We start from the raw sequence: 67894 nt of genomic DNA, 5'->3' as shown, positions 1-67894 counted from the left end.
GAGGCCGTGTTCACGGCCCTCAGAGCACCTCCTCCGCCCTCTGCTGCCTGGAGACCTGCCCAGGGACCGAGGCCCGAGAGTCCAGCTCTCACCTGAGTCCTCGGAGGAAGAAGAGGAGCCTGGGACCTGTAAACCCGGCCGCGCTTCCTGCCCGGTGCTTCGCTGACCTGAGCAGCCAGTGCAGGTGGACCCCCGAGCCTCCTGCCTCCTCGGCTCCTACTGCTGCTCCACTGCCTCCCGCGGCACCTGTCACTGTGGACCACCACCTGGTACCCTGCAGGTTGATTGAAATCGTCAGCAGAGCTGTTTGCAGATACATGGATGGATGATGGATGGATGATGGATGGATGATGGATGGATGATGGATGGATGATGGATGGATGATGGATGGATGGATGGATGGATAGATGGATGGATAGATGGATGGATAGATAATGGATGATAGATAAATAATGGATGATGATGGATGAATGGATGGATGGATGGAAGGAAGGATGGATAATGAATGATGGATGGATGGACAGATGATGGGTGGATGGATGATGGATAGTTAAAGGGAATGGATGATGGCTGGCTAGCTGGATGGATGGATGGATAAATGAATGGTTAAATGTGATTGATGATGAATCAATGGATGGATGAATTATTAAAAGGGATGGATGAAGGATGATGAATGATGAATGATGGATGGATGGATGGATGCATGGATGAATGATGGATAGATGGATAATAGATGGATGGATGGTTAAACGGGATAAATGATGGATGAATGGGTAAATGGTTAAATGGGACAGATGATGAATATATAGATGGATGAATTGTTAAATGGGATGGATGATGGATGATAGATGGATGGTTAAATGGGATAGATAATGGATGATGGATGGATAATGAGTGGATGATAGGATGATTAAATGGGATGGATGATGGATGGATGGATCAATGGATGGATCGATGGATGGTTAAATGGAATGGAGGCTGGCTGGCTAGATGGATGGATGGATGAGTGTTTAAATGAAATGGATGATGGATGATGGGTGATGGATGGATGGATGATGGATGGATGGATGGATGGTTAAATGGAATAGATGATGGATGATGGATGGATGGATTGATAATGGATAAATGGGTGGATGGATGGATGGATGGATGAGTAGAGTTCCCAGTCTCCTGCTTTACGTCTGCTCTGATGTATCCTTACCACCAGACTTTCAAATGTTGCCCCAACAAACATCCAGAGGCCTTGGGGCCGCCTGTCTGCCACTTGACGTGGTCTGTCCCGTGGGACCAATGCCAGCCCAGTGAGAAGATCAAGGGAAGGTTTAGTGGGAGTGCGTTTCCACAGAACCTTCCAGTTCTCGTCCTTGGCTGCTCTCTGGTGGGGCTCCACTTTGAGGACGCTGGTGACCTTTCCTGAGAAATGCGAGGGAGGGAACCACAGCGGCGTGGAGACACGGAACGGCCAAGGATGGAGGCGGGACGAGGCTGCAGAGCGCCAGCAGGTGATGCTTTTATTATGAAACCGGCGGTCCTCAGAGTATCCCATTCAAACATTTACTGAATCCCCCCACGAGCTGAGTAGCGTGACTGCACCCCGTCTGGAGACTGGCGTGACGAAGGCACGGGGGACCGTGGGCTCTTGGAGTTTCTCCAGCCCAAATGGTGAACCGACCCGCCCGCGGCAGGAGGAGGAAGAGGTGCTGATGAGGGTGTTCCAGGGCCACGGATGGAGCAGAGGCTGTCTTCGAACGCACCGAGAGTCGTGAATTGGAGGAACCTGGTGCTCTCGGTGACTTCACGGTTCCCGTGGCGAACGGCATTTGTGGGCCAGGCTGCCGAGGCGACCGCAGGAGAGAACGCTTTTCCTTGTGACTGAGGCCGGAGGGCTTCCCGCGGCCGCAGCAACGGGTGCTTCCCACGCTGGGGTGGGAGGGAGGGGTGGCCGAGTGTGCAGCCATGCCCCCGGAGATCTTGGGGGCTGTCCTGTCCATCCTGTGTGCGCGGCTCCGGAACAGAAACGCAGCTGACACTCAGAGCCACCGTGATGGAGGGGTGCTCCTTCTGGCCGTGTGAGCCTGGCTCTGTGAATGCTCCTCAGAGGCTTCCCTATGGCAGGAAGTGAGAGCCGAGGGGGAGCAGGAGGGCGCCCTTCAGAAGGGCTCGGCCTTGGCGCAGGGCGAGGCCACTGAGAGCGTGGGCGCAGGGCCCGGGGCGGGAGCGGGGAGGGGGCCGTGCCCTTGGAATCGGCTCAGTAAGTGGGGCCTCCCCCCTCCCCCACTGAGTCCTGGCTCCTTCTGGGCCTTCTCTCCCCTGGCACCTGCATTCCACAGCGACTGTGGTCCTGGCCGGGCACGGAGAGCAGTGGCTGGAACACCTTGAGCTCCCCTGGTGCCAAGGGGGATGGCGGGGGATGCCCGGATGTTGGCGGGAAGCATGGCCGTAACCAGGTGTCTGGGAGCGTCGGGAAGACCGAGGGCTGATGGAGAAGAGGCGAGGCTGGCGTGTGTGGGGAGGCTGGGCCTGGGAATCAGGTCAGCTCCGACTGGAGGCCGCACCGAGGCAGCAGGCGAGATGAATGGCCGGCCAGGCACCGCCATGCAGGAACGGCCGGGCAGACAAAGGTGGTGTCATCTCGTCACCGTGTCCTGGCTGTGCCTACCGCCTCGCGCACGGCCGCCCCGGGAGACACACCCCTTGTGGCTGTCGCCGGCGGCGCCCGTCCACGGCGGTGCTGTCTTATCGATCGCCCGCTCGCTCGGTGTTGTATCTGGAAAGAGGAACACGAGCGAAGCACAGCCAGCGCTCAGCGTGTCTGGGACCGCGAGGGGGCTCTCAGATGTCGTAGATCTTACTTGTCACAGGGGTCTGTGAGGATCGCTTTCCTACCCGCAAGCCACAGACACAAAATCAGAACTCCATGCACATGAGGGATTTATCCTTCCACCAGAGGCCCGGGGCTGTGTGTCCCTCAGCCCCGCCTGTACCCACTCCAATCTGGGACCCCTGGAGGAATGTCCGACGAGGACTGGACCTAAATGGGCAGTTGGACATCCCTCTCACAATCCAGGACTGCTGTCTCCCAACTGCTCACCTGCCTGCCTTCCTGAGTGCCCCTAACCGCTTCTGTCTGCCAGCCTGACCACCCCTAACCACTCCCCTACCAGCCTGATTGATGCCTAACTGCTCCCCTGCCAGCCTGTTTTCACCCAACTGCCCTCCCCTACCAGCCTGGCTGCCCCTAACTGCCCTTCCCTGCAGGCCTGGTCCCTCCCAACTGAACTCCCCTGCTGGCCATCTTGTGGCAGCCATCTTTGACCACATGGGGCAGCCATCTTGAATGTTGGAGTGATGGTCAATTTGCATATTACTCTTTTATTAGATAGGATGGACCAAGGGCTCAAAGCTTAGCTTGGGCCCAGCTCCCTGCAGCACCCAGGCAGCCTCTGTCTCCGTGCTCACAGGGCAGCTGCTGTGCGTTAGGGCATTGTGTCCGCATCCCAGGAGGGAGACAGGGACAAGGAAGAGGCTCTCCTCGCCATTCTGCCCCCGGCCCAGGCCAAGGCGCCCTCCCCATGACTCACCTGAAACTTCCCCTTACCTCACAGAGGCCAGGACTGTGTCGCCCGGCCACCCCTAGCTGCAAGGGAGGCGAGAAATGCCGTGTTTCAGATGGGCCCAGAGACACTCCGCAGAACGGGCCCCTCCGCAGAGCGAGAGAGCATGGGTTCAGGCCGGCAGCTGGCAGGAGGGCCTGCCACCCGCTGTGACTCTAAAATGATAATTGCTGCTTTCAAAACATGTGCGGGTGAAGCACCACTGATTGCTTCACAGGGTAATTGTGAGAAATGGTATCATCTTAATGTTTCGGTTGAATGAGCCGAGACAGACAGAGGTGAGGGCGTTCTCGGGGTTGCCGGGAGGAAGCCTGGGGGGGGGGGGGCAGGTGTGTGGTTCGAGCCGCTGCTCTGAGTGTCCCGTTTGTCGCCACGAGGGGCGGGGACACAAGGAAGGCAGGACTCGGGGCCTTTTCCCAGAGCTTCCTCCCAGGGCTGCGACCGCGGCCGGCCAGGACCGGCTGCTGTGTCCTGTGTCCGCGGTCCTCACAAGTGCTAGATGGCTCTTTTAAATAATACCCACCTCTCCCTACCTTTTCTTTTTCTTTTTCTTTTTCTTTCTTTTTTTTTGCCAGAACTCCTTTCAGTTAAGTGGAGGCTGCTTGGGATAATTAAACCCTCCATCTCCAGCCGCCCACTCCAATCGCCCAGGCGAATCAATTAGCCAGAGACCCTGTCTCCCTGCCCGCTGGGCGTCTGGCCCCGCGGGTGCCCCAGGACAAGTGCGGAGAGCAGAGCCGGGTCCCACGGGCGGCTCCTTCCCGGGGCCTGGCTCTCAGCGGGTGCCAAGTCAGAGCAGCCTCATCGCATCCGGGTTTGACATTTATTTACCCGCCCGACAGACAGATGCGGGGTGCCTACTGCGACTCAGGCCCCTGGCGGGGGCGCCGAGCGGGGATGGACGTGGGCGGGTGGCCGAGCCCTCTGAGCCCGTCTCCCCTCTAAGGGGGAAGCACCTCGAAGGGTGGTTGTGTCAACGGAGATGACCCTCAGGGTGTCTGCCTACAGCCACCCGCACCGCGTCCTGGCAGCTCTGGAGGATGCTCTCCCGCAAAGCGGGGAGAGGACAGGAAGGAGGCGGCCACGGAGCCAGGAAGCCAGGCCTCTGGTGGGGTGAGGGGCGGGGGCCGAGGCCTGAGCTGCCTGCCTCCCACACGCTGCCTGTGACGGCTGCTCCCTCAGGCCCCGTGACCTGGAGTCAGGAGGGCGGGGCTTTCTCCCTGACCCTCCCTCCTCGCCATGATGTGGGCGCCTGAACCCCACCCCGCCACGCTCCTGCGAAGGGGGTGAGGGGCGTCTGTGAAGTGCCCTGCACACCCTCCTGCCTCCTGAGGGACGACTGTGCGACAGGCATCGCAAAGGGCGGGCGTGGGGAGTGTGCAGGGAAGGGAGGGGGCTGTGTGGCCCGCCAGCCCATCATGCAGGGTCCGTATTGCCAACCATCGCTGTATGTCATGTTTCATTAGTATTTTTGCCACGGTCATGCAGGCCCTGCAGCGTTTACAAGTGAAGCAGGCTCGGTGGTTAGGGCGCCGGCCTGCACACTGAGGGGTCGCCGGTTCGATTCCGGGTCAGAGGCATGTACTTGGGTTGTAGGTGCCATCCCCAGCCATGGTCCTGGTGGATGTGGGAGGCGACCAATCGCTGTGTCTCTCTCACACCAATGTTTCTCTCTCTCTCCCTCCCTTCCACTCTCTCCAAAGATTGATGTGCATGTCGGGGGAGAGGGGTAAAAGGTTAAGTAGCTTGTCCTGTAAACCATCATTTCCCAGCCTGGCCAGCAGCAGCCCCAGTCCCGGCCCCCAAAGGCACCACGTCTGACTCTCCTCCATCATCATCGTCCTCCGCACCCACCTCCGTGTTCTGCGCAGCACGTGTGCCTTCCGCGTGTCGCCGGGTCTGCTCTGCATTCCTGTCGGGGTGCGCGCGGTGGATGCGGACTCTGCTCTCCTCGGGAGCCCGCTGCATGCCCCGCTCCGCCCTCTCCCCGGGCATGTGGTCACGGTGCTGTGTGCCACATTTGGTGACGAGGTAAACACTGTTCACGTTGAGGCCTGTGATTGTGTTTCCTTTCTTACCTTTTTATTTTCTCCTGGAGTTCTTCTTTTTTTTTTTTTTTTAATATATTTTATTGATTTTTTACAGAGAGAAAGAGAGAGAGATAGAGAGCTACAAACGTCCATGAGAGAGAAACATCGACCAGCTGCCTCTTGCACACCCCCCACCTGGAATGTGCCCGCAACCAAGGTACATGCCCTTGACCGGAATCGAACCCGGGACCTTTCAGTACGCAGACCGACGCTCTACCACTGAGCCAAACCGGTCTCGGCTATTTTCTCCTGGAGTTCTATTGCCTCTCTTTTTCTCTTTAGTTGCTGAGATTTGAGGTTTTAATGTACCTGCCCTTAATTTTTTTCCATATGACTGTCAGACCAGTCCTACATTATCAAATACTAGAGGCCCGGTGCACGAAATTCGTGCACTGGGGGCGGGGCTGGGGGGGAGGTCCCTCGGCCCAGCCTGCGCCCTCTTGCAGTCCGGGAGCCCTCAGGGGAAGTCCGACTGATGACCTAGGCCCACTCCCCATGGGGACTGGGCCCAAGCCGGCAGTCGGACATCCTTAGTGCTCCACGGAGGCGGGAGAGGCTCCCACCACGGCCACTGCACTCACTAGCTGTGAGCCCGGCTTCCAGCGTCTGCCCTCTGATGGACAGTGCACGTCATCGCAGCCGGTCGGTCCACCTTAGGTCGATTTGCATATTAGCCTTTTATTATGCAGGCTATGAGATGACCATTCAGCACGTTCTCATCGGCCCCCGATGGCCCAGCCGCAATCCTGGCCACTCCTTTTTATGGCATCCCGCTCCTCCCCGCACTTTCCTCCACGCTTCAGCCCGTCACACTCTCTGTTTCCTGGGCTCCGTGCCTTCCTCTGTTTGTTCGACCCCTCGTTCTGCTGAAGCAAGTCCTCAAGCAGCTTCCCGGGAAAGGGGCCCGGGAAATAAATGTCCAGGCGCTGCCTTTCCGAAGTACTCTTCTGTTTCATCCATCAATGTGTGGGCGGGCTTACAAGTCAGATTTGACGGTGTTTTCCATCGGGAATGTGAAGGTGTTGCCTTGCTGTCGCCCAGCTTCCTTCCCGAGCTGCTATTGGAAGCTGGAGGCCCCCCTCAGTGCCAGACCCTCCGGCGCCCGCTTGTCCTCTGGACCGTTCGCAGCCCCGTGCTCGCTGGGCCTGCCCTCCGAGGGTCTGCGAGGCTCCTCCCTTTGGAAGACTCGGAGTCTGGCACGTGGAGGGTCCTGAGATATTCTTTCTTGATCGTGTCATCCCTCCGTTTACAGGACGTCCTCCCCAAAAGACGCACAGGAAGGAAATACCACCTCTGTCGGCTCTTCCCAGGATTTCTGCTCATTGGGTATCAGCCCTTCCAAGTGGGCCTCGGCCTCCTTCTCCTCTTCCTTCTCTTAATTTTTTATTAACTTTTTAGGGAGATTGCTTCAACTTTATCTTCCAAATCTCCTGTTAATTACAACCGTCCGCCACCTGGTTTGAATTGCCAAGAACCCGTTCTTTGTTCCTTTTCGTGGCGTTGTTTTATGGTTGCGATGTCTTCTCTCATCTCTCGGGGATTCTCACGGTCAGGTCGTGTTTTCTGAAGCATCGCCTTGTTCCGCGCTCTCTCTCTGCTCCCCGCTCCCTCCTCCTGGAGCCTCTCGCCCTCCCCCCCGGGGAAGGGGGCATCCTCCAGGGGCGGCCAGGCCCGTGGACAGCGCTGCTTGTCAGCTAGCGGGCGCCGTGGGGATGGACGAGCCCCCCAGCGGCCGGACTCCCACGCCAGTAACTCCCGCGCCATCGATTCCTCTGCAAGAAGCAGTAGCTCTTCCTCACCCCGGCCGGCATCTGCCGTCTGCAAACGTGGATTTCTTCTGCTTCAGGCCCGTGTGCTGGAGCCACAGCTCAGGGCGCTGCGGGACGGACACGGTTAGGGACGTGTAAAAGGCGGCTTTAAAGAAAGGCAGTCCGGGACCTGGGAGCGGTGACCAGGAGGCAGGAGCGTGGCCGGAGCTCCTCCTGCGGATCAGACACCTGGGCTCCTCCTCACCGGCCTCCCTCGCGGGGGCCCTCGCTGTCCCCAGGGCGCCCCTCTCGGAGCCGTGCGCTGACCGGCTCGCTCAGCCGAGGGCCTGGAGCGCGGTCCGTGCCTGTCAGCGTCCGGGTGACGTGTCAGCTGCGACGGTTAAACACTGCGGGTCCGGCTCTCGGGAGGCGCAGCCTGTCCGTCTCCCGACCTGGGGCTCCTCGGGGTGGGCCAGCTCTGAGGGCGGAGGGCGGGGCAGCCTCGGTCCTGCTGCCGGTGCCTCGGTTTCCCAGCCTGTGCTGACAGGCCCGGGGTGGTACCAGCTTAGCCGCCCTGCGCTCCATCCCACATCCCTCCTGCTTCCCTTTGCCTGTGGGCGGCCTCGCACCTTGGCGGGCACTCGGCCCAGAGCCCCAGTGCCCCCCGCCCTCCCCGCGGCGCCCCCCGCCCTCCTGTGGTGCCACAGTGCGCGGCTGCTCCTGTCCCGGCCGCCGAACAGGGAGGCCTCGGGGATGCCAAGGAGACCCGTCCTCCCGAAAAGCGTGTCCCAGTGACACGGAGGGGGCGAGGCCAGTGAGGGCTCCTGCGATCCAGCTGACCCCCAGCGAGTCAGCTGTCAGCTCCGGGAGGGCTGGCGTCCCCTCAGTTAGTCCTTCCGCCCAAGTCCGCGGTTCCTGACGAGACGGGTGCCCCGGCCTCTCCCTCCCAGCGAGCACCAGCCCAGGGCGCGGCCTGTCCAGGCTGAGCCCCTCCCCAGCCCCTCCATTCCCTTCCCGAGGAGACTGGTCCTTCCCGTCAGCCCCGAGCAGCAGCCTGTCTGGGGAAGTGCCTGTCCACAGGCCACGGCGAATGGCCCCGGCTCTCTGCCTCCAGCCCGCCCAGCCCGCTTCTCCCTTTCCAGGGCCCGGCCGCCGCCCCCCGCCCCGGAGGAGCCCGGCTCCGGCAGGGACCAGCCCGGGCCGCGCAGAGTGACGCCCAGGCCTCGTCCCGGGAGGGAGCGGCCGTCCCAGCACCTGCCACATGCCAGGTACGTCCCCCGCCTCTCCTCACCGGGCACGGACAGCGACATGGAGGCGGCCGGGAGTGAGGGCCGGGGCGGTCCCGCAGAGGGCGGGGGCGGCTCTGAAGCCAGCAGCTCCCCCAGACGCTCGGAGAGGCGGGCGGGGACACGGCCAGGCGGAGGCCGGGGGACAGGCAGCCACACGGAGCCTCGGGGTCAAGGGGGAGACTTTGACCTTCACGGAGACAGCAGCAGGGAGCCCCGTGGCCGGCGTGTCAGGGAGTGAGGGCAGAGGTGGGACCGGGAAGAGGTGAGCACAGGGCCCTTCCCAGGGGCCTGCCCGGGAGGGAGCCTGGAACTTCTCTTCCCGCCTGTCGACACCAAGACCAGCGTGGCCAGGGTCGGACCCAAGACCACGCCAGGCCCCGGTCAGACGGCAGGCGTCGGGTTGGAGTTGCCACCAGCCCTGGTTAAGAGTCAGGGGAGGGCCCGGCCGGAGTGGCTGGGTGGCTGAGCGTCGACCTGCGAACCAGGAGGTCAGGGTTCCATTCCGGTCGGGACACAGGCCCGGGTTGCGGGCTCCATCCCCAATGGGGGGCAGCACGTGGAGGCGGCACGTTTATGCGTCGGGAGCCACACCCTCCCAGCAGCCCCGGGGCCCGGGCGGGACGCAGGGCGGCCTTGGTGGAGGCGGCCTGCCGTCGGCGCAGACCCTGCGGGCCGTTCCTAACGGGCTGCGTCCTCGCTTTAATCGCTCTGTCCGTCCGTCCGCCGCTGCTCACAACAGCCAGCAGCCAAGGCCAGGCCCACGGCTCCGTTAACCGGAGGTCACGGGCGTCGACAGCAGGGACCGGACACGGCGTGGGGGGAGCAGAGCCAAGCGTGGCCGGGCTCCGGGCCGGGCGCTGGATCAGAGACCCAGAGACCCAGAGAGACAGCCCCGCCGCGTCTCACGGACGCTCGGGCGTCACCGGGTCGCCTCCCGGCGCCCTCCCCGCTACGCCCGCTGGGGCGGCCCAGCTCTGACCTCCCGGCGTCCAGGGGCCGGCCTCCGGCTCGGCCCCGCCCGCTCCCCGCTGGAAGCCCAGGTGGAGGTGCAGCCGGCGCGTGGGTGGGTCCTCCTCAGACAGCCCGGCCGGCGGGGCCGGGGCCGGGGGTCCATTTGACACAGACGAGACCGCAGGGTGGTGGCCGCTGAGAAGGTGTGAGGAGGCGGCAGCACTGGTATCGGGGTGCCCACCGCCCTAGACTCGGCTTCCCCTCCGTCTCCACCATCTGCCCCCCTTCAGATGCCCAGGCCCAGGGCCCGGGAGCTGAGGTGCCCCTCCCAGCCTGGGCACATGGGCACAAATGGGAAGCCCTGGGAACCCCAGTGTTGAGGGGTTTTGGGGGTGTCATTCCACGGGCATGGCTGATTAAGTCATTCTCCGTGGAGGACTCTTCTCCCTCTTTTTTTTTTTTTTTTTAATATATTTTATTGATTTTCTAGAGAGAGGAAGAGAGGGATAGAGAGTTAGAAACATCAATGAGAGAGAATCATCGATCAGCTGCCTCTTGCACACCCCCTACTGGGGATATGCCCGCAACCAATGTACATGCCCTTGACCGGAATCGAACCCTGGAACTTTCAGTCCGCAGCCCGACGCTCTATCCAGAGCCAAACTGGTTTTGGCATCCTCTCTCTCTTTTAAAAATATGCTTTCTCTTTCTTTTTCATCCATTCATTCATTCATTCGTTTGTTTGTTTTAAAAAATCACTTACTGATTTGAGAGCGAGAGGAAGGGAAAGGAGAGAAACATCAACATGAGTGTAACATCCATCAGCTGCCTCCCACACGCCCCCCTGGAGATGGAGCCTGAAACCAGGCCTGTGCCCGGACCGGGAATCGAACCAGCAACCCTTCGGTGCCGGGTGACGCCCACCCGGCCCTGATGACCTTTACTGGCCCAGCACCATGCGGAGGTCGCCCGGAGGCCTGGCCGCGGTCCGAGCCCCGGGTGACCGCCGCCTGTGCGCCAGGGGCCGGCGCCGACATGGACGACTACATGGAGACGCTGAAGGACGAGGAGGACGCACTGTGGGAGAACGTGGAGTGCAACCGGCACATGCTGAGCCGCTACATCAACCCGGCCAAGCTCACGCCCTACCTGCGCCAGTGCAAGGTCATCGACGAGCAGGACGAGGACGAGGTGCTCAACGCGCCCATGCTGCCCTCCAAGATCAACCGCGCCGGTGAGCGCCGCTCCGGGCGCCGGGCGGGCGGGCGGGCGGCCCGGGAAACCCCTCCAGTGAGTGTGCCAGCCGGAGCTTCTCCGGGCCGGGCATTATCCAGCTGGGCCCGCGGCCCTCTGCCCAGCCAGGCCCCTCCTCCCCCAAAGCGGTACAGCCGAGAGGGTCCCAGGCTCAGAGAGTGGGAAATGGTGTTATTTTCCTACGCCGGCCTGAGGGGAGCACCCCTCCGATGGCAGGTACGGGCAGGCGACACATCGAGTGATTAGCCACCCTGTGACGGGCACCCTCACCATCACCGACGTCTCCGAACCGCATTGCTGCGGTCACAGGTCTGCCACACACCGTTTACACTCACCGCCCCCTCGAGATCCGAGAGGCTGCCAGGTCTGCCGAGAGGCTGTGTGATTTCACGCGGAGAGAAGCACATTCCTGACTGACTCATAACTGGCTGTTGAAGGACTGTGTCCCTTTATAACTGACACGCTTTGGAACCCAGTATATTTTTATATTTTTTTTAATTATATATTTTATTGATTTTTTAAAGAGAGGAAGAGAGAGAGAGAATTAGAAACATCAATGACAGAGAAACATCAATCAGCTGCCTCCTGCACACCCTCTACTGGGGATGTGCCAGCAACCAAGGTACATGCCCTTGACCGGAATCCAACCTGGGACCTTTCAGTCCGCAGGCCGATGCTCTATCCACTGAGCCACACCGGTTTCAGCTGGAACCCAGTGCATTTTATCTGTTTAAAAATACAGGGTGGCCCCAAAACGGTGTGCACACTGTCACAGCCGACAGCTCCGTTTTGAACAGGAAGTGTACTTCAGTAAACGCTGCTTATGTTATTGTTCAAAGGGTGTGCGCACGTTTTGGGGGATGCCCCAGGTTCTTCTGAGAAGGGTCTGTCGGACTGCCTTAGGGTGCCCGGCACCTTATCACCTTCATGCAAGGTGGTACGTACGGTGGGTGAAACTAGTTTTGGTTCTACATATGTGCCTGTGTGTATACACACATGTGTATCTGTCTGTGCGAGCACACGGGGTCCCAGGATACATGTCTCTCTGTGGCTCGCTCACACCTTAAAGGTGTGGAAGCCCCTTTCCCACAGCGTGACGGCTGGTGAGTGGCTTGTGCGCAGTGACTGTCCTTGGTGCACACGACACTCATCTCCATCATGGCACGCTCTCCTGACGGACATCCCCATCACAGAGTTCAGGCCACGGCATGTAAACAGGAAGGGGAGCCCGTGGGCAGAGACCCGCTGCACGGCCCACGTGGGCTGGAGAAGCTTCCAGCGCCATGGCCACCCCAGGGAGCGCGGCCTGCTCCCGGGACGCCCAGCTCCCGCACAGATGCTGTCTTTCTGCTCCGAAGCCCAGAACACATCTGCTCTTAGCGGCCATGGCACTTCCACCTGCCTCCGCCTTCTCCACCTCAGTGTGGCTCATCGGAGCCGGTCGCCCGGGAGCTCTGTGACGCCGTGGGCTTCCTGGGGCCGTGGTCCCCCGGGTCCCTGAGGAAGGAGCCGGCCGCCAGCGCCTCCCACTGCGGCCTGGCGTGTGACCCAGCCCCGGGCGGCGCACTGCCTTCTCCGGGTTCATGGAAGGAGGGGGTCCAGGGGAGGGGAGACGCGGGGACCCGGGTCCGGCCGCCGTGCCTCACGCCGCCCGTGGCTGTGCCCCAGGCCGGCTGCTGGACATCCTGCACACCAAGGGCCAGCGGGGCTACGTGGTCTTCCTGGAGAGCCTGGAGTTCTACTACCCCGAGCTGTACAAGCTGGTGACCGGCAAGGAGCCCACACGCCGCTTCTCCACCATCGTGGGTGAGCCGCCCGGGAGCCGGGAGCCGGGAGCCGGGGTGCGGCGGGAGGGCGTGTCCACGGGGGGCAGTCCCAGAGCGGTGACCATGCGGGCTGGCGGCCACTGGCTTCTGCCTGACGGTGAGAGCGGCCAAGGGGAGCCGGAGCCGAGAGAGGGGTGGTCCTGGCACATCCCCCTGAATGGAAGGCGGGAAGATGCTCGCCCTCTCTGGGCCCGGTTCTCGCCTCCTCTCTCCCAGAGTCCCAGAGCCAGACCCCCAACCGTCCTGTCTTATGTCCCTTCCCACACATCCCCTCGCTGCCTCCTCCCTGCCCGCATCCCATCAGCTCTCCATCCGCCCTGCCTGCCTCTACCTCCTCCACCTCAGACCTCCCTGCTGCTCCATCCGAAGACCCATCCTCCCTGTGGTCCCCGGAACACCATGGCCCAGCCCCTGCTGGACACCCAGCCTCCCTGGCTCGGCCTCTCCCTGGGCTTCAGGCTCCTGGTCTTCCTACGCCATGTCCCACCTCCTGGAGCATCTTCCTTCCACACTCAACCTTCAGCTCTGCTTCAGGAGCGGGGGAGCCCTGCCCCCCAGGCTGCCCTGCCCCCCAGGCTGCCCTGCCCCCAGGCTGCCCTGCCCCCAGGCTGCCCTGCCCCCAGGCTACCCTGCCCCTCAGGCTGCCCTGCCCCCAGGCTGCCCTGCCCCTCAGGCTGCCCTGCCCCCAGGCTGCCCTGCCCCCAGGCTGCCCTGCCCCTCAGGCTGCCCTGCCCCCAGGCTGCCCTGCCCCCAGGCTGCCCTGCCCCAGCTGGACCAGCCCCTCTCGCCCTCAGGCCTGGCCTCCCTCCCTGACACTGTCTGCAGTGACCTGTCCGGTCTCTCGCTTTCCTGATCTGTCTCCCGGGCAGGCCGCGCTCAGCCAGGATGGCCGCTCTGCTCCCTGAGCCGCGCGGGGGGAGCGCGGAGGGCGGGGGTGGGAGCCGGACCCTGACCCCCGCCCCCCCGCAGTGGAGGAGGGCCACGAGGGCCTCACGCACTTCCTCATGAACGAGGTCATCAAGCTGCAGCAGCAGATGAAGGCCAAGGACCTGCAGCGCTGTGAGCTGCTGGCCAAGGCGCGGCAGCTGGAGGACGAGAAGAAGCAGCTGACGCTGACGCGCGTGGAGCTGCTCACCTTCCAGGAGCGCTACTACAAGATGAAGGAGGAGCGCGACGGCTACAACGACGAGCTGGTCAAGGTCAAGGACGACAACTACAACCTGGCCATGCGCTACGCGCAGCTCAGCGAGGAGAAGAACATGGCGGTGATGCGCAGCCGCGACCTGCAGCTCGAGGTGAGGGCGGCGGGCCCTGCGCGGGCGCCGGAGCCTCGCTCGGCCCGGGGCGGGGCCGAGGCCTGGTCCAGCAGGCGCATGCGCACGGCCCTCCGCAGCCTGGCGCCTAGGGCCCTAGCCCACCGTGCGCATGCGCACATCGAACCAGGGTGGGCTCTCCCGCCCCTCTCCCCCGCCGTGCGCATGCGCACATCGAACCAGGGGCTTTTCCCCCCACCGTGCGCATGCGCACATCGAACCAGGGTGGGCTCTCCCCCCCCTCCCCCGCCGTGCGCATGTGCATCGGGCGCAGACCAGCCCACCGCCGCTCGGGTCCCAGGTCCGTCGGTCCCAGGTCCGTGGCAGCACGTGCAGTCACACGGCCCTAGCGGGGCTCCCCCCTGCTCGGGCCAGGTGCTCTAGGCGCATGTGCGGACGGCGCCCCAGCACGTAACTGAGGTCGTTAAAGGCTTTAGCGCCGAAGTGGAGGCCGGGAAGGGCACCTGCTTCGCTCACTGGTTCCTTTCCGGTACTGAGCGCGCCCGGCCCGGCTCTGGCCCCGGGACAGGCCCACTGGCCCGGCGCCACCCTCTCACCGGAGGGCAAACACATGAACACCCGGGCGTGCCCAGGTTTAGAAGAGGAAGGCAGAGAGCGCGAGGCGGGCGGGCCGGTGCTGCTTTGTGTAGGACTAGAGGCCCGGTGCACAAACTTCATGCACTGGGGCGGGGGGGGGGGGGGGGGGGGGATGGGGGTCCCTCAGCCCAGCCTGCCGCCTCTCAGGCTGGGACCCCTCAGGGGATGTCCTGCTGATGGCTGCTCCCTCAGGGAGCGGACCTAAGCCACAGTCCGACCTCCCTCTGTGGGAGGCGACCCGGTGATCAGGGGAGGGTGCTGCCCCCATCACCCCGCTGCTGCTGCTGCTGCCACTGCAGGCTGCCACGGCTGCCCGCCCTCCTCCGCCCTCGCAGCCGCTGCAGCTCAGACTGGAAGACGTCCCACCTATCCGGCCTAATTAGCGTATTATTCCTCTTATTGGTATAGAAGGTCAGGAAGGCCGGTGAGAAGGGGCCGCGGGGCAGAGCCGCGGGGACAGGGAGGGCCAGCCACGCGGGTCTGGGGTGGAGCTCGGAGCAATCAGGCCCCAAGCAGGGGGCGTGCTTGGTGATTCCTGGAGCCAAAGGAGCAAGTGCAGGAGAGGAGGGGTGGGGGAGGGGACCGGCGTCCGAGAGACCTTGGCCGTCATGCCCGTGGTGATGCGACGCCGCTGAAGGATTGAGAGCCGGGGAGTGACGGCTGATTTATTTCTAGATGGATCACTCTGGCTGCGGGTGGAAATAGACTCGGCATATTTATTAGGCACCTGCCACGTGTGAGGCAGTGTGCTGAGCACCGTGGGGGACAGGGGATAAACAACCTGATTTCTGGTCAGGTCACATACAATTTACCCGAAGCCGACAGATCAGTAAACAACCCACTGGAATCCGGGCGGCTGGAGGCAGAGGCCTCACGGCTGGAGGGGGCGTGTGTTAAGAGCAGGAGCCGTTAAATATTACAGATGGGGATTCACATCCGGCTTCTGCTCTCCCAGCGACCTGACCCTGGGTCTGTTTCCTCATTTGGGGGTGGCAGTCACGGCAGTCATGCCCACGCCCTCAGGGGTCTGGGGGCTGCACCACGGGCCCCCGGGGAAGTGGCTGGTCCAGGTGCTATGCCCACTCAGGTGCGCCCCTCCGTGCGGGCACGCCAGGCCCACTCAGGTGCGACGGGGGATCGGCCCAGCACAGGGCACTGGGGCGACCTCCCAGGACGCTGCCGAGGACTCCGCCCACGGTCTCTGAGGAGGGGTGACGCCTGAGCCGCGTTGCCCCGTAGGGGGGCTGTTAACCTCGGTGGGGCTCCCACAGTTCTATTCTGGAATGTTCCCTCGTGGGGTCCTCCCCAAAGATGTATCCAGTGAGACAGCAGGTCTAGAACCGAAAGGCCCACCTGGCCCGCGGAGTCCCTCGCATGTCCCAGCCCCCAGCCGCTCCCCTGCGGCCTCTCTCCTTCTCCCGGGCCCACCTTTCCTCGCTAAAGCTGCGGCCCTCCACCTGCCAGAACTGGCGAAGGACAGACACACACACACACACACACACACACACACCCGGCCGCCCTCCTTGCAGCCTGAACACAAGCCCCTGTGCTGGGTGTTGGAGGCCAGGGTCCGGGGCAGCAGACTCGCTGAGGCACCAGCTGTGAGTGTCTTCTGGCCCCGACCCTGACACTCACCCTGAGGGTGGCCCTGGCACGTCCCCAGCCTCCCGGCTCCAGGTGTTGGCACTGCCCCTGGCAGGCCCGGCAGGCCTGGCAGGCCGTGGCCTGGGCCTTTCTGCAAACGGAGCCTGCTGTGAGCCCCGAGGACAGAGCCTCAGGGAGCAGGGCCGCGCGGGGTGGAGTCGGGGCTGGCCCAGAGCCTGAGTCCCCGGCATGTGGTCCCTCCCGTCCGGAGCACTGGGCTCCTGGGGCGCTCGGAGGACCGTGTAAGGGCATCCACATGGCTCGCCTCGGGGACACCGGAGGGGCATCCTTTATCCCAGAGGTCGGCAAACTCATCAGTCAGCAGAGCCAAATACCAACAGTAAAACAATTGACATTTCTTTGGAGAGCCACGTTTTTAAAACTTAAACTTCTTCTAACGCCACGTCTTCGAAATAGACCCACCCAGACCAGGGTGCTTTGTGGAAGAGCCACACTCAAGGGGCCAAAGAGCCGCGTGTGGCTCGAGAACCGCAGTTTGCCGACCGCAGTTTTATCCTCATCTGTCACCCGTGTCACCCCATGGTTCCCTGGGAAATTCTAAGGGACACAGAGAGCCTCTGTTTGTGCTAAACGCGAACGGGAGCTCCTCGGCCGGGAGGGGCGGCTGGTTTGCTGGGAAAGGCTCTGTGGGCCTTCGCCACGGGAAGGGGGGAGGGGCAGGGCCAGTGGGGCTGCACTCGGGCGGCCTGGGGAGCGACGCCTCCTCGGGCCCTGCCAACACCGCCCCTCGGCACCCGGCTGCAGATTGACCAGCTGAAGCACCGGCTGAACAAGATGGAGGAGGAGTGCAAGCTGGAGCGGAACCAGTCCCTGAAGCTGAAGAATGACATCGAGAGCCGGCCCAAGAGGGAACAGGTGCTGGAGCTGGAGCGCGAGAACGAGATGCTGAAGACCAAGATCCAGGAGCTGCAGTCCATCATCCAGGTGGGGAGGGGAGAGAGGAGGAAAGGGAGGGAAGGGAGGGAAGGGCAGGGAGGGGGCAGCCGGTCAGGCAGGGCAGGGCAGGGTGCTGCACCAGCACGGCCAAGGGTGAGCCTGAGGAGGGGCGGTGAAGGACTGAACAAAAGACAGACAGAGAATACGGCTGGGGCCTGGTGGGTCTCCCGTGCCTCCTCCTGCCTCCCTGCCTCCCCCAGACTCCTGCCTCCCCTGCTGGCTGCCTGGTGCCTGTGCTCTGGTGATGAGCTGGTGTCACGGGAGCGGATTGGCGCCTATTTGGCAGGTGGGCAGGCGGCGTCCACCAGCAGGCCCACCTGTCTTTGTTGTCACCTGTGACGTGTTCGGGAGCAGCTCCCGGGCTCCAATAAGAGCTGGGGCCCCAGAGCTGGCTCGGGGTGTTGGCAGCAGCAGGGGCTTGTGCTTCCTGCCCGGTGACAACATTCTCACCTAACAGCCGCCAGGCACCCCCGGAGGCAGCGGTTCACGTCTCTGCTCTGGCTCTGCCCAGCTCAGTGTGGCTCAGCGTGGCCTGCGGGAGTCTGTGGGAGTCTGGGGTGTCATCTGCCGGTGTCTGTGGGTGTCTTTGCCCGCTCTGTGGCCCTGACCCGCCTCTCTCCCGCCCAGGCCGGCCAGCGCAGCCTGCCCGACTCAGACAAGGCCATCCTGGACATCCTGGAGCATGACCGCAAGGAAGCGCTGGAGGACCGGCAGGAGCTGGTCAACAAGATCTACAACCTGCAGGAGGAGACGCGCCAGGCCGAGGGGCTGCGGGACAAGGTGGGCGGGCGCCGCGGCCCCCTGCTGCCCGGCCCCACTCTCCCCTGCCCGGGTGCACGCCCCGCCCAGCACCGGCACCCCTGCAGCCGTCAGTCACTGTCCGGGGGGTCCCGTCTCCCTCCCCGACGGCAGGCCTCGGGGGCACACACCCGGTCTGCACGTCCCCACTCCATCCCCTGGCACACAGTAGGTCTGAGCCAATCCCCGCTCATTGACTGACCCACTGCCACAGCCCTGCTGTCAGATGGCTGCCCTGGGGGCGGCGGCCTGGCCTTCGGGTGACGTGGCGGCCCGCTGACCGCCCCCCAGCTGCCCCCCGCCTGCCTGCCTCCCACCTGCCTGCCCCCCGCTGACCGCCCCCCGCCTGCCTGCCCCCGCAGTACCTGGAGGAGAAGGAGGACCTGGAGCTGAAGTGCTCGACGCTGGGCAAGGACTGCGAGATGTACAAGCACCGCATGAGCACCGTGATGCTGCAGCTGGAGGAGGTGGAGCACGAGCGGGACCAGGTGCCACACCGCCCGGGGGACAGGGCGACAGGGCGGGGGACGGGGCGGGGGACAGGGCGACAGGGCGGGGGACGGGGCGGGGGACGGGGCGACAGGGCGGGGGACGGGGCGGGGGACGGGGCGGGGGACAGGGCGACAGGGCGGGGGACGGGGCGGGGGACGGGGCGGGGGACAGGGCGACAGGGCGGGGGACGGGGCGGGGGACGGGGCGGGGACGGGGCGGGGGACGGGGCGGGGGACGGGGCGGGGGACAGGGCGACAGGGCGGGGGACGGGGCGGGGGACGGGGCGGGGGACGGGGCGGGGGACGGGGCGGGGGACGGGGCGGGGGACGGGGCGGGGGACGGGGCGGGGGACGGGGCGGGGGACGGGGCGGGGGACGGGGCGACAGGGCGGGGGACGGGGCGGGGGACGGGGCGGGGGACGGGGCGGGGGACGGGGCGACAGGGCGGGGGACGGGGCGGGGGACGGGGCGGGGGACGGGGCGGGGGACGGGGCGACAGGGCGGGGGACGGGGCGGGGGACGGGGCGGGGGGACAGGGCGACAGGGCGGGGGACGGGGCGGGGGGCGGGGCGGGGGACAGGGCGACAGGGCGGGGGACGGGGCGGGGGACGGGGCGGGGGACGGGGCGGGGGGACAGGGCGACAGGGCGGGGGACAGGGCAGGGGACAGGGCCGGGGGACAGAGGGCCCGGGGACAGGGCCAGAGGACAGGGCGGGGGACGGGGCGGGGGACGGGGCGGGGGACGGGGGGGGGACGGGGCGGGGGACGGGGCGGGGGACGGGGCGGGGGACGGGGCGGGGGACGGGGCGGGGGACGGGGCGGGGGACAGGGCGGGGGGACAGGGCGGGGGACAGGGCGGGGGGACAGGGCGGGGGACAGGGCGACAGGGCGGGGGACGGGGCGGGGGACGGGGCGGGGGACAGGGCGGGGGACAGGGCAACAGGGCGGGGGACGGACGGGGGACAGGGCGGGGGACGGGGCGGGGGACAGGGCGGGGGACGGGGCGGGGGACGGGGCGACAGGGCGGGGGACGGGGCGGGGGACGGGGCGGGGGACGGGGCGACAGGGCGGGGGACGGGGCGGGGGGACGGGGCGGGGGACGGGGCGGGGGACGGGGCGACGGGGCGGGGGACGGGGCGGGGGACAGGGCCGGGGGACGGGGCGGGGGACGGGGCGGGGGACGGGGCGGGGGACGGGGCGGGGGACGGGGCGGGGGACAGGGCCGGGGGACAGAGGGCGGGGGACAGGGCGGGGGACAGAGGGCGGGGGACAGAGGGCCCGGGGGCAGGGCCAGAGGACAGGGCGGGGGACAGGGCGACAGGGCGGGGGACAGGGCGGGGGACGGGGCGGGGGACAGAGGGCAGGGGACAGGGCCAGAAGACAGGGCGGGGGACAGAGGGCGGGGGACAGGGCGACAGGGCGGGGGACGGGGCGGGGGACGGGGCGGGGGACGGGGCGGGGGACGGGGCGGGGGACAGGGCCTGAGGACAGGGCCGGGGGACAGAGGGCCAGGGGACAGGGCCTGAGGACAGGGCCGGGGGACAGAGGGCCAGGGGACAGGGCCGGAAGACAGGGCGGGAGACAGGGCCAGAGGACAGGCCCGGGGGACAGGGCGACAGGGCGGGGGACGGGGCGGGGGACGGGGCGGGGGACGGGGCGGGGGACGGGGCGGGGGACAGGGCGGGGGACAGGGCCTGAGGACAGGGCCAGGGGACAGAGGGCGGGGGACAGGGCCGGAAGACAGGGCGGGGGACAGGGCAGGGGACAGGGCGGGGGACAGGGCGGGGGACAGGGCCTGAGGACAGGGCCGGGGGACAGGGCGGGGGACAGGGCGGGGGACAGGGCCTGAGGACAGGGCCGGGGGACAGAGGGCCGGGGGACAGGGCGGGGGACAGGGCCGGGGGACAGAGGGCCGGGGGACAGAGGGCCAGGGGACAGGGCCGGAAGACAGGGCGGGGGACAGGGCCGGGGGACAGAGGGCCGGGGGACAGGGCCGGAGGACAGGGCCTGAGGACAGGGCCGGGGGACAGAGGGCCGGGGGACAGAGGGCGGGGGACAGAGGGCCCGGGGACAGAGGGCGGGGGACAGGGCCGGGGGACAGAGGGCTGGGGGACAGAGGGCGGGGGACAGAGGGCCCGGGGACAGAGGGCGGGGGACAGGGCCGGGGGACAGAGGGCCGGGGGACAGGGCCGGGGGACAGAGGGCGGGGGACAGAGGGCCCGGGGACAGGGCCGGGGGACAGAGGGCGGGGGACAGAGGGCCCGGGGACAGGGCCAGAGGACAGGGCGGGGGACAGGGCCGGGGGACAGAGGGCCGGGGGACAGAAGGCGGGGGACAGAGGGCCCGGGGACAGGGCCAGAGGACAGGGCAGGGGACAGGGCCGGGGGACAGGGCGGGGGTACTGAGAGTCAGGGGGACACCGAGGGTCAGGGGGGCACTGAGGGCCAGGGCACCCCGGTGGCAGCTGAGAAGGGCCCACAGAGCCGTTTCCAGTAAAACCAGCTGCCCCTCCAGCTGAGGGAGCTCCCGATTGGAGTTTAGAACAATTCAGCGGCTCTGTGTCCCTTAGAAAATCCCGGGAACGTGGGTGACGCGGGGGAGAGATGAGGACAAGGGACAGCCATCCGGTGCCCCCAGGCGTCAGCCGGGTCAGTGCCCTTTCACAGCGGTCCTCAGAGCTCCCGGAGCCCAGTGCTCTGGCCGGGAGAGGAGGCTGGGCTGAGGACTCGGGTTCTGGGCCCAGGCCCCCCCCATCCCCCTGCCAGGCGCACCGCCGGCCCGGCTCTCCCACCTCCGTTCCAAAGGCGGATGCCCACCGGAGCTTTCGGAGGCTCCGGCTGTTGACCATGCGGCCCGGCCGGCCTCACGTGGCCCTCAGTGCTGGGCTCCGGCGCAGGCGTGTGAGGGCAGCAGGCGGCGCCCTGGCAGGCCCGGCCTCCCTGTGAAGGGGAATGACGAGAGCCTGGGCCAGGAGCGGGGTCCCGGGAGGCGCCCGAGCCCAGCGCCACGTGCAGGGCCGGAGGGCGGGGGCCGCGGAGGGCGGGGGCCGCGGAGAGCGGAGCGCCGGCCGCTGCCCGGGGCGGGGCGGCCTGCGTGCCAGGGAGACGGGGGAGAACCAGCCGTCCCTCCCACAGGCCTTCCACTCGCGGGACGAGGCGCAGACGCAGTACTCGCAGTGCCTGATCGAGAAGGACAAGTACCGGAAGCAGATCCGCGAGCTGGAGGAGAAGAACGACGAGATGCGCATCGAGATGGTGCGGCGGGAGGCCTGCATCGTCAACCTGGAGAGCAAGCTGCGGCGCCTGTCCCGGGACAGCGGCAGCCTGGACCAGGTGGGCACGGCCGCCCGCCCCCGCCGGCCTCCCCCGGCCGCCCCCCGGCCGCCCCCAGCAGCCCCCGCCCGGCCTCCCCCCGGCCGCCCCCTCCCCCCCCCGCCCCCGCCGCCCCCGCCGGCCTCCCCCGGCCGCCCCCTCCCCCCCCCCGCACCCGCCCGCCCCCGCCGGCCTCCCCCTGGCCGCCCCCCACCCCCCCGCCCTGCCACCCCGAGCAGCCTGCGCCGGCGAACTCCCGTGTGCTGTGCGGGGAGGAGCGGACTCTGCCGGCACTGAGGTGGACGGGGCAGGTGGACCCCGGCTTGGCGCGGCCGGCTGGGCACCCAGACGAGCCCCTCACCCCGTGGCTGCAGCAGCTCCCCTCGGTGCCGCACCGAGTTCCCCCCGCCATCGGGACGGTCACCGGGGTTCAGCCCCTGCCCCCCTAAAGCCCCAGAGGGCAGGGCGAGGTGGGGAGGGATCATGCCGCCTGAGTGGGGGATGTCATTAAAGCAGCCTGGGTCTCAGGCCTGTGGGTGGGTCTCAGGCCTGTGGGTGGGTCTCGGGGGCCGTGGGTGGGTCTCAGGGCCTGTGGGTGGGTCTTGGGCCTGTGGGTGGTCTGGGGCCTGTGGGTGGGTCTCGGGCCTGTGGGTGGGTCTGGGGGCCTGTGGGTAGGTTTCGGGCCTGTGGGTGGGTCTCAGGCCTATGAGTGGGTCTGGGGGCCTGTGGGTGGGTCTCGGGCCTGTGGGTGGGTCTCAGGCCTGTGGGTGGTCTGGGGGCCTGTGGGTGGGTCTCGGGCCTGTGGGTGGGTCTCAGGCCTGTGGGTGGTCTGGGGGCCTGTGGGTGGGTCTCGGGGCCTATGAGTGGGTCTGGGGGCCTGTGGGTGGTCTGGGGGCCGTGGGTGGGTCTGGGGGCCTGTGGGTGGGTCTGGGGGCCTGTGGGTGGGTCTCAGGCCTGTGGGTGGGTCTCAGGCCTGTGGGTGGTCTGGGGGCCTGTGGGTGGGTCTGGGGGCCTATGAGTGGGTCTGGGGGCCTGTGGGTGGGTCTCAGGGGCCGTGGGTGGGTCTGGGGCCTGTGGGTGGCCCTCGGGCCTGTGGGTACAGAGGACAGGATCTGGCAGTTTCTGTCCTTAACCCATCATTCAGCAATGGCTTTTGTTCTTTTTCTGTGTGTTTTTCCCCCAAATATACTCATAGATTTCATGGAGGAAGGGGGAGAGAGGGAGAGAGGGAAACATCAATGGTGAGAGAGTCGTGGATCTGCTGCCTCCTGCACCCCCACTGGGGATCGAGCCCGCAGCCCCAGCCTGTGCCCTGACCCCCTGGTTCATGGGCCAGCGCTTCACCAGGAGCCTCCTGGCCGGGCCCGGCCACTTTCCTGTGTCCGTAGCTCAGGCCGGGCTGGAAACGGGAGAGGATGGTGCACCTCGGACCCAAGGGGCCTGGACCAGCGTGGGGGTCCGGTCCCTGCTCCAGGCCCTGCTGGCGGGAGGCGGGACGGAGCCCGGCGGGGAGAGGGCGCGGGCCCGGACGAGGGCCTGGCCTCCAGGTGGACGGGGTCGGGCAGGGGAGAAGGCAGGCATCCTGAGCCGGGCCCGGGGTGTGGCGGCCGCCGGCAGGGCGGCTCCGTGGCCGTGGCCGTGGCCGGCCGCTGCGCTCACGCCCGCCCAGCCCGCCCCTCTGCCCACAGAGTCTGCCCCGGAACCTGCCGGTGACCATCATCTCCCAGAGCTTCGGGGACGCCGGGCCCCGGGCCAATGGCCAGGAGGCCGACGACTCCTCCACCTCCGAGGACTCGCCCGAGGACAGCCGATACTTCCTGCCCTGCCACCCGCCCAAGCGCAGGATGAACCTCAAGGGCATCCAGGTGGGCGCACGCGGGCGGCGGGCAGTTGGCGGTGGGTAGCAGAGGGGCGGGCGGCGGGCGGCGGGCAGTGGGCGGTGGGTAGCAGAGGGGCGGGTGGCGGGCGGCGGGCAGTGGGCGGTGGGTAGCAGAGGGGCGGGCGGCGGGCAGTGGGCGGTGGGTAGCAGAGGGGCGGGTGGCGGGCGGCGGGCAGTTGGCGGTGGGTAGCAGAGGGGCGGGCGGCGGGCGGCGGGCAGTGGGCGGTGGGTAGCAGAGGGGCGGGCGGCGGGCGGCGGGCAGTGGGCGGTGGGTAGCAGAGGGGCGGGTGGCGGGCGGCGGGCAGTGGGCGGTGGGTAGCAGGGCGGCGGGCGGCGGGCAGTGGGCGGTGGGTAGCAGAGGGGCGGGTGGCAGGCGGCGGGCAGTGGGCGGTGGGTAGCAGGGCGGCGGGCGGCGGGCAGTGGGCGGTGGGTAGCAGAGGGGCGGGTGGCGGGCGGCGGGCAGTGGGCGGTGGGTAGCAGGGCGGCGGGCGGCGGGCAGTGGGCGGTGGGTAGCAGGGCAGCGGGCGGCGGGCAGCGGGCGGCGGGCAGCGGGCGGCGGGCAGTGGGCGGTGGGTAGTAGGGCGGCGGGCAGCGGGCGGTGGGTAGCAGGGCAGCGGGCGGCGGGCAGTGGGCGGTGGGTAGCAGGGCAGCGGCAGTGGGCGGTGGGTAGCAGGGCGGCGGGCGGCGGGCAGTGGGCGGTGGGTAGCAGAGGGGCGCCGTGTGCTGCCGTGGTCGCAGCCCGTGGAGGGGCCGCGGCTCCCCGGTTCTCGCTCCGTCACAGGAGGTCTGGGCCCGTGTGACCGTGTCCTCCCCCCCAGCTGCCGAGAGCCAAGTCCCCCATCAGCCTGAAGCGTGTGGCCGACTTCCAAGGTGAGTGGGCGCGGCCTGCGGTCTGCCCACCCGCCCCCCCCCCCCCCCGCTCTGGGCCCCGCCGCTCCCCTGTGCGCGCACACACACACACACACACACACACACACACACACACGCTCTGGGCCCCGCCGCTCCCCCTGTGCGCTCACTCCCGCGGGGACACCTGGGCCCGGCCGGGGCGGGGGTCCACGTGGTAACTCACGGTCACTGTCCCAGGAGGGCCGGAGCAGCCTCATCGCGTCCACCACTCGTCCCCGTGGGTCCTCAGAGCCCAGGGCACCCATCTCCCCCCCCCCCAGGCCAGGGCTCCAGCCCCTGAGGGAGGGACTTCCTGCCAGGGGCAGGTCCTACCGGGGACCCTGGCGGCTGGGACCCTGACTGACCCGCCGGGCCTGGCCGGGCCAGGGCTGCTGGAGAACGAGCCCAGCCCTCCCCCGGGACCTGCAGGGGGACGGGGTCAGGAGAGGAGAGAGAAGCCTGAGGGAGAGAGGAGCCGAGCCCCGAGACAGGGCCCCCCCCCGCCTCCCCCCGCCTCCCCCCGTCTCCCCTGCTGAAGGGGCCCTCAACTCCGTCCTCCTCTCCCTTTGGCCTCGCCTGCCTGCGGCGAGGACAGGGAGGACACAGGAAGAAGAAGGCATGGACGTCAGCCCCAGCTCCTCCCGGTCCCTGCCCATCGCCAGCTCCTTCCCCAAGATGGTGAGTGTGGCCCCCCCGCCCCCCCAGGGCCCCGCTTCCCTCTGCAGGCCCGGCGCCACTCCCCTCGGGGGACAGACCGGGGGCTGCACCCAGCCTGTGTGCGCTGTGTGTGAGGGGGTTCTATGTTCTCTGTGTGTGAGGGGGTTCTATGTTCTCTGTGTGTGTGAGGGTGTTCTCTGTGTGTGTGAGGGGGTTCTCTGTGTGTGTGAGGGGGTTCTATGTTCTCTGTGTGTGAGGGGGTTCTGTGTTCTCTGTGTGTGAGGGGGTTCTATGTTCTCTGTGTGTGTGAGGGTGTTCTCTGTGTGTGTGAGGGTGTTCTCTGTGTGTGTGAGGGGGTTCTATGTTCTCTGTGTGTGAGGGGGTTCTATGTTCTCTGTGTGTGTGAGGGGGTTCTATGTTCTCTGTGTGTGAGGGGGTTCTATGTTCTCTGTGTGTGTGAGGGTTTTCTATGTTCTCTGTGTATGAGGGAGTTCTATGTTCTCTGTGTGTGTGTGAGGGGGTTCTATGTTCTCTGTGTGTGAGGGGGTTCTATGTTCTCTGTGTGTGAGGGGGTTCTATGTTTTCTGTGTGTGTGAGGGGGTTCTATGTTCTCTGTGTGTGAGGGGGTTCTATGTTCTCTGTGTGTGTGAGGGGGTTCTATGTTCTCTGTGGGTGAGGGTGCTCTGTGTGTGTGAGGGTGCTCTGTGTGTGTGAGGGTGCTCTGTGTGTGAGGGTGTTCTATGTTCTCTGTGTGTGAGGGGGTTCTATGTTCTCTGTGTGTGTGAGGGGTTCTATGTTCTCTGTGTGTGAGGGGGTTCTATGTTCTCTCTGTGTGTGAGGGGGTTCTATGTTCTCTGTGTGTGAGGGGGTTCTATGTTCTCTGTGTGTGTGAGGGGGTTCTATGTTCTCTGTGTGTGTGAGGGGGTTCTATGTTCTCTGTGTGTGAGGGGGTTCTATGTTCTCTGTGTGTGTGAGGGTTTTCTATGTTCTCTGTGTGTGAGGGGGTTCTATGTTCTCTGTGTGTGTGTGAGGGGGTTCTATGTTCTCTCTGTGTGTGTGAGGGGGTTCTATGTTCTCTGTGTGTGAGGGGGTTCTATGTTCTCTGTGTGTGAGGGGGTTCTATGTTCTCTGTGTGTGTGAGGGGGTTCTATGTTCTCTGTGTGTGAGGGTGCTCTGTGTGGGTGAGGGTGCTCTGTGTGTGTGAGGGTGCTCTGTGTGGGTGAGGGTGCTCTGTGTGTGAGGGTGTTCTATGTTCTCTGTGTGTGAGGGGGTTCTATGTTCTCGTGTGTGTGAGGGGTTCTATGTTCTCTGTGTGTGAGGGGGTTCTATGTTCTCTCTGTGTGTGAGGGGGTTCTATGTTCTCTGTGTGTGAGGGGGTTCTATGTTCTCTGTGTGTGTGAGGGGGTTCTATGTTCTCTGTGTGTGTGAGGGGGTTCTATGTTCTCTGTGTGTGAGGGGGTTCTATGTTCTCTGTGTGTGAGGGTGCTCTGTGTTCTCTGTGTGTGTGAGGGGGTTCTATGTTCTCTGTGTGTGAGGGGGTTCTATGTTCTCTGTGTGTGTGAGGGGGTTCTATGTTCTCTGTGTGTGTGTGAAGGGGTTCTATGTTCTCTGTGTGTGTGAGGGGGTTCTGTGTTCTCTGTGTGTGTGAGGGGGTTCTATGTTCTCTGTGTGTGTGAGGAGGTTCTATGTTCTCTGTGTGTGTGAGGGGGTTCTACAATATGTTCTCTGTGTGTGAGGGTGTTCTGTGTGGGTGAGGGTGCTCTGTGTGTGAGGGTGCTCTGTGTGGGTGAGGGTGCTCTGTGTGGGTGAGGGTGCTCTGTGTGGGTGAGGGTGCTCTGTGTGTGAGGGTGCTCTGTGTGTGAGGGTGCTCTGTGTGTGAGGGTGCTCTGTGTGTGAGGGTGCTCTGTGTGAGGGTGCTCTGTGTGTGAGGGTGCTCTGTGTGTGAGGGTGCTCTAGGCCTCAGATGTGTCCACCTCCGGCCGCCTCCCCAGTTTAACTCTGAGGGAGGAGCCCACGCCCACCCCCTCCGGGGCTGTAGGAATCTCATGGCTGTGGGGTGGGGTACTCTGCTGCCACCTCTCAGTCCTCTCAGCGGAGGGGGGGGGGGGGGTGCCAGGGGCCCAGACGCCCCTTCCCCAGCCCAGAGGCCCCAGAGGAGAGGAGGACGGCCTCTCCCACCTCCCCACCCCCCAGGCAGAAGCTGGGGACCAGTGATTCTATCCCCCGGGGACTCCCCGAAGCTTGTCAGCTCCAGTCCAAATGCGGCCCTGAGAAGGGGGGGAAAAGGAGGGGGGGAGGGGAGGGGGGGCAAGGAGACATGCAAACACAGTAGTTGGAAAACTGCGGCTTGAGAGCCACTTGTGGCTCTCTGGCCCCTTGAGCGCGGCTCTTCCACAAACACCACGCTGGTGCCCGCGGGCACGGACGTGGCACGGCCCGTAACCCGCTCCCTGCGGCCGGCAGCAGCCCCACCGCAGCCGCTCCAGCATCATGTCCATCACGGCCGAGCCCCCCGGGAACGACTCCATCGTCAGGCGCTACAAGGAGGACGCACCCCATCGGAGGTGGGTGCCCCCCCCCGCCCTTCGCCAACCGCCCTCCGGCCAGCGGGGAGGGCAGCACCCGGGACCCATTTTACAGACGAGGAGCCCGAGGCTCACAGCAGGGACACGCCCGCCAGCGAGCAAATGGCAAAACCGGAAGTCAGGTCCTCTGCCTCGGCTCCTGGCTCCGGGGTGTGGTCCCGGCCAAAGAGCCAGCGACCGTGCACGCCCCACTCCTCCCTCTCCCCTCTCTCCTCTCTTGGGAGCCACCAGGGTCCCAGAAAGCACAGTCCCTCAGGATACGGCGTCGGCAGCCGGCGCGTGGCGCTCAGGCTGAGATCGTCGGGGCCTGAAGGGGGAGAGCACAGGGCGCGGGTGGGCTGGTCCAGGGTAGTGAGGTAGTTGTTCCGGTCCTGCCCGGACCCGGCTCGGGCCTCCATGCTTGGGGGGAAAAAGCCCACGTGAACTTGGCTCCGAGGAGAAGGCTGACACCTTGATCCCTCCCCAGCGGAGCGCCTGCCTCAACCCCCCCCCCCAGCCTGCAGGCCTCCCTCCGCCGACCACCCTCTCTCCATCCTCTCTCCCGCGCCCACGCCCTCGCCCACCCACGCCCGCCCGCCCTCGCCCACCCGCCCTCGCCCTCCTGTGTCTTGCAGCGCCGCGGACGAGGACAATGACAGCGGCGGCTTCGACGCCTTAGACCTTGACGGTGGGTACCCGGCGGCCTGGCCCTGGGCGGGAGCAGGGCCTGCTGGGACGGAGCCCTGCACTCAGTAGGTCCTCAGGAGCCAGGGCCTGGGTTCGGAGAGGGCGCCGGGCGCTGCCCGCGCTCAGAAAAGCTCTGCCCCGTGGGCTGCTGGGCTGGAGGCGCGGAGGGCCTGTCCTCTGGGTTTTTGTTTTTGGGTGATTTTTTTTTTTCTTTTAAATATATTTGTATGGATATCAGAGAGGAGGAGAGAGGGAGGGAGGGAGAGAGAGAGAGAGAGAGAGAGAGAGAGAGGGAGAGAGAGGCGTCAGTGATGAAAGAGAATCACTGCTCTGCTGCCTCCTTCTGGGGATGGAGCCAGCAACCCCCCGTCCACAGGTGGAAGCTCAGCCACTGAGCACTCTCCGTGGCGGTGGGACACGGCTGCTGCGCGGCGGCCGGGCTCGGCCTGGTCCGGAAGGGGGAACAGCGCCGGGGATGCCCAGCGCCGGCCGGAGGCGCCTCTGCTCTCATTTTGCAGAATCAGATGCAGGCGCGGCGGGGGACGGCGGCCTGCGGCAGGGCGACCGCCTGAGCGTCCATTCATTACGCCGTTAACCAACCTGAGCCGGACGAGGAGGGGGGGGAGGGGCTGGAGAGGGCAGCAGTTACCGAGGCCTGGGGCTGGGAGCGCGGGCTGGGAGGACTGGTGGCATCCGAGACCGGCGCCCTGGCCAGCTGTGCCGTGCGGGGCCCGGGAAGGGGCTGTCTCTGGGGGAGAGGGTGGGCAGCCCCATTCCCCACCCCCACCCTCCCCGCTAGCCGGCGGCCTGCCTCTGCCTGCTCCTGCTGAGCCGGTGCCTCTCAGCCTGGGCCGTGTGCACAGACTCACACGCGTGTCCCGCCGAGGCAGAGGCTGTGGCCGAGGGGCCGGTGCGGAGTTCCAGCCGGCGGGAGCACCTGGCGGGCGGGCAGAGGGTCTGGCCCCCGGGGATGGCTCTCCGCCCGCCCGCAGATAAAATGGGAGATTAGCGGCTCCGTAATTGGGAGCCATCAGGAGCTGTCAAGCGTTAAGAGAGGTTAGCTCGTAATGGAGGCCGGGAGCCAGGAGAGCCGGCGAGTTTGGAGGGGACGCCGGAGAGTTCTGGGCAGCGGGCCAAGCGAGGCTGCAGCGTCCGGACAAATCCCCTCGCAGACCAGCCTGTGACCGCTCCGGGCAGGGTCCCCGAGCCTCTGAGCCCTGTGGACAGCCTCCCCCAGCCTCCCCGCCCCCAGCGCTCTGTCCTGCCGAGTGGGGAGGGGAGGAGGAAGAGACAGCTTTGCAAGGTCTAGGCTTTGCTCTCCTGCCCCGCCCAGCCCCCCCCCCCAGCCTCCTAGGCCCGGAGCTGGTCCAGGCACTGAGACCTCAGGTGGTCCCCACTGAACCAGAACCAGAACCAGAACCATCAGCTGCGGCGGCGGCCGCCTTTTCCAGACGCAGAGACGGGTCCTTAGAAAGCAGCCGGCTGTGGGCTTCCTGCCAAGAGGGGCTCCTGGTGGGGGCCAGGCCGTCAGCATCGGGGCGCAGGGGCCTGGCTGAGGCTGCCCTTCTCCCAGCTCCTCCCTCAGGGGCAGGGGTGCCTCCCAGGAGTGGCCCAGGGCACCCCAGCAGGTCCGGGCCGCCCTCCCTGCTCCGCCCCCGCCCCCAGTCCTGAGGGCCCCTCCCTTTGCAGACGACAGCCACGAGCGGTGCTCCTTCGGCCCCCCCTCCGTCCACTCCTCCTCCTCCTCCCACCAGTCCGAGGGCGTGGACGCCTTCGACCTGGAGCAGGTCAACCTCATGTTCAGGAAGTTCTCGCTGGAAAGGTACCGCGGCCGTGGGAGGGGGCGCTGGGCGGCGGCCACTCACCAGCTGGGACCCCACGAAGGGGACCGCCCGCCCATGTCCCCCTGAACCCAAGTCCCCCCATCAGAACCCCAGGGGGAGGGGTCCCGGCCACGCAGCCGGGCGCCAGGAAGCAGGCCCGCTGTGTGCCCCGCCGGCACAGGCGGAGGGCGGAGCCTGGGCCTCCGGGCAGCGCTGTCCACCGCTGGCCACTCCGGGGCCAGGAGCAGCTCGGCTTCCCGCCCTGCGCGCGCCCCCTCGCGGTGGCTGCGGGGGCAGGTGCCCGCTCCAGCTGACCCCCATTCCGTTTCCCACCCAGACCCTTCCGGCCGTCGGTGACGTCGGTGGGGCAGGTGCGGGGCCCGGGGCCCTCGGTGCAGCACGCCACGCTGAGCGGCGACAGCCTGCCCTCCCAGCTCACCCTGCTCGGCGGCAACGCGCGCGGCAGCTTCGTGCACTCGGTCAAGCCCGGCTCGCAGGCCGAGAGGGCGGGGCTGCAGGAGGGACTGCAGCTGCTGCTGGTGAGCACCGGGCCGGTGTCCCCATGGCCCCCCGCCCCGGGCCGGGCAGGGGCACACAGGCCAGCACAGGTGGGGGACGGGGTGGACAGGAGGCAAGCGAGGCCAGGAGGCGGGTGCAGGGGGGGACGCTCGCATTTCCGGGGAGCGGCAGCCTGGGCTCCGCACGGCCCAGGAGGAACGGGGTCTGCTCCCCAGCTCGAAGGCTGCATCAAGGGCGAGCGGCAGAGCGTGCCCCTGGAGTCCTGCACGAAGGAGGAGGCGCACTGGACCATCCAGCGGTGCAGCGGGCCCGTCACCCTGCACTACAAGGCCAACCAGGAAGGTGAGGCCCTGGCACGGCCACGGGCACCGGGCAGCAGGGCCCCGGGCGGCCCCTCCTCGCTCACCGTGTGGGAGGAGGATCTGACGGGCGGGGGCGGGTGGCAGCAGGAGGCGACAGAGTGAGCACCACACACCTGCCTGGCGCGCCTCGGACGCCCACCCGGCGGGGGCGCTGCGGGTCCAGCCTCGAGCAGGGGCCGGAGGCTGCCGGTCCCAGCGAGGGAACTGGCCCTGCGCCCAGTCACCCCCCGGCCGGGCGGAAGCCGCTCCCTCGCCGGCTCCCAGCCCCGGGTTGGCGTGGCTCTGCGGTGGCCACTCTGGTGCGAGCAGGGCCGTGCAGCCACACGGAGGGCCGGCCTTGGCGCCAGGACAGCAGGCCGCGCCCTCCTGGTCGGCCCCAGCGGCTTCCCGGCCCTCCCTGGCCAGGCCCCGGGGGAGCGCCGAGCTCTGCCTTCCCCAGTCGCGCCCTCACCTCCGCGTTTCCCACGTGACCAGCGCTGCAGCTGGCGCTTATTTTTAGCCCCGGCTCATGAATGTTTCAGCAGCGCAGAAATAGGCTCTCCCGCAGCCTCCGGCAGGACCTGGGGGGGGGTGGGGGGCGGGGGCGGGGGCGGGCCCAGAGGTGGGCAGCGGGATGGCGCGGGTCGGGAACTCAGCGCAGGAAATCTCACAGGGTCTCCTCCGGGCGGGGAGCTCAGAGAGCGGTTGGCATCGACATGACCTGGCGTGTGGGGGCCTGACCTGCGGCCCTCACTTCCCCGTGCACACGCGCACACGCCTGCTGGCTCCGCCGTCCGCGGGGCGGTGTGGCGTCTGACCAGCCGTCTCTGGGCCAGGCCGTTAGGGCCGTGCGGGTCCCTGTTCCCGCGCTCACTGTGCGTGGGGCTGTGAGGGCCGTGTGTGTCCGTGTTCCCGTGCTCACTGCGTGAGGTGCTGTGAGGGCCGTGTGTGTCCATGTTCCCGTGCTCACTGCACGTGGGGCTGTGAGGGCCGTGTGTGTCCATGTTCCCGCGCTCACTGCGCGTGGGGCTGTGAGGGCCGTGCGGGTCCGTGTTCCCGTGCTCACTCCGCGTGGGGCTGTGAGGGCCGTGTGTGTCCATGTTCCCGTGCTCACTGCGTGAGGTGCTGTGAGGGCCGTGTGTGTCCATGTTCCCGTGCTCACTGCACGTGGGGCTGTGAGGGCCGTGTGTGTCCATGTTCCCGTGCTCACTGCACGTGGGGCTGTGAGGGCCGTGTGTGTCCATGTTCCCGTGCTCACTGCACGTGGGGCTGTGAGGGCCGTGTGTGTCCGTGTTCCCGTGCTCACTGCGTGTGGGGCTGTGAGGGCCGTGTGTGTCCGTGTTCCCGCGTCCATGTTCCTGTGCTCACTGCGCATGGGGCTGTGAGGGCCATGCGTGTCCGTGTTCCCGCGCTCACTGCGCGTCGTGGGGCCGGTTTGGGGCTGAGAGGACGGTATGTCACAGGCACCCCCTGTGCGGCGTTGGCTGCCTCTGTGCTCCACCCCCTGCTTCTCCCAATGGGGTCTGAGGACCACGCTGGCGAGCAGTGGTGTGGGATGGGTGTCACAGCGGGCGCCGTGGGCCCGCCCTTTCAGAAACCCACTCGGCAGCGTGTGCTCAGCAGACACGTAGCCACGGCCTGAGAACCCCGCTCTGTGACCGTGTCCACGGACAGGAGCCCGCCGTCCACCAAAGACACACGAGGGTGCTGGTCCCAGAGCTGCTCATAGCAGCCCGGACGGGGCCGCACCCAGGTGCACGCGGGAGATCACCACAGCGAGGACACGGTGCCTGGAGCGTCGATGGCGCTCCAGGGCGGGACAGAAGCAGACGGGGTGGGGGGCGCTGTTGGCTGCACGTGTGCGGCGGGCACGCTGGCCTGCGGAGGTGGCAGTGGCAGGGGGCGTGGGTCCCGGGAGGGGCATGGGCGGGAGGGCAGGGAAGCGCTCTGAGTGGTGCTTGCCGCGGGGGTCCATCTGGGGAACCGCCAGGCTGAGTCCGTGATGGCGCTCTCACTCGCTGTGGCCAGTTGTGCGTTGACTAGAGGGCGGGTGGGGGTGATGGGACTTGAGCGCCTGTGAGGAGGGGAGGCGTGGAGGGCAGAGAGGTCCTAGATGTGCCGCAGCTCGGCCCAAAACGTGGCTCTGAGCTTCCAGAAGCCACGACGGGGAGGGCACCCCGTAAATGGCCCAGCCGTGCGTGCCCCAGCGGGATGGCGTCTCCGGGGCCAGCGCTCGGAGAGGAGTCCGGCCGTGCGTGTGCCCGGGAGGCCATGCGTGTGCCCGTCTCAGCCAGTCCGTGTCCCCGCCCCGCCCAGGGTACCGGAAGCTGCTGAAGGACATGGAGGAGGGCCTGGTCACCTCGGGGGACTCCTTCTACGTGCGGCTGAACCTGAACGTGTCCAGCCAGCTGGACGCCTGCTCCCTGTCCCTCAAGTGCGACGACATTGTGCACGTGCGGGACACCATGTACCAGGACCGGCACGAGTGGCTGTGCGCCCGCGTCGACCCCTTCACCGACCAGGACCTGGACCTGGGCACCATCCCCAGCTACAGCCGGTGAGGGACTCGGGCACCATCCCCAGCTACAGCCGGTGAGGGACTCGGGCACCATCCCCAGCTACAGCCGGTGAGAGGCCTGGGCACCATCCCCAGCTACAGCCGGTGAGGGACTCGGGCACCATCCCCAGCTACAGCCGGTGAGAGGCCGGGCACCATCCCCAGCTACAGCCGGTGAGGGGCCGGGCACCATCCCCAGCTACAGCCGGTGAGAGGCCGGGCACCATCCCCAGCTACAGCCGGTGAGGGGCGTGGGCACCATCCCCAGCTACAGCCGGTGAGGGGCGTGGGCACCATCCCCAGCTACAGCCGGTGAGGGGCGTGGGCACCATCCCCAGCTACAGCCGGTGAGAGGCCGGGCACCATCCCCAGCTACAGCCGGTGAGGGGGGCCTGGGCCAGCGGCTCAGCGGGGGGAACGGCGGGCGCCTCGGCCCTGGAGCCTCGGGGCCCGATCTGCCTCCCAGGAGCCCCTGCCTGGGGGGTGCTGCTGGCGCCCTCATCCCGGAGCGCCGGCTGGGTCCTCCGCCCACAGCTCCCGGTCGTCCACTCACCTTGGGTCCGAAATGCCTCAGCAGCCAGGGCTGGGCCCGGCCTCCCGGCTGGCGCACAGGTGTCCGTGACGCGTCTGCGAAGGCCAGCGCCGCGGCCAGGCAGCCTGTGGGGCGGCTCTGCAGACCCCGCTCCCCGATGGGGACCCCAGGCCCACAGCAGGGAAGTGGCTCTGCCTGGCCCCGGGGCGCAGGTGTCAGGCCCAGAGGGAGGCTCCCTGTGTCCCCGGGGCCCAGGCCTCAGAGCTCACAGCCGCACGGCCCCTGCCCAGGGCGGCCCTGCCTCCCCTCCCGCCCTGAGGCTCCCCTTCCTTCCCGCCCCCCTCCCCAGAGCCCAGCAGCTGCTCCTGGTCAAGCTGCAGCGGCTGATGCACCGGGGCAGCCGGGAGGAGGCCGACACCGCCCACCACACCCTGCGGGCCTTCCGGGTAGGTCCCGGCACTGGTCTGGAGGGACGGCAGCCGGGAGCGGGAGCGGACAGGTCCGGGGTGAAGGGTCCCGGGGGGGCGTGGTTCTCAGGACGCCCGCCCTGTGACCTGGGGCTCTCGTCACCGTGGGAACGGGTCTCGGCTTCTCTTGCCGTCGGAGCTGCCGGTGCCGGGACACGGGTCCCTGGAGGGCACTTCCGGAGTGTCGGCTCGGAGGGGTTGGCGACACGCCTGTCTCGGTGGCGATGGCGGTGGCGCTCCCGTGTCCTGCCGGGCACCGGGGCACTGACGGGGGGTAAACTGGTTTCAGAACACCCTGCAGCCCGAAGAGCCACTCCCCGCCAGCGACCCCCGGGTCAGCCCCCGGCTCTCGAGAGCCAGTTTCCTGTTCGGCCAGCTGCTCCAGGTGAGGCCCCGGGCGCCCGCCGCTCTCCCACCCCATCCCTGTCCCCGCCCTCCCAGGGCCTCACGGGGGGTCCTAGGCTGTAGGCGGGCTCTGCACCTGCAGAGAGCAAACGGCTTTCGTGCGGCTGAGGAAGCCCGTGGCTAGAAGCTCCCCGGCTGTTCCACAGTGTCAGACGCTCCTAAGGCACACCAGGAAGGGATCCACCGTCTCTGACCCCGGGGCGTGGTCCCTCCTCGGACAGAGGCTCCTTCTCCGAGCGCCCGCCGGCGGCCGGGGAGGAAAACCCAGCAGGTTCTCCCCGTCTCGTCCAGCCACCAGGGCAGTCCCGCTCTTTGGGACCAAAACAGTGTCCCTCACACCTCCTCCTAGAGGACTCCTTTCCAGACCGTTACCAGGGAGCACAGAGCAGGTCGTGGGGATCACGTGAAATCAGAAGCGGTTTCACCGTGAGCGGTCCATGTGGCCGTGGCTGCGGTCACGGGTGACGGCTGAGGGAGCACCGAGCTGGCCTGCAGGGAGGCGTGTGCAGGGACTGCGCTGACGTGTCCCTCCGCCGCTCTGTCCTGCTGGTGGGACACGGGAGACCCAGAGCCACGGGGAGTGGGGTGAACCCTGCGGAGGATGCGGACAGGCAGCGGGGAGTCCTGGCAGAGGGAGCAGGACCTGCTGGGCCTGAGGCGTCCTGAGAGCAGGACCACGAAGCACACACTTCACAGCAGAGCAGACAGAGACCCCAGCTCCCCCACTTTCCTCCTGGCTCCCTAACATCCCTCCTGGCCCCCCAACTTCCCTCCTGGCAGAGGAGGGTGTGGAGAGATGCAGAGTGTCCTGGGGATATGGTGGGAGCCTGGGTTCTGTGCCCGCCGTGGGGCAGCCCTCTCCGCCCCCCACACCTCACTCCTGAACTTGGGAGAGAGCCGAGGACAGCAAGGAGGGGTGTGGAGAGCCGTGTCCGGGAGGCCGGGCTGGGCTGTCCCCAGCGGAGCTCCCAGCCAGGCCTTCAGCGGCCGCACCCCGGCCCCCCCTCATCCCCCCGCCTGTGGAGGCCGCATCGTGGTCCCCAGATGCAGGAGGAGCCCCTGGCCTGGGCGAGGAGGGAGCGAGCGTCTGTCCGCCTAGTTACCTAACGACACCCACGCACAAGGGCCCGCGGGGACTTCCTGTGCCCCAAGAGAGGGGCAGCTGGGCCGGGCTGGGAGCCGTGGGCGGGCTGAGGACCGTGGGCGGGCTGAGGGCCGTGGGCGGGCTGAGGGCCGTGGGCGGGCTGAGGGCCGTGGGGCAGCCGAGCTGGGAGCCGTGGGCCGGGCTGAGACCCGGGGGCAGGCTGAGAGCCATGGGCGGGCTGAGGGCTGTGGGGCAGCCGGGCTGGGAGCCGTGGGCGGGCTTCACGGAAAGGGGGTGACAGCGCCCCCCGCCCCCAGTTCGTCAGCCGCTCGGAGAACAAGTACAAGAGGATGAACAGCAACGAGCGCGTGCGCATTGTGCCCGGGAGCCCGCGGGGCGGCCTGGCCCGGCCCTCCCTGGACACCACCAAGCTGCTGGCCGATCGGCCGGAAGGTACGGCGGGCCCCGCCCCGCCCGGCGGCTCCGCCGGTCCATCTCCCTCCCATCGGGCGCCCCAGCTGGGGGGCGGAGGGGGGACACAGCCCCGGTGCCTCCGCCACGCCCACCCCGGCGAGCCCCCCGCTCCAGGGGCTCCGGGCTGGAGGGAGCTGTTTGCCGGCTCCTGGCCCCCTGCCTGCTCCTGCCGTGCTTCAAGCCGGGGAGGGGCCCGGGCCCCGGCCCCTGGGCAGGCCTGCAGGTGGCAGAGCAGGGCCTGGGCTGGAGGTCACACACAGCACACGTCCAGCCCCTGGTTTCCGGAAGGCGGCTCCCCCACACCCGCCCGGGGCGGGAAGGCGGGCACAAGGTGTGGCTCCTGCCTCTGTCCCTGCAGCTCCCAGGGCTCCTCAGTGCGCCCAGCCCCTCCTGGAGCCCGGTCAGCCCTGCCCCTTGCAGCTCCCGCCGTCCCCTGGCTCCCTGGCGTCCACCTTCTCTGCCACATGGATCTCACTCCAGCCCCTCGCTGTCCAGCCCCTCGTCGGAGCAGTGTCCCTGCCATTCACCCCAGGCCCCTCCTCAGCACTCAGCGCTCGGTGCCCTCCGGAGGGACAGAGTTGTGTTTGCTCCTTGTGCCTGTCTGCCCTCTGCCACCTCAGCCCCTGGCACGGAGCACCCAGAGGCAGGGCCGCATGCCCGCTCACTGTCCTCGCCCGGCTCTCAGCACAGGGCCTGGCCCCGGGTCACTCCGTAAGCATCCGGGTGGCCAGGCTGTCTGGAGCCTGTGGGCGTGCCGTCGGCACTGCCTTCCAGACCCGGGCCCCGCAGTCATTCTCCCTGGAAGGACCCGCGAGGCCGGAAGGCACGGGGCCTCCGTGCCCCACCCGGGCCAGGCGGCCGGTCCACCCCAGCCTCTCTGTCCCCCAGAGCTGGACCCCGAGAGCGAGCTCAGCAAGAACTTCAGCCTGATCCCCTACAGCCTGGTGCGCGCCGTCCACTGCGAGCGCCGCCGGCCTGTGCTCTTCACGCCCACCATGCTGGCCAAGGCGCTGGTGCAGAGGCTGCTCAACTCGGGGGGCGCCATGGAGTTCACCATGTGCAAGCCAGGTGAGCCCACGCGCAGCCCGCCTCTGCCAGGGCACGTCACCGCGGCGGCGTGGCCGGAGTGGCCCGGAGGTCCGTGTGCCTCGCCGATTCTCACGTGAGGGCCCGGAGCCAGGGAGCAGGTCTTCCCTTCCCCACTTCACACTGACGGTGGCAGGTGAATGCGGTCTCAGGGTCACCCAGGGGTCCCCCCCGTGGGCCCTTATGTGGGAGACAAGCCACCCCGTCACTGGGGACTTCTGCATCCTCATGTGGCAGGGAGACAGTGATGGTGGGTGGGTGGATGGATGGATAGATGGACAGGTGGGTGCATGGATGAGTAGATGGGTGAGTGGTGGATGGATGAATGAATGGATGGGTAGATGAACTGATGGATGGATGGATGGATGGATTGGTAAGTGGATTGATAGGTGGATGGGTGGGTGGTAGATGGATGGTGGATGGATGGATGGATGGATGGGAGGATGGGTGGGAGGATGGGTGGATGGATGGATGATGAATGGATAGGTGGTGGATGGATGGATGGATGGATGATGGGTAAGTGGATGGATTGGTGGGTGGATGGATGAATAGATGGATGGATGGATGGATGGATGGATGGGAGGATGGGTGGGAGGATGGGTGGATGGATGGATGATGAATGGATAGGTGGTGGATGGATGGATGGATGATGGGTAAGTGGATGGATTGGTGGTGGGTGGGTGGATGAATAGATGGATGGATGGGTGAGTAGATGGATGAATGGATGGGTAGATGAATTGATGGATGGATGGGTGGGTTGGTAATCAGATTGATAGGTGGATGGGTAGATGGATTGATGGGCAGATAGTGAGTGGGTGGATGGGTGAGTAGAGCAGGAATCCTTCATGGTTATCATCACTGCAGCCAGTGCGGAGCCGCGCTGCCCAGTGGACTTATGCTGAGGAGCAGACGCGTGTTTGCTCGCGCCGGCTGTGCGCTGCGGGAGGAGGCCCAGCTGCGTCCTCGGGAGCCTCCGGGGTGGGAGGCGGGTCGTGTGCACCGGCCAGGAGGGACCAGGAGGACATGCAGCTCGTCCAGCCCGACGGGAGGCAGAGTCCCAGCACATGGGCCCTCGTTGCCTCGGCCTCGCTCAGGACTGGCCTGTCCCTGCAGATGTGGTCACGAGGGACGAGTTCCTCAGGAAGCAGCGGTCAGAGACCATCATCTACTCCCGAGAGAAGAACCCCAACACCTTTGAGTGCATCGTCCCCGCCAACATCGAGGCTGTGGCGGCCAAGGTGAGGGGCCGCAGGGGCGTTGCCCTGCCCGCTGACCGCTGAGGCCTCCTCGGCAGAGGCTGATCACCGAGGGGCTCTGACCGGCTCCGCCCTCTCCCGTCCTCCCTCCACGCCGCGTCCCGGCTCTGACGTGCCCTCCTGTCTCAAAACCGCCTTCTGTTTCTGCTGCTTCCGGGGTTCCAGATCCCGCTGTTTGGGGGAGCAGGGGGTGCTTGGCTGTGATAACAAGAGCCAGAGATGGAGAGCGTGTCGGGGCCGGGGCCGGGGCCGGGGCCGGGGCCGGGGAAGGGCAGCCGTGGTGACGGGCGTGGTGTTGGCCGAATGAGGGCAAACGGAGCGGCCGGGGTCGTGGCAGGACAGGAATGGGTGCCCGGCAGTGTCCTCTGGAGCTGGCGAGGACCCTCGGCCTGAGCACCGAGCTCCCTCCCGGGCCAGGGCCTCCTGAAAGCACAGCTCCCGACCTTGGGCGTGACCTTGGGGCGGGCCAGGAGCTCGCACGTGCCGAACAGCTGGCGGTCACGCCAGCACCCTCCCAGGCTGGGCTCTGTGGACGATGGGAGCGGGCGGGTCTGCAGGTTGCAGCGAGGTCCTGTGAGCTGCCGTGGCGATGCCGTCAGATCGGTGGTGGATGGGTGGGGGGGTGGGGGGGTGATGAGGCCTGCAGCAGCTGCGCGGTGGCAGGAGCAGTGAGGGGACCTGGGTGCCGGTGTCATTTCTCCATCCCATGTGACGCTCCCGGGCGGTTCCGTGGGCGCCGTCCGCGGCCCCCGCCTGGGAGCACGTGGGTTTCCCGCATTCACGCCCACCTGGTGCAGACACAGGTGGTCTGTTCTGGAAGCCGCCCCGCAGCCACAGGGGTGGTGCCGGGAGCCAGTGGACACCCCCCGCCCCGCCCGGGACCCCTCTCCCAACCCCGCTCCCTCCCGCCCCAGGACCAGAGGCGCCTTGCAGGGTGCCCAGCGCAGCCGTGTCCTCGGTGCCCCTGGGACCTGGTTAAGACCCACTCAGGCCGCAGGGTCGCCTGGGCCCGGCGCCTGGGCTCCCAGTGCCTTCTCCCCGCATGGCCCAGAGGAGGGCGGGTTTCGCGGTTGATCATTCCCTGGTTCTTTCTGCCTTGGTTCAGCTGGTGGCACTCTGAGCTCTCAGCCGGGTCTGCATCCCAGGCCCCGCCCCGCATCCCAGGCCCCGCCCCGCATCCCAGGCCCCGCCCCTGGATTTCAGGCCCCGCCCCAGCCCTCCCCCGCTGGGGAGCAGGGTGGCCTTTGACGCTGGCGGGGCTGTGCCTGCAGAACAAGCACTGCCTGCTGGAGGCGGGGATCGGCTGCACACGAGACCTGATCAAGTCCAGGATCTACCCCATCGTGCTCTTCATCCGGGTGTCGGAGAAGAACATCAAGAGGTTCAGGTAGGGCTCCGAGACCCCGAAGCACCCCTCCGCCCGCCCCACCCCCCGCCGCTGGGCTCCCACCTAGGGCAGCCTGGACGGGTGAGGCCAGGTCGGGTGCAGAGGAACCCGGATGACGCTGAGGTTTGGGGTCCGGGAACACGCATCACCTCCGACCCCCCTCCTCGCACTCGGCCAGGAGCCCACTGCGCGCTGTCACCGGGTGTTTGCGGGGTGCCTGCTGAGTGCCAGCACCTAGGGGCCCCGAGGGAGCAGATGAGACCAGAGGCCCCACTGGCCACTTCACACACCGGCGGCCCTCATCCGCGCGCAGACACCGGGCTCGCTGCGGGAACGGGATGGAGGCCCCCAGTTAGCATCCCACCGGGGGCCACAGCAGGGGGGCGGGTGCTCACCCACCCCGTTCACGCGGCCAACCAAGCGCCCGCGAGGGCCGGAGCCAGCGAGCGGGGCCGTCACGCACCGCGTAGTCGTCAGCCCCTGGGGTGGAGGAGGGGCGGGGGAGGCACCCGGTTTCTGCAGGGCGCGGGGTGTCTCCCCTCATTCCCGGCCCGCAGTCACCCCTGGAACCGGAGCTGCGCTGTCCGGTCAGCTCTGCCCCCTGGCCCCGCACGCCGGCAGGGCAGCCGAGCGATCTCAGGGCCTGTCCCTCCGGACCGATGCTCCCCCCACCCCCCCTCACACACACACCCCGCTGTCAGGGCAGGGACTCGGACCCCTGAGCCAGGGGGGCCCTCTGTGTGGCCCCCTGCACCGGGCCCTGGAGAGGCACCTTCAGGGAGACGGGGTGGGGGCCGGGGCTGGGCGGGCAGTGGGTGTTCAGCGGGGACGGACGCTCAGTGTGGGGAGATGGAAGGGCTGGAGCTGGAGGCGTGAGGGTGCGGCCCCGTGAATACTCTCTCCACTGAGCCGTGCGATAAGTGAGGTGGAGGGCATCACGTGCCCCTGGCCACAGGAGAAGGAAAACAAAGCGGTTTCAATCCCCACCTCCGGGATTTCCATAGGAACACGTGTGAGAGGCAGCCGCTGCTGGAGGAGCAGCCAGGGAGGGGCGGTCAGCGGGTGGGGATGGACAGGCCACTGAGACCATTCGGCCCTGCCCAGGAGTAGGGAGGGGTGGTCAGCGGGGTGGGAGGGGTGGGGAGGGATGAGAAATTAGGTGGGGTGGGGAGGGGTGGGGAATGGGAAGAGGTGGTCTGTGGGGTGGGGAGGGACAGTCAGCAGAGTGGGGTGGGGTAGGGGGTGGCCAGAGGAGGGTGGCCTGGCCTGCGGCTGGGCCGGGCTGGGCCGGGCTGGGCTGGGCCGGGCTGGGCTGGGCCGTGCTGGGCTGGGCTGGGCTGGGGCCGGGCTGGGCCGGGCCGGGCTGGGCCGTGCTGGGCTGGGCTGTGCCGTGCTGGGCTGGGCTGGGCCGGCTGAGCTGGGCCAGGCTGGGCTGGGCCGGGCTGGGCTGGGCCGGGCTGGGCTGGGCCGGGCTGGCTGGGCCGGGCTGGGGCTGGGCTGGGTCGGGCTGGCTGGGCCGGGCTGGGGCTGGGCTGGGTCGGGCTGGGCCGGGCTGGCTGGGCCGGGCCGGACCGGGCTGCGCTGTCTGTCCGCAGGAAGCTGCTGCCGCGGCCGGACACGGAGGAGGAGTTCCTGCGCCGCTGCCGGCTGAAGGAGCGGGAGCTGGAGGCGCTGCCCTGCCTGTACGCCACGGTGGAGCCGGAGGCCTGGGGCTCCGTGGAGGAGCTGCTGCGCGTGGCCAAGGACCGCATCGGCGAGGAGCAGCGCAAGACCGTGTGGGTGGACGAGGACCAGCCGTGAGGGCGGCCGAGCGGACTCGGCGTGCCGGCCGCCGGGCGGGCTCCGGGCGAGGGCAGAGGGTGCCCGCAGAGCCGCCGGCCCGGGCTTCTCCCACCCACCGGGGCCGGGCACCGAGCCCTCGAGGGGCGGAGCAGCTTGCCCCACCGGCTGCCGGAGCGGGCAGGCCCGGGCCGGCGGGAGGAGCCGCGGCAGCCGGCTGTAGCGGGCAGGCGTGCGGCCTGGATGCGGGGCCGGGCTCGGCTGTGGGCGGGCCCTCGGAGCGCGTTCCCGGCGGGGCCCAGGCGGGGCCGTGCGCTGTTGTTTTCTGCATTAAAATGTCTCCGTTTCCAGCACCCTGTCCTCGGGGCTGCAGGGTCTCAGCCCCTCCACCTTCCCGGCCTGCAGCCTCGGCCGGGGCTCAGGCTCACGTGGTGGTGGGTGAGGGCGGGTGAAGGTCCTCCTGGTTTGCCCAGGACGATGGGGGGCGGGTCTCCTCCCTGGACCGCGGCAGCCGCTCACGCCTGGCGCCCCGAGCAGGCCCTGGGCTCCGCCTCACCAGCCACGGCGGGGCTGGGGGTGAGGGTGGGAGTTCAGTGGGGCTCAGGCCTCAGTCACACCTGACCTCGGGCCTAGTCACACCTGTGCTCTGGGCCTGGTCACACCTGTGCTTGGGTCGTCACACCTGTGCTCTGGCCTAGTCACACCTGTGCTTGGGTAGTCACACCTGTGCTCTGAACTAGTCACACCTGTGCTCTGGCCTGGTCACACCTGTGCTCGGGCCTCAGTCACACCTGTGCTCTGGGCTGGTCACACCTGTGCTCAGGCCTCCATTAACTAGGCCTCGGGCTGAGCCTGGCACGTGGCCTTCAGCACCGTGGCTAAGGGAAGGTGGGGGGGGGGGTGCTCCCAGGTGACTGGGGATCCCAGAGACTCCGCAGGAGGTTCTGTGGCCCAGGCTGAGGAGCCCGGAGAGTCACAGAGGCAGCCAGGCCGTCCTAGGGGAGGGGTCACCTGGGTCACACCAGGCCGTCCTAGGGGAGGGGTCACCTGGGTCACACCAGGCCGTCCTAGGGGAGGGGTCACCTGGGTCACACCAGGCCGTCCTAGGGGAGGGGTCACCTGGGTCACACCAGGCCGTCCTAGGGGAGGGGTCACCTGGGTCACACCAGGCCGTCCTAGGGGAGGGGTCACCTGGGTCACACCAGGCCGTCCTAGGGGAGGGGTCACCTGGGTCACACCAGGCCGTCCTAGGGGAGGGGTCACCTGGGTCACACCAGGCCGTCCTAGGGGAGGGGTCACCTGGGTCACACCAGGCCGTCCTAGGGGAGGGGTCACCTGGGTCACACCAGGCCGTCCTAGGGGAGGGGTCACCTGGGTCACACCAGGCCGTCCTAGGGGAGGGGTCACGGTCAGACCAAATGCAGGAAGCCTGGTGCCCCGGTCTGGGGAGGCTGGGGGCGAGGAGCCGTGCGGAGAATGTGGGGGAGGCCCAGGCCCTCCCTCCCCACAGCCTCCGGCCCCTCCACCCGCCACCCATCCGCGGGCCTGGCCCCGCCCTCCAGGGCCTGTGCAGGGAAGCCTCGGCCCCAGCAGCGTCCGGCTGGGCCCTGGGCCCTGGCCCGCAGGCCGGGCCCTCCCCTGCAGAGCCGCCCCGCGGCCCCCCAGCAGCCTGGAGAGGCCACCTGGAGACCAGCCGCAGGAAGTGAGGCCGTGGGCAGGGAGTGGGGGCGTCGGGGAGAGGAGATGGGGGCTTCCCGGTTCGTTTGGACACGGAAGTCAGCCGTTTGTGGGCGAGGGGCCGAGGCTGCCGACCTGTGCAGCCGCCGCCGGGACCACTCAGCACCGAGTGTCCCCTCTCCCGGCCGTGTCACCTGGCTCCGAGGCTTCCACGGCGCTGCGTGTACACACAGGCACACACGCACACACGCGCTCACACATGCATCTGTTTCAGCAAACGCATCGGAGGCCTGGGAGGCATCTAGTGCCCTCTAGTGGCGAGAGGGGCCCACTACTTGGTGTGTGGGAGGGGGTGCCACGTGTTTGGGTGTGTGCCTGTGCACATACATGTGTTTGTATGGTGGGCACATGCATGTGTTTGGTTGCGTATTTTTGCACATACACCCATGCACTTGGGTGTACACTGAGTTTTTGTACCCTCATGTGCACATGTATGTTTGGGTGTGTGCATGCACGTTTCTGCTCACGCTGGAGTGTGGGGTGTCAGGTCCAAGGGCACACGTCACACACATGTACATGGAGACCCCATCACCCCGGCCCAGCTGATGGCCTGTCCCCTCACCCTGTGCCTGCCATCCGCCCCCCAGTGCCCCCCGCTCAATTCAAATTCCCCAAACAGCTTGGCAAGCCCAGCCCCCAACCCTGTCCGTCAGTCCGGCTGCCCTGGCTTTCGGTCAGAGTCCCAGGTGGTGCCTGGGCCGGTCCCCTGGCCGGAGTCTGCTGTCCTTGGGGCCATAAATCTCCCAGGACCAGCTGTCCCGGCTGTGGAGACGGCCTGGCCTGTCACCTCCAGGCACGGAGTCCTGCTCAGCTTGTCTTCCGTCCCCGAGTGACGGCCCCCCAGGAGGTCCCCAGACCTTCCCCAGACTGGATAACCCTGCGTCCCTCACGCGGGCCGGGCGGGCTGTGTGGAGGTGAAGCCCCGTGATGACCCAGCCCCACCAACAGGGTTGGGCCTGGGTGCACCACTCATGACCCTGTGAGCCTGAACGGGGGCCTCAGTGTTTCCACCTGTGAAATGGGCGTGGGTCTCGGACGCGCTGGTGAGGTCTGTGCGCCGGTGGGAAGCTCTGCTGAGAACCTCGCCTCCGTGGCGAGCCCGATGGGAACCCTCCATCCCCGGTGACAGGAAAGGGAAACTGAGGCTCAGTGAGGCAGGCCTCCCCGAGGGCAGGAGCGGAGCAGCCGGGACGTGCAGCTGGCCCGGCTCACCCAGAAGTGCGGGCTCTGCAGCGCCCCCCAGAGCACGCGTGTGGCCCTGCGCCCGCGGGGAGGGGACGCCGTGGCTGCCGGGGCCCGCAGAGCGCCCGCTGAGCAGGGGTGTGACAGCCACAGGCACGGGGGGGCCTCGTCCGTGGCACCGGGCTGGGGGCTCCCCCAGGGCCCCAGGCTCATTCCCGTCCCTCCCCCACGTCTCCGCACCCGGACCAGCGCCAGGGGACCCGCCGGCTTCCAGGGGTGGCAGCGTCGGACCCGCCACTCCCTGAGCCGCCAGGGGCTTGCCCCCCGCCCCGGTGTGGCCAGGGGAGCGGACAGTCCTCCCCGGAATGCCCCGGCCGGCAGCACCTCGAACGTCTGGGACGCAGAGGCACCCAGGGGTGCCCCCACCCTGTCCTGCAGACGCGGCTGTGACCCCCACCCGCAGCGGGGACCGTCCTGGGGCTCAGCCGCCTCTGCCGGGCCCCCGCCCCCCCCCCTCGGGCTCGGACGTAAATTAGAATTCCATTTCATTACGGCGCCAATCCATCCCGCGGGCTAACAAAGCCGGCCTCCGGCGGTAACTCACCGCCCCCGCCGCTCCGAACTGCTGAGCTGCACTTTCCCGGATTTATGGCGCTGGCGGGTCCGGCCTGAGTTACAGCCCCTGTGACGGCCGCATTCTTCTGCAGCCGTCCTCCCGGCCGCCGGCAGCCGGGGAGGGGGGGGGGGGGGCTGTTCTCCGGCTCCGGCTTTGTTCTCCGGCCGCCAGGCCCCGCCCCCCGCCCAGGCAGACCCCCCACCACCCAGGCCCCCAGGCAGACACCCCACCATCCAGCCCCCAGACACCCCCGCCCAGGCAGACCCCCCCACCACCCAGGCCCCCAGGCAGACACCCCACCATCCAGCCCCCAACACCCCTGCCCAGGCAGACCCCCACCACCCAGGCCCCCAGGCAGACACCCCACCATCCAGCCCCCAGACACCCATCCCAGGCAGACCCCCCCACCACCCAGGCCCCGCCCCCCGCCCAGGCAGACCCCCCACTATCCAGGCCCCGCCCCCCGCCCAGGCAGACCCCCCACTATCCAGGCCCCGCCCCCCACCCAGGCAGACACCTCACCATCCAGGCCCCCAGACACCCACCCCAGCCAGACACCCCACCATCCAGGCCCCAGACACCCGCCCCAGGCAGACACCTCACCATCCAGGCCCCCAGACACCCACCCCAGCCAGACACCCCACCATCCAGGCCCCAGACACCCACCCCAGGCAGACACCCCCCAATCCAGGCCCCGCCACCCGCCCAGGCAGACACCCCCCAATCTAGGCCCCCGGACACCCACCCCAGGCAGACACCCCACCATCCAGGCCCCCAGACACCCGCCCCAGGCAGACACCCCCCAATCCAGGCCCCGGCCACCCACCCCAGGCAGACACCCCACCATCCAGGCCCCGGCCACCCGCCCCAGGCAGACACCCCACCATCCAGGCCCCCAGACACCCACCCCAGGCAGACACCCAACCATCCAGGCCCCCAGACAGACACCCCACCATCCAGCCCCCAGACACCCACCCCAGGCAGACACCCCACAATCCAGGCCCCGGCCACCCGCCCCAGACAGACACCCCACCATCCAGCCCCCAGACACCCACCCCAGGCAGACACCCCACAATCCAGGCCCCGGCCACCCGCCCCAGGCAGAGGCCCGAAGTGGTGCCAACACCCAGCTGAAGGCACTGCCGTGTGATCCGTGAAGGAGAGCGTGCAGAACCCATTTCACAGATGAGCTAACTGAGCCCGGGCCTGCGCACAGCAGGGCTCACAGCTCAGCCTCTGCAGCAGGAAGAACCGGCCCAGGTGTGGCCCGCTGTGGCCCGGCGCCTGGCAGCCAGCACCGCCTGCGCGGCCTCAGGTCAGAGCAAAAGAGCCGACGCACAGGCCGCAGCCAGAGCCGTGGTGGGGCCCGGGCGCCGGACTCCGGGCTCCAGAGACAGCCCAGGCCCGCCGGGTGCCCTGCCAAGGCGGCCAAGGCGCTGGGCGTGGCAGCCGCCCACCGGAGCGGGTACGCAGAGCAGGCCCCGTGCACAGACGCTGGGGGGAGGGGGGGAGGGAGGGGGGAGGGGGGAGGGAGGTAAGGGAGAAGGGGGGAGGAGGCGCAGTGGACAGGGCCCGGCAGGGACCGGCGCCAAGGGCAGGCCTGGGCAGCACGTCCTCCCCTCCTTGCGAAAGGTGGCCCAGCCCCCCACCCCCTCTCGCCCCCCCACCCCCCTCCACCCCCGCCCGCAGACCCCCGCCCGCCCGTGGCCCCCCCACCCGCAGCCCCCCTCCCCCCCGCGGCCTCCGGGAAATGGGCCGGCGGTGCCTCCGGAGGGAGTTCCCAGAACCAGAGCGAAGTATGTGCCCTGCGCCGGGCCGGGTCGAGGCGAGGGGACCCCTCCGCTCACGTTCCTCGTCAGCCCGTGTCTACCAGCACTTTCGTCCGAGGGCTGCGGTGCCCAGACCGGAGCCCTGCCCTCCGGGCACTCGCTCAGGGGACACGGCCAAGGGCTGGGAGGGAGACAGGGACGGGGCGGCCCGGGGAGCCCAGGGGCCGGCAGGGCCGGGAGGGCGGCGTGCTCAGGCCCCCGGCTCCATCGGTCCCTGCCCAGCGCAGACACCTCCGGCACCCACTGCCCTCGGGGCAGAACCTGCCCTGCAGTCTGGTCTCCACTTCCTGCGCCATTTTGATAAGCTCACCCTCTCTCTCTCTCTCTCTCTCACACACACACACACACACACACACACACGCAGTCCCACGTGCACACACATGTACACACACTCCAGCCGTGCAAGCTTGGCCGGCCCCTCCCTGTCTGGCGGGTTCCACTCCCTTAAAGCTCAGGGGGCAGAGGCTGCCCTGCGCCCGCCCGGCCCCTCCTGCCTCCACAGCTGCTCACACCCCAGCTGGCCTTTGGCTCCGGCGGACGCACGGGCGTAAGGGGCGCCCCTGCCCGACCCCGGGCCACCGCCCTCCCCCGGAGCCGCAGCTTCCAGACTCAGCCCGGAGCCGAGGGCGGAGTGGGCAGACCCTGGGCTCGAAGCTGAGGCCCTGGCAGCGGGGAGGGCGCTCTGGAGCCGGTGGCGGTGACGCTGCCCCCTCGGCCTGCAGCGTGGGGGGCGGGGGGCCTGGGGGGCAGGCTGTGCGGCCGGCGCAGACAAGGCCTTGCAGACCCAGCTTTCCCGACGGCCACGGCCAAGGCACCGCAGCCACAGGCCTCCCGGGCCTGGGCCCCAGCCTGCCACCACCTTCCCAGGTTGCCCGGGGCCGGGGCTGGGGAGCCCTGAGGCGGTCACACCTGCCTGGTGCCGGGGGAGGACACCAGGAGCTGATGAGAACAAACAGCAGCTGGAAACTCACGTGTGGCTCGTGGATGCGATTTGCCAACACTCCCCTCCTCGCCCCAACAGGCCTCAGCAAGGGTTCTTGTGTGGCGAGAGCGACACCTGGTGGCTGCAGGTGGAATTTCAAGTCGTGGTCAGGATGCTGGTTCACGCCCAGCAGGGCCCGCCCTTCTCCAGCAAAGGGGAGACAGACCACCCCCGAGCTTAGCGGTGGCCCAGCAGGTGCGGGAAGACTCAGGACAGCGGGACAGCGGCAGTGAGAAGCAGCTGTTGGGCCACACCTCCCAGCCCATGGTTCATTCACTCACTCATTCATTCATTAATTCATTCATTCATCCCCCAAACAGATATTAGGTGCATGCAGTGGGTGCCTAATGTTTGTTTGGGGGATGAATGAATTAATGAATGAATGGGATGAACAAAGGGTCACCCGTGGGTTTCCGAGCTTACGCCCCAGTAGGGCGGCAGTAGCAGGAGTGTGAGGAATGGGACACTGAGTCGGTGCCCTGAGGATTCAGGAGTGGAGCCCACACCCTCCTCCTCAGGCCTTCCTTCTGTGAACCTGCCGTCAGCCTCGCCTCCCAGCACGCACCTCGACACGGGCCCTGAACCCCAGCCTCCCGGGGCGCCTGCAGGCCCTGGTCACAGGTGCGGGCCAGGCCTCAGGCTGTGCACCTGCTGTTCCCTCTGGCTGCGGTGCCCTCCCACCTCCTCCCGGGACAAGCCCCGCTGGCCCTTTTATAATAACATCGAGGGCCACCTCTTCCATGCAGCCTTCCCTGATACGCCACAGGCAGAGCCCGCCCCGCCCCCTGTCTGTGCAGCGTGCATGAGCCCTGACAAAGCCGGGACGTCCAGTGATTGCAAACACGGGCCTGGGAGCTGGGGGCCCAGACTCCGCTGCCTCCGGCCTGCGTGACCGCGGGCAGGCGTCTAACCCCCCGCAGCCCCCGCTCCTCCCCGGTGAAGACAGGACGTGCCATAACCCGCTCCTCCTGGCTGCAAGACTTCAGAGCGTGGAGGTCAGGAGAGGGCTCGCACAGGAGAACACGGGGCAGGGGGCCGGCCGGCTGCTGTGTCACCGCCCAGAGGCCACGGGGTGCCGTCCGCTCCCCACGAGACTCGGGGTGTCTTGCACGGAGAGGGCCCATGAATTTTCCCGGGGCCCGGAATTGTGGTCTGGACCCCCAGCTGGAGGCAGAGGGGGTCAGGGTCCCGCCAGCAGCCAAAGGGGTGTGTTCTCAGAGCTGAAGCGGGGGCCGAAGGCTCCCCACCACCCCCCACCCCCAGCCACACAACAGGAGGCCACCGGGAGGCAGAGGGGGCAGGAGCACGTGGGGTGGGCGGTGGAGAATGAAGAGACACTCGGTTTGGGGGCCCTGCCCTGCCCCCCGCCCCCCAGGCCCAGCAGAGAGGGACAAAGGGGAGGAGGCGCTGGTCCCCAGTCCCCGCCTCCTATGAGCTCGGGGCCCGGCTGGGCGGCTCTGCGGGAGGGGACAAGGCGAGCGTGAAATTGGATTTGAGAGGGAAGTTTCAGACTCAGCCAGACCGGCTTTTATGGCCCCCAATGCCGGGGAGATGCCGAGCCGGCCTGGCCCGGCGGGGAAGGGCCGGAAGCGAGCGTGGCAGGAGCACGGCCTGGGCCGGGAATGGCAGGGAACACTGACCGCTTCCTGTGCGTCCGGAGAGGCCAGGGGTCAGCAACCGTCACTGCTCCCCGCCGGGGCCTGAGCGCACTGCCTGGCCCTCCCTCTGCCCCTCCTCCGCCCGGAGTCCCTGCCCAGACCCGCTGCCCCGCGGTCGGGCCGGCCGCCCCAGGGCCAGGCTCTCGCAGGCGCTCTGCGCTCGGCTCCGAGCTGCCACCTGGAGCTCCCACGCCGCTCGACCAAGGGCCCCCCAAATCCTGTAGCTGGTCCTTGGGGGCTCCTTGCTTCCCACGGGCACCGTCTGGGGTCCCTGATGGGGGCAGGCTCCCACTCTTGTCCTTCCCCAGGAGGCTCTGAGCCCCCCCGGAGGCCCTGTGCCCGTGAGCTCTGAGGGCCCCGGCCTGCAGGGGCCACGGGGGCAGGGGCCCGGGGGGGGGGGGCGTCAGCGCAGGTCTGCACACTCCAGGGGGAGGGGACGAGGAGCGGGGCTGCGGCTCAGGAGGCTGAGGAAGGCAGGCAGGATTGCAGGTGGCTGCGGGGGGAAGGCAGGGGGCAGCAGGACAGACCACACCAGAAATAGAGTCAGCAAAGCACCGAGCACCTCAGGGTCCCAGATGCATGCTAAGTTCCAGGCTCAGTGATTTCACCTGCAGTCACAGAACAGGAGACGGAGGCAGAGAGAGGGACACACCTTGTTTGAGGGTCAGCCTCCGGGAATGGCAGAGCTGGGCGAGGCCAGGCCGACACTGCAGCCTGGGTGTCCTCCTGATGGCGCTGCTAACCTTGGCGAGGACTCCACCGGGCTCAGTAACACTGACCGACGCCATGTGCCGCCCCGTGTGATGGTACCTCCGGCCCCTGCCAGAGGGGGCAGCGTGGCCTCAGTGTGGGGCTCTCAGAGCAGCAGAAATAGCAGCAGAGTGTGTGTCTGTGATGTTATGTAACATCCTAGAGAATCCGTGCAGGGGTGCGGTCCCCAGGCCCAGCCTGCCATCACACCATCTTCCCCCGCTGCCGGGAGCCAGCCCCGCCCTCACCGTCACCCACCCCCGGCTCCTCATTGGCCATCGGGTGATGGGTGCCTCTGGCCGGGAAAGGGACCACAGGTGGTCAGTGTGCCTGCCTCGCTGTGACCTCCATTAGGGTCACTTGCATATCACCTTTCATTAGATAGAATGGTGCACACCGGCTGTGGAGTAGCAGTGATATAGATCCGGACACTCAGGCGGCGTTTCCGTATGCCAAGAGATTAATTTCAGGACATTGGCTCCTGCGACTGTGGGGCTGGCCGTCAGGAACCTGGGGCCTCCGGCAGCCGGGGCCGCGGCCACACCTGTAGTCTCCAGGCGGAATGTTTCCTTCTCTGGAAACTTCCGTTTTTGCTCATAAGGCCCTTCCGCGGATTGGACGAGGCCCACCCACACCCCTGAGGTCATGTCCTTAAAGTCAGCCGATCGCCGTGGTAACCGCGTCCACGGGACACCCAGCGCCCCGGCAACGCGGATTGGTGTTTGATTCAGTCGCCAGGGACCTGAGCCCAGCCAGCCCCGCACAAAGCCAACCAACCGGGGCGTGACCCCTGCACGGCGCTGTCCTGCCGTCGCCAGTGCCAGCCCTCCAGCCTCCTGCCCTTCCCGCTGCTCAGTGGCCGCCATGTTCGAGGGAAGTGGGGGCCTGGGGCCTGGAGTGACAGACTAGGAGCCAGACGTCCATTCTGGGTCCGGGAGCCTTCTGCGAAGCTAAGCTTCAGCGAAATAAACAGGGTCCCTCTGCGTCACGTGCCTTTGTGTATCCCTGGCGCACTGGCTGCTGCTGCCTGAGCGTCCCCCAGGCAGCCGGACCCTCGCGGGAGCCGCGGCCCAGGCAGGAGAGGCCTGGCGTTGCTGCCAGGGATGGAACGGTAACACCCCCGCGATGTCTGAGCCCCGATCGTTCGGAGCCCTAGCTGGAGGCCAGCAGCTGCCGGCCCGCTGACCTGCTTCTCAGAACTGCTGACTGCTCGTCCCTCTGCATGCTCTCCCCGGGGGTCGGGGGACAGAGAAGTAGAAGCCAGGTCCAAGCAGGGAAGTGCCTCAGCCCATGATCCTGGTCCCACGGCCACACTTCCTTAAAAACTTGCTGACTTCGGGCGAGTAGTCAGCCAGCCAGCCCTGGCAGCACCCTGGAGGGTCCCCTTGTCCACTCGCAAGAGAAGTGACAAAGCTCATGCTAAAGAGAGGGCCCTCTGCATTGTTCCCAAGGTCCCTGGGGACTGTGCCTGCCACCCACCCACCATTCATCCGTCAACTCATTTTTCTAATCACCCACCCATCCACTCATCCACCCATCCATCCATCCATCTACCCATCCATCCATCCATCTACCACTCATCACCCATCCATCCATCCACCCATCCACTCACTCATCCACCCATCCATCCATCTACCCATCCACTCATCATCCATCCATCCATCCACTCATCCCTCCACCAATACATCCATCCATCCACCCATCCACTCACTCATCCACTCATCCACTCACCCATCCACCCATCCACCCATCCATCCACCCATCCACCCATCCACTCATTCACCCATCCACCCATCCATTCATCTACCCATTAACCCATCCATTCATCTATCCATTCATCCATTTATCCATCCATCATCCACCCACCCATTTATCCACCCATCTATCCACCCAACTCTCCATCTATCCATCCATCCATCTATCCAACCACTCATTCATCCATTCATCCATCATTCTTTCATCTCTCCTCACTCCCTTCTTCCCTTCCTCCCTTCCCCCCATCTACCCAGCACACAATGATTGAGTTCCTGCTGTGTACAGGTACAGGGGCTCCAGCCCTCCCTGAAGAGGCCACACCCTACCTCCTGGATCAGCATATAATCACACAAATGATTTCCAATGTGGTCCACGCTGGGAACAAAAAGGATGGGCCCTGAGAGAAGGCCATGGGGACGGGGCCTGGTTTTGGGGGGCGGGGTTGGGACATTTGGGGTGAACAAAGCCCTTTCTGAGGAAGTACTATGTGAGCTTAGCGCTAAGGTGAGAGCCTGGGAGAGACTTGAGGGCAGTGCCAGGCCCCGAGGCAATAGGGATCTCTCCCTGGAATGTGACCGAGGGGGTGGGCTTGTGAGGAGGCAGGAAGGAAGGGGTGTGACCTTATTCTTAGTCGCCACACGGGGGGCTGTGTGGGGAGCACAGGTGCCCGGTGAGGACGGAAGACCGGGACTCAGATCCTGGTGTCGCCACTTCTGTATGCTTTTGGGTGAAGACTTGACATTTCTGTGCGCTTGACTTCTGCACCATGAAGATAACGAAAGTGATAAAATAGTAATAATTACTATGGATTGATATCTGACTATGAGTCGTGCTCCTTAGGGACTGTGCGTGCGACCTCATTCCGTGTTTACTGATTTCAACCTCGTTGTGCTGTCGTAGTGCCACTGTGACGCCCACTGTACAGATGAGGAAGTGAGGCACCGGGAGTGAAGCAGCTCGCTCAGGGTCATCCACCCGCGGAGGACAGGCGGGGACTCGGCACAGGCCGCCGGCCCAGAGGCCCGCTCGCACCGTCGGACCCGTTGCCGGAGGGCGGCCGTGCGGGGAGGATAATCAGATCACAGGGCAGTGGCACACCGCCAGGATCTCCTCACCGCCGTGCGGGAACAGCCGTCTAACCAGCTGGCTGTTTACTTAGGAGGTGGATGCTTCATTTCCATTACTTTGGGCTTTGCAGGAGAAATATTTATGCTCCTGACAGCAAAGGAAATTGCCACACGGTCAGAGAGGGCGGCCCGTATGCCATCGGTCCTTGAACATGCAGTGACGCTGGCTTTGTGGCCCATTCTATGGTCATTGGTTGTTGTTGTTTGTTACTCCTCACCTGAGGTTATTTCTCCGATGCTTTTCAGAGAGAGAGTGGACAGGAGGGTGTGAGGAGGGGGAGAGAGAGAAATAAAAACGCCGATGTGAGAGAAACATCCATCGGTCACCTCCCACGCCTGGGGAGCAAGCCTGAAACCCAGGTTCGTGCCCTGGACCAGGAATCGAACCTGTGGCCCTTCAGTGTGCAGGCTGGTGCTCTAACCATTGAGCTACACCAGCCAGGGCTCCTGTGGTCAGTTTTTTTTAATGTCCCTTGGATTTCAGCAGAACGTGTACCCTCTCATTGTTGGGCTCGCTGCTCAACGTATCTCCCGTAGGCCACGTGTGTTCACTGTTGCGCGAGAAGTGTTTGCCGCCCGCACCCTCACCCCGCCCACCGTGAGGGCTGATTCTTCAGTGTCTCCTCGAGGTCCGCCCACTTCTTCGCCGTCGGCATTGGAGGCCGTGCAGTTAGCTTCGTGAGTGCCTGGACGCGGTGCATCTTAGCAGCGAGTGAGCCTTTCCCCGCACGAAAGGACTGTCGCTCACCTGGCTTCAGACGTCGCCTCTATCTCGTCTCCCTTTCACATCAGGCGCCTGGTAGATCTCTCCCCACTCTCTCTTTTCCTCTGCTCTTTTCTGGGCCGGTACGTATGTTCTTTCCAAGCCAGGAGCTGCGCCCTGTCTTTGTTGTCTCTTGACGGTCTTTATCTGCCACCGTTGCGACCTGTTTGCGTTTTCCTTGGTGAGTCACAGCCTGGGTTCGTCCCCACTCTCTCGCTGTGCCCTGGTTGTCCTGTTTTCTTTGTGTTTTTGCATTCTGCGTATTCACTGATTTTTGTTCTCCTTCCTCGTGCCCCCTTTGCTCACATGGAATTCATTCACTCTTTCTCTTCTTTTCGCGTTCACCCTAAAAATGTTAGCATGACTATGTTACTCGACAAAGTTGAACATTAATCAAAAATATTTATTCTCTTGCCGAAACCGGTTTGGCTCAATGGAGAGAGCGTCGGCCTGTGGACTGAAAGATCCCGGGTTCGATTCCGGTCAAGGGCACGTGCCTTGGTTGCGGGCACATCCCCAGTGGGGGGTGTGCAAGAGGTAGCTGGTCGATGTATCTCTCTCATCGACGTTTCTAACTCTCTATCCCTCTCAATTCCTCTCTGTAAAAATCTATAAAATATATATATTTTTAAAAATTTATTCTCACCAAAACGGGTTTGGATAGAGCGTCAATCTGCGGATTGAAGGGTCCTGGGTTCGATTCCTGTCAGGGGCATGTACCTTGGTTGTGGGCACATCCCCAGTAGGGGGTGTGCAAGAGGCAGCTAGTAGATGTTTCTCTCATCAATGTTTCTTTTTTCTTTTTTTTTCTTTTTTAAATATTTTATTGATTTTTTATAGAGAGGAAAAGAGAGGCATAGAGAGTTAGAAACATCGATGAGAAAGAATCATCGATCAGCTGCCTCCTGCACACCCCCTACTTGGGGTTGTGCCTGCAACCAAGGTACATGCCCTTGACCGGAATCAAACCTGGGACCTTTCAGTAGCTCTGTCCACTGAGCCAAACCGGATTCTGCTCATCAATGTTTCTAACTCTCTATCCCAACTCTTCCTCTCTATAAAAAAAAAAATTCAATAAAATATATATTTTAAAAATATATGTATTTATTCTCATGAGAACAATTATGTGATACCATAATCAATAAAGAAATTTTTTTAAATTAAAAAAATACACAAACACACACACACACCTAGTGGCCAGATTATTATGAGTTCAGAGATCATCATCATCTGGCCACTCTGTGTCCATGTTAGAGATTCCTCCTCTAGCGTTCCTATCTCGTAGCCTCTCTATCTCTGTATTGGATCCTGGGTAATCTTTTTCGGATCTGTATTTCAGTGCATTCTCTTCTTCTGCGTCTCAGTCTGCGCCGTAACATATCTGTTCCGTTTCTCCTTCGATCATCATAGCTTTCATTCTCGGACGTGGTCTTCGGTTCTTCCTCACCTCCCCGCTCAGCGTGTTCTCTGAATCCCCTTCACTTCTTTTCGCCGCGTGGGGGCTGACGCGGGCCCACTGCTGAGTCCCACGGGCCCCTCCTCGGTGGTTCCACATTCCCCTTTTCCATCCTCGAAACGTGGCCTTCGGGGCCTCTGCACGCTCCCTCCTGTTCTCTCAAAGAACATCTAACTTTCCTGTGGAAGGCCGTTTTCACAAAGAAACCAAACTTCGCCATCGCTGTGAAGGATGACGAAGGACCGCCCAGAGCGTTGGCACTGATTCCCGGTTCTCGGGCAGGAAAGAGGACGCACTGACCTGCACACGACGGTGACCTGTGCGCCTGGTGCCCGACGTGAGGTGCACGTTTCTTCCTTTCTGCCTGTTTCTGCTTCTCAATCGTCTCCCGAGGACATTTTCCCAATGACTTTTCAGGAGAGTGGACGAGAGAGGGAAAGAGAGAGAGAAATATCCACGTGAGGAAGACACATTGACTGGCTGCCTCCTGCACCAGCCCTGACCGAGGCCCGGGCTGGGGAGAAGCCAGCAACCGAGGTCCACGCCCTTGACCGGAATCGACCCCGGGACCCTCCAGTCCGCAGGCCAATGCTCTCTCCACGGAGCCACACTGGCTAGGGCTGAAATGCACGTTCCTTGATTCAAAGGTTGCATTTTATTTGTCTTCAGATTGCTCTCCCGAAGCCCTCAGCGCCTGGCATTGTCATAACTCTGCAAAAACCACCTGTAGAGCTGAGTGAGCTCCCAGCCACCCGTGCAGGCGTGCAGGGCGGAGAGGGCAGGTCCGCACCGGTCCTGTGGCACCTCGGCCCAGTCCTCTGTGGCTGGCCTTTACCTCACACCTGTTCCCGGCGAGGGGGGTGGACAGGACGATCTTTCAGGCCGATCCGTTAATCCAACACGGTGGCCCCGAGGCCGAGGCGGCCTTGGTAAGGAAACACGACTCTCGGCCTGCTTATGCCGCCAGCTTACAAGATCACAACGCGGACAGTCAGTCACGAACAGCCCACTCGTTTCCAAGCTACTGCCAATCCGACAACCGCCTTTCTCCGCCATGCCTCCTCCGGGAAGTCTTCCTCCTGCACCCATCCTGGGGCAGAGTCCCTGTCCCGTTTGGCACTGCTGGACAGGAATCAATTTGTGCTCAAACTCTTAAAATTCTTAATAAGCCGCGGTTTACCTTCCAGCAGACTGAGTTTCCCCTGTCTAGCCAGTCACCTGGAGGTGAGGAGACTGGGTTTCTTGGGAGCTTGACTCACACTAAGACTCGGTCATCAGATGAGCCAACGTTTCGCAGAATCGAGCCTGGATCCGGGCACTGCGCTACGGGTTGTACAAGTTCACGTTCGCAGCTTATAGCTTCAGGCCATGTGAGGGAGTTGCTATCTTCCCGGTGTAGCTCGGTTGGTTGAGTGTTAACCCATGAACCAAGAGGGGTCATGGTTCAATTCCCCGTCAGCGTACATGTGGGGGTTGCAGGCCTGGTCTCAGGTAGGGGGTGTGCAGAAGGCAGCCCATCAGTGATGTTTCTCTCATCATTGATGTTTCTGTCGCTCCCTTGCCCTTCCTCTCTCTCTAAAAAATCAATAAAGCCGAAACCAGTTTGGCTCAGTGGTTAGAGGGTCGGTCTGCTGACTGAAAGGTCCCAGGTTCGATTCTCATCAAGGGCATGTACCTTAGTTGTGGGCACATCCCCAGTGAGGGGTGTACAAGAGGCAGCTGGTCAATGTTTCTCTCTCAGCGATGTTTCTAACTCTCTATCATTCTCCCTTCCTCTCTGTAAAAACTCAATTATATATATATATTTTTTTAATTTTTTTTTTAAAGAACATTAACTTTAAAAGAAAAGAAAAAAACACAGATGGGGAAGGAGGGACCAGTTTAAGAGGTTACTGGACTGGTAACTAGCACGGGGTCCAGTGCAGGTTCCAGCTCTGACCCAGCAGCGCTGGACCCGCTCTCATCGCTGCGCTGCAGAGGCTGGAGCTCGGTGACTGATGGTCAGCTCTGAGCAAAGGCACCGGAGCCAGGCCGCTCTGAGGGCGCATTTGTCTGAAATGTGTGGCCCAGCGCCCTCCGCCGTCCCTGGCAGGAACGTGGTTTAGGAACAGCCGTCTCTCCAGACGCAGGTCCAGCAGCAGGTGAACCCCTCATCCGTCGGCACTCCCCAGCCTCCGGGCAGCCCGGAGCGCAGACTGCGGAGCTCCAGGTCGCCCAGGTCGGTCCCATCTGGGAGTCCAGGGCGACGATCTGTACACCTGGCACTTCTGGTCCCGCCCCATTTCCCAAAACCCCCAATCCCAGGCACGTTCCCCGTGATTGACGTGATCCCGGAGCAATTACTATTGGTCATGGCGGACGGCCACTCCGCCTCCTCGGTGACCCCGCCTCCCTTTCATTCTGAAAGAAAGAACCTCAGCCCGGACGCCCAATGAGAAGCGCCGCCACCCCAAAGATCCCGCCTCTTTCGGCCCCGACCACGCCCCCCAAAGCCGGAGGGATGCCCGCCTTTCGGCGTGGCACGGGCCAATCGGAGGGCGCGTTCGTCCGTAGGGGCGGCAGCCGGCCCAATCCCCGGGCCCCGGGCCGCGTCGCCCCGCCCCCTCCGCCGGGCCGAGCGGCGGCGAGAGCGGGCCTGCGGGCGGCGGCGGCGGACGGGCCTGAGGGAGCGGCCGGCTCCGCGCGGGGCTCGCCTCGCCTCGCCCAGCGGGTCCATGGCCTGAGCGGCCATGTCCGGCGTGGTGCGGACCCTCAGCCGCTGCCTGCTGCCGGCCGAGGCCGGCGGGGGCCGCGAGCGCAGGGCGGGCGGCGGCGGGGCCCGCGACGCGGAGCGCGAGGCGCGGCGGCGCAGCCGGGACATCGACGCGGGGCTGGCCCGCGAGCGGCGCGCCGTGCGGCGGCTCGTCAAGATCCTGCTGCTGGGCGCGGGCGAGAGCGGCAAGTCCACCTTCCTCAAGCAGATGCGCATCATCCACGGCCGCGAGTTCGACCAGAAGGCGCTGCTCGAGTTCCGCGACACCATCTTCGACAACATCCTCAAGGTGCGTGCGCCCCGCCCGCCGCCGCCGCACACTGCGCCCCGCTGTGCCCAGGTGCGCCCGGTGTGCCCAGGTGCGCCCGGTGTGCCCAGGTGTACCCGGTGCGCCCAGGTGTGTCCGGTGTGCCCAGGTGCGCCCGGTGTGCCCAGGTGTGCCGGGTGCGCCCAGGTGTGTCCGGTGTGCCCCGCTGTGCCCACCTGCGCCCAGGTGTAACCAGGTTTGCCCGGTGCGCCCAGGTGTGCTCAGGAGCGCCCCGGTGTGCCCGGTGTGTCCCGGTGAGCCCAGGTGTGCTCAGGAGCGCCCCGGTGTGTCCCTGTGCGCCCAGGAGCGCCCAGGTGTACCCAGATGTGTCCTGATGTGTCCCGGTGTGCCCAGGAGCGCCCCGGTGTGTCCTGGTGTGCCCAGATGTGTCCCGGTGTCCCCCGGTGTGTCCAGGTACGGCCCCGCGGACTGTGGCGCCCGGCTGGGACCACCGCCCGCCCCTGTCGGCCTCTGGGCTGCCCCCTGGCCTGGGCACAGCCCCCTCCTGCGGCCACGTGCCCCCCGATTCGGGGAGCTGGCCAAGGATGCGCGCCCCCCACCCACCCCCCGTCTGCCCGGGGGGCACCCCTCCGCGATGTCGGGGTGCCAGGTCCAGCCGGGAGCCGGCCTTCCTCTGCCCCCCCGGGGTGTACCGAGCGCCTGAACGAGAGGCGTCGAGCCGCAGCCTCAGGTCTGAGCTGTTGGGTCAGGAAAATGCCAACCATGTAGGGCGCCTGGACGCCCCCCTTCACCAGATCGATCGCCGGGCCAGCCCGTCTTCCCGGGCCCTGCGCCCAGAGGAGTGTCACAGGTTAGACAGCCATGTCTTCCCAAACAGCCGGGCCGCGTCCACCGGGGTGCACCCCGCCCGGGCAGGTCCCCGGGTGCCCCTCCCTCTGCTGCGGTAATTGTTTGTTTGGTGGGGACACGGCTGCATCCCTGCATGTCCGTTTTTAATGCAGGCTCAGGTGCTGTGGGTCTCCAGGTTCTTCCGCCTCAGGCCCCGATTCTATTCCTTACAACTTACCTGAGGGGAAACACACACACACTCTCCTATGGAGCAGTCTGGTGTCTCCCCAAGCCCGTGGCTGAAGGGCCCTGAAGCTGGGACCTGGAGGAACCCGCTCAGTACGGACATTTCCCTTTTTCCAGTTTCTTATCCAGCCTGCCCGTCCCTCACCACCCTCCCCAGCCTGGCCTGTGGGAACCAAATTACAGGGAGAGGGCTGCCTGGGGCTGGGTTTTGAGGTGCCCCGGGGCGTGAACGTGAGCAAAGGGAGAGCCCCCTCCCGGCACATTTTCCCTCCGCTTCTGGCCTGGCTTCTGGGCTAGTGCCTCCTGGCCGGGGCCCGGGGCCCGGGATCCTGGGACCCCGGCCTGCACACGCCCAGACCCTCGTCCGGACCTCGCACCCGCATCCCCACGGTGCGTGCCTGCTGCTGGCATGTTTCCCTGTCGTAGGAGCAGCCCTTTTAGGACCGGGAGGGGAAGGATAAAACCTCCCTTCCCTCCTCACCTCCCTCCGAAGCCCGTGTGAGTCAGCCGGCCCACCCGGCTCCCGCTCCCGCTCCCTCTCCGAAGGCCGGGTGCCCGGGGCCATTCCGGGACTCTGCGTTTGAAGCTCCCCTGCCTCGTCCTCCCTCTGGGGAGCAGCGCACTTGGCTGCCTCGGGCCCGGCCAGGCTTCCCTTCTGCCCTTCCGGCCTCCGAACCAGGCAGGGATTCGGCCACTGTCCCCTCGTCTCTGTCCCCTCCGAGGCAGAGGAGATATTTTGCAAACAGACGCTGCCGTCTGGATGGGCGTCGAAATGTGTTTAGAAAACTCCGTGAAGCTTTTCCCCGTGCGAAGAAACATCAGCTTCACTGTCTGAGCAACAGAAACGGGCTGGGGAACCAGCACCTTTCCCCCCACCCCCCGTCTTTCCGGATTGTATGAAGCTCCCTTTGCTGCCTGTGACTGTCTCAGTTACTCCTTAGAAGGTCGGCTCGCGTCCAAAAACCAAGTGACCCTCCCCCGCCCTGTGGGGACAGGTCCCTTTGGGAAGAGACCAGGGGTGGCGTCATGGGGGGACAGTTGAGTGACGCTGTTCGGAATAGTGTCTGTGCCTCAGAAAGGTCTCCAGCCACAGGCTGTTTGTCTTTAAAGCACTGACTGCGCGCCATGCTCACTGCCAGGCCCTCACTCGGGGCATGGACCGCCCGTAGCACCTCGGATGGCTTTGTCCCATCCAGGCAGGAGGATTTGGAGATGGGGGGAAATTCAAGGTCAGTTTCCTAAGTAGTAGCTGGCACAGCTGGGAACCTGGTCTTGTTTTTGTTTTTTGTTTTTTTCACTTTTAATTTTGAGATAATCACAGCGTCCTGTGCAGTTGTGAGGAATGACACAGAGACCCCGTGTCCCCTGCGCCTCGTCTGCCTCCGTGGCAGCGTCTTGCGAAACGCAGTGCAGCGTGCAGCGGGAGGGACAGTGACGTGGGGAGAGGCACAGAACATTCCCTCACCTACAGGACGCCCCGTGGCCTGTTACAGCCACTCCCTGCCCTGGCACTGACCTGCTCTCCGACTCTGTGCTCTGTTGCTTGAAGAATACTATCCACGTGACATCATGCAAAATGGGATCCTTTGGAATTGGCTTTTATCACTCGGCTTCACTCCCTGGGGCAGTGGCCGGCACGCCGCGGCTGGCGAGCCACATGTGGCTCTTTGGCCCCGTGAGTGTGGCTCTTCCACAGAATACCACAGCCTGGGCGAGTCTATATAGAAGAAGTTAAGTTTAAAAATTATGGCTCTCAAAAGAAATGTCCATCGTTGCTCTGTTGATATTTGGCTCTGTTGGCTAATGAGTTTGCGGACCACTGCCCTGGGGATTCACACAAGTTGTCTCATGTATCAATAATCAATCGATCACCTCCCACTTCTGTGCCTGCTTCAGGGTGCACATCCATTTCCCTGTGTCCGGGATAAAAGCGGTCAGTTGTACGGTAGCTCCATGTTTGGTTTTGTTTTTTAGTTTTTAGTGATTTTCTTTTTATTTATTTATGTTTGTTAGTCCTCACCTGTGGATATTTTTCCATTGATTTTTAAAAGAAAAACTTTTTTTTTTAATTGATTTTAAAGAGGAAGGGAGAGGGAGAGAGAAACATTAATGATGAGAGAGTCATGGATGGGCTGCCTCCAGCTCGCTGTCCACTGGGGATCAAGCCCACAACCTGGGTGTGTACCCTGACTGGGAACCTAACTGTGACTTCCTGGTTCCTAGGTCAGCGCTCAACCCCTGAGCCATGCCGGCCCCGCTGCCGGTTCAGTTTTGTGAGGACAGTTTGCGAAGCGGCCGCACCATTGTACACTCGGCAGCCCTGCGGGAGCCGGCACTGGCCGTGTTGCTTCTTTGGCTCAGCGTGTGGAGGGGGGTGTCTGATCACATGTCCCCGTGGGTAGTGGTGTTGAACCCCTTTCCGTGAGCTCAGTGCTACCGTATGCGGTTTGCACGTATTTCCTCCAGTCTGTGTAGGGTCATTTCTTATCCACTCGACTTCCTGGGAGCCAAGTTTTCATGTTAATGAGGTCCATTTCATCAGTTTTTCCCTTTGATGTCAAGTCTCAAAACACTTCGTCTAGCCACAGGTCCCAAAGATTTCCTATTTTTTTCTAAAGGTTTTATAGTTCTACATATTGCACTTAAGTCCCTGGTCCATTTTTTGAATTAATATTTGTATAAGGTGAAGAAGGTATTTTTTCTTTCCTTTTCCTTTTATTTAATTAATTATTTTTTTATTTTTATTTTTTTGTCTATGTATATTAAATTGTTCCAGCAGCATCTGTTGAAAAGACTGTCTTTCTTCCATTGACTTAAGTTTTTGCACCTTAGTCAAAAGTCAGTGGGGTCGGCCCTGGCCCAGCAGCTCAGTTGGGAGAATTGTCCCGATAAGTCATGGTTGCTGGTTCAGTACCCAGGCCGGGCACACATAAGAATCAGCCAATGAAGGAATAAATGAGTGGAACAAAAAAATCAATGTTCTTCACCCCTTCCTTCCTCTTCCCCTTCCTTCTCCTCCCCCCAGCTTCTCTCAAAAATCAATAACTTAATTTTTTTTTTAATCAGTGTGGGTCTATTTCTGGGTTCTCTGTTCCACCCACTGATCTGTCTATCTCTCCTCTGCCAGCATCACACTGTGTTGATCACTGTAACCATATAGTAGGCCTTAATATAGATAAAAACAATTCAAGATTTCTTAGTTATTCCCTGGACTCTGGCTTTCCTTATAAATTCTAGAATAAGTTTGTCTATGTCTATTAAAAAAAAAACAAAACACTTTGCTTGGATTTTAATAGCAAAATTGCATAAAAACTACAGGTCAATTTGGAGAGAGTAGGCATCTCTGTTGTGGTGAGTCTCACCGTCCATGAACATGGTATGTCTTCATTGAGAAGGTCATCTCTGGTCAGCATTTTGTGATCGTCAGCCTATGGATCCTGCATGTGTTTTGTTACATTTGTACTAAAGTATTTCATCTCCTTTGGAGCCGTTTTAAAGAATACTCTGTGCTTTTCTTTTCCAATTCCAAATGCTCATTGTTAGTACAGCAATGGGACTGATGTTTGTGTCTGTCTTGTGTCCTGTGACCTTGGGGAGTATACTTATTGGTCCCAGGCTTTTCTGTACATTCCTTGGGATTTTGTACATAAATCATCGTGTTATCCACAAACAGGGACAGCTCTATTTATTCTTGCCCCACAGGTATGCCTTCTATTTCTCTTTCTTGTCCGAATGTGAATGCAGCACTAGGACTTGGTGTTATGTTGAGCTGGAGTGGTGAGAGTAGCTTAGCTCTGTTCCTTTCCTGGGGTTGGTGCTGTGTCTTCTCTTTTCACTTCTGTCCATCTTCCTGGAGGTTCACCAGGTTTCCTGACACACACACACCTCCTCCGAGGATCCAGCTTTTTATTTCATTGGTTCTTCTTTTATTTTTTTATTTTTATTTTTTTATATTTTATTGATTTTTCACAGAGAGAAAGAGAGAGGGATAGAGAGTTAGAAACATCGATGAGAGAGAATCATCAATCAGCTGCTTCTTGTACACCCCCTACTGGGAATGTGCTCGCAACCAAGGTATATGCCCTTGACCAGAACCGAACCCGGGACCTTTCAGTCCGCAAGCCGACGCTCTATCCACTGAGCTACACCGGTTTTAGCTCATTGGTTCTTCTTTATGTTTTTTTTTCTTCCTATTTTCAATTGCATTTATTCCTACTCTTTATCATTTTCTTCCATCTACTTCCTTTGAGTTTATTTTGCTCCTTTTTTCCTAGTTCTTGAGGTGGAGACTTGGCTTGCTTAGTTGAGACATTTCCTCTCCTCTGCTGTCAGCATCCTAAGTGCTATGACTCCTCCTCGGCACCGCTTTCGCCGCGCCCATGTGTTTGTACATGTGGTGTTTTCATTTTTTTATATATATTTTTTATTGATTTTTTTACAGAGAGGAATAGAGAGTTAGAAATACCGATGAGAGAAAAACATCGATCAGCTTCCTCCTGCACGCCCCCTACTGGGGATTTGCCCGCAACCAAGGTACATGCCCTTGACCAGAATCGAACCCGGGACCTTTCAGTCCACAGGCCAAACCGGTTTCAGCGGTGTTTTCATTTTTAGTGGATTCATGTGCTTGTTGATTTCCTTTTCGATGTCTTCTGTGACCCTCGGGTGCCTTAGAGGCGTGTCGTTGCTTCTGAGAGTTGGTGGGGCTTCCTGTTCTCTGACTCCGTCATGGTCCGAGGACGCTGTGTGGCTTCGTTTCTTTTAAGTTTGTCGGGTCGGAATGCGGTCTGTGTTCTGTGCGCCTGTGTCTGGGAAAAAGCTTGTTACCGGGGGAAGCGCTCTCTGTCCCTGAGGTCCTGTTGGGGGACTGGCGTTTCCCTGCGTCCTCGCCGGTGGAGGGGTGGCAGCTGCTGAGCGTGCCGTGTCCACGTCTCCGGCTCTAACTGGGAACGACGCGGGGTGCGGGGTGCTGGCCCTCCACGCAGTCACTGCCTTACTGCTGGCATGCACAGTCGATTCTCACGTGTTTTGGTGTTATGTGCATTATCTCCTGTATGCCAACGATGAGTGAGCTAGAGGAAAGCACGTGTGAAGAAAGCTACGAAAGAGAAGGCACGTTGCTGCACCTATTGGAAAAGGTCCGGGTGGAGTGGACCCGCAGAGTTCAAGGCCGCGTTGTTCAAGGTCACCTGTGAGGTGGGGATCTGCCGATCTCTCCCTGTAGCACTGTCCTGTTTGCTCTGAGCAGTTTGAGCCTCTGTGAGTGGTGTGTAAACAGGATTATCTATGTCTTTGGGGGATGGATCCTTATGTCAATAGTGACGTTCCTCTTTTCTCCGGTGGTTTTCTTTGCTCTGACATCCGCTGTCTGAACACGGCCACTGCTGCCCTGAGTGCGGTGGGCGTATGTTTTCCTTCCGTGTGCTCGGCACCGGCCCACTGAGTCATATGAACTGCGTTTTATCGTCAGCCTGTTGTTACCTCGCATCATCTTTATCTGCTCTGTTCATATCCGTCCGTTAGTCTGTCTGCTTAGACCATTTGCACTTGAGGTAATGTAATTATTAATATGTTGGGGCATAAGTCTCATTTTATTGCTATCATTTTTTGATCCTCAGCTGATGATATTTTTCCCATTGATTTTTAGAGAGTAGAGGGGAGAGGGGAGTGAGAGACACATCCACTGGGTGACCCCCACATGTGTCCCAACCAGGGTTAGGGATGGAGGGAGCCTGCAAGGTATGTGTCCTTGGCAGGAATAGAACCCTTTATCCTTCAGTCAGCAGGCTGGTGCCCTAACCACCTAGCAAACCTGGCAAGGGCTCATTTTACCATTTTTTCCTCACCTTCTGTGGGTTATTTTTAATCCTCACCCAAGGATAACTTTTCCATTACTTTTTAGAGAGAGTGGAAGGGAGGGGGGAAAGAGAGGGAGACACACTGACCAACCGCCCCAGCTGGGAATCGAACCCGAGACCCTTCGGTCTGAGAGTGGCACGCCAGCCACCGAGCAGCGGCCAGGGCCTCCCTTGGGTTAGGTTAGGGTGCTTCTGTCCTTGACGACTGGCTGCGAGTGTGTCAGGCAGAGCTCTGCGTCGGCGTGTGGCTCTGGGTGAACCAGGCGCACATCTAGCTGGGCCCCGCTGGAAGCGGTGTTCCGGCTTTAAGGGAAGCGGGGAAACTTCACCCCATCAGCCCCCCTGCCCTCCACACACTTCACGCGTTTTATTGTGCTTGGAGCACTGCCCCCGCTTTACTGCAGTCCTCTGCGGGGTCACCACCCGAGGGCAGGCTCCAGGGTCCCTTCCTGCACTCCGCCTGTCGCCCTCCCCGTGGGAGCTCCCGCAGCCTTCTCTGCGTGGGAATGCCGCCAGTCCCCGCTCTCCTTCCCCGGCATCTGTACCCGCCGTGAAGGGCCTCCTCGCCGAGGGAGCCGGAGCGCACTCCTGCCCTCCTGTCCTCTGCTCAGCGGCGGCGTTTGGGGGGAGGGGGCAGGGAGCGTCTGGGAGGAAGCGGAAGTCTCCCTCCCTCCTGTCCTTTGGTTCCTGGCCGGCCCGCCCTCCCGGCCGGCGCGGGCCTGAGTGGGAGCGTGTGGGTCCAGCGTCATCTCCTCCGGCCTGCCGCAGGCTCCCGGAGTCTGCGAGTGCTTGGACTTCCTGTGAACACTCCCTGTCCCTCCTCCTGTTTTTATAGCCTCAGAGATGGCAGTGTCCCTGGTGGGCATGCGCCCGGGACGGCGCGGGCCCTCGGGCCGCGGGGCTGGGCGCCGAGGCCTCCGCAGCCGGGCTCCTCCTCGGACCCCTCCTCCCTGCGCTCCGGACGGAGCCTGTCACACCGAGTGTCACGGCCCCTGGAAGTGAATGAACCGGCGGCTGTGTGAGCTGGTCCGGGCCCTCTCTTAGCCTGGAGCCAGCGTGAGTCACGCATGTGGTTTCCTGGGTGTCCCTTTCCCCACCCTGTATCCTCCCAGCCCCCTGTTCCCCGCCCCTGGGACCTGGCGAAGGACTAGAGTAGGGGTGTCGAACTCAATCAGAGAAGGGGCCAAAATCTAAAATCCAGCCTAAATCGCGGGCCGAATGGTTTACTGAACAGTCATAAACTGTCATTGTGATGGAAACGCAGTGGAGTGCAGTAATGACAGCGCGGTGCGGGCCACATTGCAAGGCCTGGCGGGACGGATTCGGCCCGCGGGCCTTGTGTTTGACACATGTAGACTAGAGCATTAAAATGAGTGGCCTCCTGTTGACGCTGGAACGAGGAATCAACTTGACAGACCTTGTTGGTCTGTACCCAAGACCCTCTGCCAGGTGCTGGGGCTCCACGCTGGGCGCTGCCAGGCCCTGCCCCGAGCACGCTGACAGCTGAGGAGACGGGCGCCCAGTGCCCGCCCGGTGCCCGGTCGGGTGTGTGCCAGGTCAGGTGCTGCAGCGGCGCATGGACGGCATCTGGAAGGGCCTGCGGGGAGGGTGCCCACGCTGCCTTCGAAGTCCGTGGGCTCGGCAGGGGGAGGAGACACAGCGTCTCTGCCCAGCGTCCGTGTGGTCAGGCAGGGGATTCTGATCAGAGGAGGTTCTAGACGAGACTGAGTGGAGGACTGGATGGAACTTTCTAGTACACGGGGTGACGATGCATGTAGCTGCAGACCGTGGTCTCAGTGCTTGCACTGAGGGACGCAGT

General features: G+C 64.8%; 3 protein-coding genes across 8 annotated transcripts in view; 2 read left to right on the top strand and 1 right to left on the bottom strand.

Annotated features, from left to right (window-relative positions):
• LOC118711206 (basic proline-rich protein-like) overlaps nt 1-5582 on the bottom strand; it is a 16354-nt gene extending 10772 nt beyond the window's left edge. Inside the window, exon 1 of the mRNA XM_036424226.1 lies at nt 5427-5582. Within this exon, the coding sequence (XP_036280119.1) occupies nt 5427-5582 (156 nt within the window). The remainder of the gene's footprint in view (nt 1-5426) is intronic.
• A 3014-nt stretch (nt 5583-8596) lies between these two features.
• On the top strand, nt 8597-42613 carry CARD11 (caspase recruitment domain family member 11). The gene is made up of 24 exons (XM_036424637.2): nt 8597-8720; nt 10714-10926; nt 12615-12752; nt 13742-14067; nt 17092-17271; nt 17911-18063; nt 18444-18569; nt 21707-21904; nt 23572-23748; nt 24581-24632; nt 25246-25328; nt 27771-27871; nt 28507-28559; nt 30248-30380; nt 30719-30920; nt 31116-31242; nt 33558-33798; nt 34680-34776; nt 35087-35182; nt 36604-36739; nt 37649-37828; nt 38960-39084; nt 40374-40489; nt 42085-42613. The coding sequence occupies exons 1-24, from the start codon at nt 8714-8716 to the stop codon at nt 42287-42289; spliced, it is 3465 nt and encodes a 1154-aa protein (XP_036280530.1). The 5' UTR covers nt 8597-8713; the 3' UTR covers nt 42290-42613.
• Nucleotides 42614-58723: 16110 nt separating this feature from the next.
• GNA12 (G protein subunit alpha 12) overlaps nt 58724-67894 on the top strand; it is a 55020-nt gene continuing 45849 nt past the window's right edge. For 2 of the 6 annotated variants that reach the window (XM_045576797.1, XM_045576796.1), the window contains exon 1: nt 58726-59215. In XM_045576797.1, coding sequence (XP_045432753.1) covers nt 58853-59215 — 363 coding nt within the window. In that variant the 5' untranslated portion in view covers nt 58726-58852. Of the gene's footprint in view, nt 59216-67894 lie in introns of all 6 variants that reach the window. The other 4 variants (XM_045576798.1, XM_036424408.2, XM_036424407.2 and 1 more) reach the window with 4 other exon arrangements.

This window comes from Pipistrellus kuhlii, unplaced genomic scaffold (genome assembly GCF_014108245.1).
Source record: "Pipistrellus kuhlii isolate mPipKuh1 unplaced genomic scaffold, mPipKuh1.p scaffold_m20_p_8, whole genome shotgun sequence".
Classification (NCBI taxonomy): domain Eukaryota; kingdom Metazoa; phylum Chordata; class Mammalia; order Chiroptera; family Vespertilionidae; genus Pipistrellus; species Pipistrellus kuhlii.
The sequence above is the reverse complement of the archived record's forward strand: the minus strand, read 5'-3'. Positions and strand labels throughout refer to the sequence as shown.

Excerpts from the sequence above, each read along its gene's own strand:
- CARD11 (XM_036424637.2), top strand. Across the intron at positions 14,068-17,091 it reads GCCGCGACCTGCAGCTCGAG|ATTGACCAGCTGAAGCACCG; the intron begins GTGAGGGCGGCG and ends ACCCGGCTGCAG. Across the intron at positions 18,570-21,706 it reads TGGAGCACGAGCGGGACCAG|GCCTTCCACTCGCGGGACGA; the intron begins GTGCCACACCGC and ends TCCCTCCCACAG.